This window comes from Helianthus annuus, chromosome 5, assembly GCF_002127325.2.
Source record: "Helianthus annuus cultivar XRQ/B chromosome 5, HanXRQr2.0-SUNRISE, whole genome shotgun sequence".
NCBI lineage: Eukaryota > Viridiplantae > Streptophyta > Magnoliopsida > Asterales > Asteraceae > Helianthus > Helianthus annuus.
In genome coordinates this window covers 132,043,676-132,115,764 of record NC_035437.2, presented here as the reverse complement: position 1 = coordinate 132,115,764, position 72,089 = coordinate 132,043,676, and the positions used below count along the sequence as shown (strand labels likewise).

At 37.7% G+C, this 72,089-nt stretch overlaps 2 long non-coding RNA genes across 3 annotated transcripts; both read left to right on the top strand.

The window, feature by feature from the left end:
• Positions 1-14,312: 14,312 nt before the first annotated feature.
• LOC110939167 lies at positions 14,313-16,022 on the top strand. The gene is made up of 4 exons (XR_002592027.1): positions 14,313-14,390; positions 14,896-15,005; positions 15,355-15,405; positions 15,818-16,022. It is a non-coding gene; the product is annotated as an uncharacterized LOC110939167 (long non-coding RNA).
• A 2,072-nt stretch (positions 16,023-18,094) lies between these two features.
• Positions 18,095-68,744, top strand: LOC110939168. Of its 2 annotated transcripts, none has more exons than XR_002592030.2 (4): positions 18,095-18,163; positions 67,644-67,753; positions 68,080-68,130; positions 68,543-68,744. It is a non-coding gene; the product is annotated as an uncharacterized LOC110939168 (long non-coding RNA). The 2 variants fall into 2 exon arrangements; XR_002592029.2 differs by lacking the exon at positions 18,095-18,163 and adding an exon at positions 67,061-67,134.
• The last annotated feature ends 3,345 nt before the right edge of the window (positions 68,745-72,089 follow it).

Here is a 72,089-nt window from a genome sequence, read left to right as displayed (position 1 = left end):
GCTGACTCAGACTACTTAGCCGAGAGTAATGTCACCTTCAAAAGAGGGGCCTACCACATTATGCATTAATAACTTAATTATTTATCTTTCAATAATCCGACCCTTTAGGATTGTATCCTTGCTGACTCAAACTACTGGGTTGAGGGTAACGTCACCTTCAAAAGAGGGGCCTACTACAATAACTAAGATAATATCTTAAAAAGTGCAAAAGTGCGGAAATAATCAAAGGTTACACTACACACGAGTCGGATCCAAGTGATTCATCTTGTCTATCTGTTTTTAATTTTATTTTATTTTTTAGCATTTTAGTTAGTTTTATTTTTCTAGTTTAAAAACCTTTTTCTAACTTTTGATTTGATTAGACATTGAGGATAAACCGGTACTAAAAGCTCTTGTGTCCTTGGACAACCTTGGTATCTTACCAACACTATACTGCGTCCACGATGGGTGCACTTGCCCATATGTGTGTTTAGTGTTAGTAAATATCGTGTTTTATAAATTTAACACATGGCTAAAAAGTGTAAAAGGGCTTAAAATATACATTAAAATTATATTACACCTAACGCGCATCACTACCCATATATCCGAGAGATGTTCCCCACGAGATAAGTAAGTATTTTATATTTAGGTTTATATCTCGAAAACAATCTACTATGCGTGTAAAAACCTACTGACATATCATTAGTGAGACCGTTTAAAAAAACATTTTGACTTTCCATTTCTTTAGCATGTTGTGATAGTCCACTGATGTACTATCATTTTCTCTTTTTCATAACAAAACTCAATTTTTATTTTACAATGTTTTTGGTTTTTTTTCTGGTTTTATCATGTTATTGGATTTTTCAAATTTTCAAAATTTCTAAAAAAAAATTTTTCTCCCCCAAAAATCAAAAATATGTTTCAATTTTTGATTTTCTGGGAAAATTTGAAAATAAACGCAATAAACTGTACAAATAAAATGACAAACTGATGTGAATTGCTTCATTTCTCCATTCTCTTGGCTGAAACAATCAGAACTCCCCCTGACAACAAACTATTTTCCCATTATGATTTCAAAACACTTAAGTTTGTTTTAATCAAAATGGTTTTTCCGGAAAATTAGTTTTGTTGATTTCACACATCATGGGGTTTAATTCATCATTTTTTTCTTTCCACAGCTTACGAATGAATCCATTTTTCTTTTAACCACTTGTACAAACTATTACAAAATATTTTTCAAGAATGATGCCGATTCATGCTCCACGATTACCAACTTGGGAGCTCCGGCAAGTCGGGATTTTTAGTTAAAGAGATTCACCCAAGCCTGACGGTCCTTGGGTGATTCCAAGTCATCATCACTCGGTTTCTTTCCTTTCTTATTCTTTTCATAGAATTCCTTTACCCCTTTGACCTTCCCGTCAACCATTTTTTCACAGATATTTAGAACTTTAGGGTTAAATGCTTTTTCAACATCAAATTCTTTCTTTTCAGAAAAGAATTGATTTGAAATCTCAACTTTGCCAATTTTTTGCTTTAAGTTTCCGTTTGACAATGGTAGAAAATTTGCATCATCCATTGTCAGAACGGGATTATCACTTTTTAGTTCAACTGGTGGTTCTTCTGACTTTGACGAGTCAGATTCATCGCCAGAAAGTGGCTCCTTTGCTTCCGAAGAAACAAACTTATCGCCAGATTTAACATCTGATTTCTTAACAATCCACTTGTGGCTATTAAGATTTGCTCTTCTTTTGTAAAAACGTTTTGAACTCTCACCAACCTCAAATTTTGAATTTTTGAACACTTTAAATTGTTCGGTTGGTGGTTCATTATTAACCAACTTTTCTTTCAAGTTTTCAGAGACTCCCTGTTTTGTTTGGGTTGCCTTTGGACAGTTCCATGAGATGTGCCCAACTTTTTTACATTGATAACAGGTTCTCATTTCCTTCTTCTAAGCAACATCATTCTTCATTCCCTCTTGCTTCTTAGCAAGGAATTCTTTGTTCGTCTGCTTTCTGAACAAATTCTCTTTTTCTTCTTCAGAAGATGTTTCTGAAACAAATTTAGTTTTTGGTTTACAAAATTTTCTCATTTTTATGATTTTCTGGTAGAATAAACCCTAATCCTTTCTTTTTGAAATTACTGTTATAGTTTGGTTTCTTTCGATAACCCGAACCAGAACTGTAACCCTTTTTCTTGTTTAATCTTTGTTGAACTCTTGAAGTGTATTTTTTAGGTTTTTCAGTAAGATTTACATCTTTTATTTCAGAAATATTAATTTCTGTTAATTTGAAAACCTTGTTAATCATTTCAGTTTTAACACCTCTTATTGGAAATTCTTCATTAGAATATAATTTGTCGGAGTCATTCAAAGTATATGCTACTTTGAATGTTTCGTCATTCAAATAATTTTTTGATATCAGAAACCCATTATTGTAAACCCTTTTGACCGGTGTACTTGAACTTCTATCTGATGAACTCGAATTTTCAGATTTAGACTCTGACTTTGACTCTTCATCTTTATCCAACACCTGATCGACCACTTTCTTAATCAACTCAGATTGTTGATCAGTGTCAGATGCAGTGAAGGTTCAGATTCCCACTTTAAATTGGTTGCCTTTTTGACTCTTTCTGAATTAGGATTTCGTGGAGAATATCCTTCTTCAGGCGGCGGTGGACACTTTGTATAATTGGTACTATGTTTCTTACCAGTATTCTTTACTTCAGATTTCTTCTCTTCAAATGCTTCCATGCCTTCTACTGTAGGGCAAATCCTGTCAATCACATAAGAAGCACATGAATAACTTTTCAATAACCTGTTTACCCTCTCAGTTTCTATCCTCTGAGTTTCCAATTTTTGTTCAAGTTCAGCACATTTCTCAATGTACTGATTGATGATTTTCTGCTTCGTCATGAACGCTCCATTATGTGTCTTCATAGCTATCTCTTGTTCATTGCTTGACTTGCTATATTGATTCATAGCTTTGTTTAAAACATCATAAGATTCTTTCAGTCTGTTCATGTTATGAATCATTTTGTTGTTGTGTGTTTTCACAGTATCACAATTTTCACACTTCTCAAGTATCTTTTCAGTATCTACTTCCTTCTCAACCTTGATAGCTGGAATTTCTTTAACCTGCTTCTTTACGACTCGAACATTCTCCTCAGGTTTGACCTTTTCTTCGACAGTTGCTGCCTTATGATTCTTCTTTTTTTGCAGCTTGTCTTTCTTTGATCTCTTCTATTTTACCTGCAAAATACAAATTATACCTATCAGGTGAAAATTCTTTTTTATAATATTCAAGTTTTCGAATTTCTTCACTATCATCATCACTCTCTTCATCTGATGAGTGATCAAAGATTGGTGCTTTTTCTGAAGCATCTTCTGTTGAAACTGGTTCTTCTTCTTTCTTTTTAGGACTGAATTGCTGAGATTCGTAATAAGCATACACTATTTCATCTTCAGCAGTAGAATCTTCAAAAATTTGAGCAACAAATGCTTTAGAATCTGAAGTTTTGTTAGGATCATAATGATCCCAATTAAAACCTTCTGGAACTATTTCATCTTCTTGATGAACTAGATAAGCTTTCTTTGTTGGCACTTCGATCAGATCCTTCCTAGCATGTGAAGTTTGTAGCGATTGTTGTTGATGCGGAGCAACTTGATGATAAATCGCTTTTCGATGATAATCATTGTTGCCAAATGGATTTTGAGCTCCACTTGCTTCGCGACATTCTCGCTTGAAGTGCCCCTTCTCCCTGCAACGAAAACAAGTAACTTTAGATTTATCAAAACCTAAAGGTGAAGTTCTAGCATCACGGAAATCATCTCTTCAGCATCAATCTGATCATAATCCTCTTTGGTCAACATTGGATTACCAATCCTTCCGGCTACCAAACTTTCATAAGACTCTAATACGGTCACCAATAAAGACATATGACCTTTGGCAACCTCTTCTGAGAAATTCTGACCATTCTGAAGATGTAATGCAATGTTGCATTGTAGTACTTGGCCATTATTGTTGTATGAGCTTTGCGGTTTAGAATTGGTTGCTGAAAAATTTGGATCAAATGATGGATATGAAGAGAATCCATTATTGTTGTTTGATTCTTGAGATGACCCTCCAGAAGAACTGTTTGCGTTAAATGCAGTTTCGATCTTTGGTGCAATGTTGGTCTTACCAATCGTACTTCCTTTGTAGTACAGACCAATGTCCTGTTCACCATTAGAATTCTTCATTTTCGCGATCTTCCGTTGTTCCATCTCTTGAACTTCGAGTTTTTCAATAAACTTGCTCAGCGATAGATTCGCAAATTCACCATTATTCTTCAAAATCATAAGATATGTGCCCCAAACATCTTGTGGTAATGCATCAGCCAACTTTTCAACCCATTCTTCTCTATCTTTCTTGATATCCAAATGCTTCATGTTAACCACCAAATTGCAATATCTTTCTATAATCATTTTGGTGTTTTCAGTTTTCAATCCACAAAATAGATCAAATTCTTTCTTCAAAAGCGATTTTTTGTTCTTGATCATGTCTAAACTTCCAACAAACTTCGTTTTTAGTGCTTTCCACATTGAGTGTGCACTTCCGTTGTGTTGCAATAAAATCAAGATATCTTTCTTAATGGCTTGTTGCAACATACTGATCATCATCTTTTCACTTTTGTATTTCTTTCTCTCTTTGTCATCTAAATCTTTGATAGCAACAATCTCTCCGTATTCATCAATCGGTCTAACATATCGCTCTTCAACACATTCCCACGCCTCTAAGTGATTTGCTTGAACCCAATTTTCGAAACGTTCCTTCCATCCACTATACTCCTCGATACTTATGAGCTTAGGCGGTTTTTGCATGGTGCCCATTTCATTCACTAAGTTCACGTTCTGAGCCATAGTGATTGGGGTAGCAAATGCGTTGTAAAATTCAGAAACCATGTTTCGATGAAAAGATTCACAAAAACACAAAGTTCAAACGATCTGGTATAATTTAAAAGGACCTGAATGTTCTTAACCCTCCTCGAGCGGTCTGGATTCACAAAACCAAACGATCTGATCTTAATTCACGCGACCTGGTCACCTTGTTTCACACGGCCTGGTTAAACTTTCAAACGCTTTGGACCACTTCGTGCGATCTGATTCAACTTCCAAACGGCCTGGTTCAAACCGTACGACCTGAGGGAGATAATTTCACACGACCTGACTGGCTTCAAACGATCTGAACCATTTTCAAACGAACTGGACCTAATTTTCAAGCGACCTGAATGACTTTCAAACAACCTGACTAAAACCACACGAACTGGAACATAGTTTCAAACGATCTGATATGTTTTTTTGTCAATTTTTATCAAGTTTTAGGTTGAATTAGGTTCTGATTTGTTCAAGGATTGATTAAAACTCAGTTTTACGTGTTATATATGAAAATCAGGTCATTTTAACCATGAAATCTCGGTAAATTTGATGAAAAAGTGTAGAAGAATGAGTAGAAATCAGATTTTATCCATGAAAACAAGCTGAAATGGTAAGAACTCTTCCTCCTGAGCTCTGATACCACTTGTAGGATCGGGGAATCGATCAAACGAGACGTTCAGAAGAGTTCTCGATCAATACGAAAGGCGGAATCAGACGTATCGACGTTATATCAGCTTGATTTGCACTTAGAATCACTTTAACTGTCGATTGTATTGATTTGATAGTGTTACACGAGCTGGCGACACTTCGGCAGAGCTTCGCTACCGGAATCAGAAGTTACAAATGAAGAACCAAGACCTCCTATTTATAGGAATCCCAGGTCGCACGAACCAGTTCTGGTCCAGGTCGCACAAACTGGTCAGTTCGCACGAACTGGTCACCTCGTGCGAGGTGGCTGGTTCTGGCCTGTTTCCTGTTTTTCTCGTACAATGTGTCCTGGTCTATCTATCTAGTTACATGACTCGATACAAGACGAAGTCAACAGACATATGCACTAACAGACCCACATAACGAGGGGCAAGCTTTCCCTTTTTACCAAAACGTATAACTCCTTTCCAAGGAGATACTTTGAGCAGAACGTGATCTCCAACATTGAATTCCAGAGACTTACGCCTTTTATCAGTATAGCTCTTTTGTCTGCTCCTAGCCTTGATCAAGTTATCGCGGATCTGAAGAATCTTATCCGTCGTCTCTTGAATGATTTCAGTGCCAGTAAGTTGCTTGTCACCAATCTCGTGCCAACTGAGAGGAGATCGACACTTGCGACCATATAAAGCTTCGAAAGGAGCCATCTGTATTCTGGAATGATAGCTGTTATTGTACGAGAACTCGATCAATGGTAAATGTACATCCCAATTACCACCAAAGTCGATGAAAAAAAAAACGGAGCATATCCTCTAGGGTTTGAATAGTGCGTTCAGTCTGTTCATCCGTTTGAGGATGAAAGGCCGTACTAAGATTCAAGTGAGAACCCATAGCGGACTGAATAGTTTGCCAAAGACGTGAAGTAAAACGACCATCACGGTCAGAGATGATGTCAATGGGTATACCATGACAACATATGATTTCATCAGTATAGATTCGAGCAAGTTTCTACACTTTGAAATCTTCACGAATAGGAAGAAAGTGGGCTGATTTGGTCAAACGGTCAATGATAACCCATATACTATCATGACCAGCAGGTGTACGGGGTAGTTTAGTTATAAAGTCCATAGCGATACTATCCCATTTCCAAACAGGGATTATGGGTTGTTCTAGAAGACCTGAAGGACGTTGATGTTCGGCTTTGACATTTGAATAAGTAAGACACTTCGAAACGTAAGCAGCGATATCATTCTTCATGCCAGGCCACCAATAAGTCATACGCAAATCATGGTACATCTTATCAGCACCAGGATGAATAGAGTATCGAGATTTGTGAGCCTCATTCGTAATGAGTTCACGAAGGTTGTCGCGATCTGGCACCCAGATGCGATTGAGATAGTATTGAAGTCCATCAGACTTTGTTTCAAGTTGATCAGTAGACGCACCTCGTATTTCAACATTTAGACTTCCTTCATTGACTGACGAATACTGAGCTGCGCGGATACAAGCATGAAGATCACTAGTGAGCTGAGAACAAAGAATGCTACTAACATGAGTCTTACGACTAAGTGCGTCGGCCACGACATTCGCCTTGCCAGGATGGTAGCGAATCTCGCAGTCATAGTCGTTAAGTAACTCTACCCATCGTCACTGACGCATATTCAGTTCCTTCTGGTTAAAGATGTGTTGCAGGCTCTTATGGTCAGTGAAAACCACACACTTAGTACCATATAGGTAGTGTCGCCAAATCTTTAACACAAAAACGACTGCGCCAAGCTCTAAATCATGGGTAGTATAGTTTTTCTCATGTATTTTGAGCTGTCGGGAGGCATAAGCGATGACCTTATCCCGTTGCATGAGCACACAGCCTAGGCCACGGTTCGAGGCATCACAATATACTACAAAATCATCATTCCCATCGGGGAGAGCAAGTACAGGAGCGTTACAAAGAAGATTCTTAAGAGTTTGAAAAGATTCCTCTTGCTCGGGACCCCAAGCAAAAGGTTTCTCTTTCTGAGTCAACGAAGTAAGGGGAACGACGATCTTTGAAAAGTCTGAGATGAATCGACAATTATAACCCACCAATCCCAAGAAGGAACGAATCTCAAATGCATATTTAGGAGTACTCCAATTCTTCACAGCTTCGATTTTAGAAGGGTCAATATGAATTTCTTGTTTACTAACGACGTGCCTGAGAAATTGTACTTCATCAATCCAAAATTCACACTTAGAAAACTTCGCGTATAGCCGTTCACCACGTAAAAGTTCTAACATGAGGCGTAAATGGCGTTCATGATCAGCTCGAGTTTTCGAATAAATAAGAATATCATCAATAAAGACTATCACAAAACGATCCAAATAAGGTTTACAAACACGATTCATAAGATCCATGAACACAGCGGGTGCGTTGGTCAAACTAAAAGGCATAACCACGAACTCGTAGTGCCCACATCGAGTGCGAAAAGCGGTTTTGGGGATATCTTCTTCGAGAACACGGAGCTGATGATAACCAGATCGAAGGTCGATTTTCGAGAAACAACTCGCGCCTTGTAGTTGGTCAAATAGATCATCGATACGACGAAGAGGATAACAATTCTTAACGGTGAGTTTATTAAGTTCGCGGTAGTCAATGCACATACAAAACAAACCATATTTCTTCTTAACGAATAATACGGGAGCACCTCACAGGGAGGTACTTGGACGTGTAAAGCCTTTGTCGAGTAGTTCCTGCAGTTGACTAGATAATTCTTGCATCTCAGAGGGTGCAAGTCGGTAAGGAGCCTTGGCGACAAGAGTCAAACCAGGAATGAGATCAATATGAAAATCAACAGATCGAGGAGGAGGAAGAACATGAAGATCTTCAGGCAAGACGTCAGGGAAAGTCACACACTACTGGAACATCACTTATGCTCTTTCCCTTGCCCTTTTGTTCCACTAGGTGGGCCAAAGAGGCAAAGTACGGTTTATGTAAACATTTGTTCGCTTGAGTGCATGACATCAACTTCAGTCCTCTAGAAGGTCGGTCCCCATAGATGTGCAAAGTATCACCAGACGGGAGAGGTAGACGAACGTACTTCTCGTGACAAACGATTTCAGCATGGTTCTTTCGTAACCAATCCATGCCAATGATGATATCGAAACTACCCAATTGCATGGGTATGAGATCAATAGTAAAAACATGATCGTTAAGAGTCAGGGAACAATCACGGAGAACAGAATCAACTAGGATAGGCTTACCATCGGCAATCTCAACAGAGAATGACTTAGGTAGTTTAGAGCATGCACAGTTTAACAAAGATTCAAATTCTGCAAACACAAAGCTTCTGTCAGCACCAGTATCAAATAGTATCGAAGCGTAAAGATTATTGACGAGAATCGTACCATTAACGACGTCATTGTCGTTACGTGCCTAATTTGCGTTGATGTTGAACACTCGTCCTCGAGCGGCTTGTTGTTGCTCCGTTCAGCTGGGGACACTGGGGACGAAGGTGAGTAGTGTCTCCACAGTTGTAGCAAGCTTTCACATTGTTTGCTGGTCGAGGATTCTGCTGAGCTAGTTGAGCTGGGGGGGGGGGGGGCTTGCTACACCTGGTTGGCTTGACGGCAGTAGGGGCTTGTGTGACCATAGCGATTGCAGTTGGTACACAAACGGCAAGCAGAGTTGGCCGGGTGATGAAAGTTGCAAGTGACACACTTGGGATGAACCCTTGTGTACCTCTTTGCGTTTTCTAGAGCAGGAGGGTCAGCAGCATTTGCAGCAAGGACAATTGCATTGCAGCCAGAACCTTGAGACTTTCGTTTCTTGTTCTTGCTGCCACTTGGCTGCTAAGTGATTTGATTTGCAGGCTTAGATGGAGCAGAGTTTCCAGATTGTTTATCACAAACGCGATTGTTGTTCAAACTTGCTGCAAGACGGTAAACTTCTTCAATTGTGTCGAGTTGAGTTGCTTCAATGGCGTCACGCATAGCAGGAGGTAACCCATGAATGTACTTGGTGTCATGCGTTTAGGAGTAGACACCAAGTGTGGTACAATGATGCTGAGTTGCTTAAAACGGGTAGTATGAGCCAAGTTGTCGTCACCCACTTATTTCAGATACTAGAATTCATCCTCAAGTTTCTGCTGCTCATGCGGAGGGCAAAATTCGAGCATCATCATTTCCCTAACCTCTGCCCAGGGTAAAGCATAAGCTTCATCATTGGAGCAAATGTTTCTCTCATTTGCCCACCATTCTAGAGCTCTACCTTGAAATATGCCAGTTGCACTCCTAGCCTTTAAGTGTTTTGGGCACTCATTGTAGATGAAAGTAACCTCGATGCTGTCGAACCATTCCAGCATTGTAGTCACTCCATCGCTGCCCGTGAAAGGCTTAGGGTTGCAAGAGACGAAATGTTTGTAGTTGAAGCTCACAAGCTTAGGTTTGTCCGCTTTAGAGTCAACATAGGAGGGAGGAGTGTTTGATCCCTGATCTCAGAGACGTTCTTGGGAACAATGCGTGCGATCTGGTCGGCCATAAAAGACATCATCTTTTTCTGAGTGTTGGCCTTTGACTTCTTGTGTGGGTTGGAGAGACGACTTGACGACATCTTAGAGTCAGAATAAGAATCGGGTAAGACTCGATCACAGGGTTTCGTCTAAGTATCACAGTTTCACGAATATGTAGCATAGCATAAAGCTTCACACATGATCGCATAAAAGGCTCAAGTTGTTTCACACATCACAAAACGTTCAACAAGTTTCACATTGTTTAATAGCATAATACGTTCAACATGTTTCACATAGTTTGATCAATTTGTTTCACATAGTATCACGTTCAATCATGTTTCTCCTAGTTTAATCAAGATTCCACGTAGTATAACATAATGATTAAAGCATCATAAATTTAGTTTGATCTTGAGAGATTATTATTAATGTTTTAGATTGCGGAGATACGTGTGAGTCGTGTAAAAGTTTCAAAACGAACAAAGTATTAAGTATAAAACCACATGAAAAATCGAGATAACATAAAAGATAGGCTCATAAAACATAAGATTGTTCTGGGTAGAGGAACGTTGACTAACCAAAGTGAATCGAACCCCATTTGAATTAAGACAATGTGCCTTGGCTTACTTAGACAAATGCGTCATCAATGTTAGGCCTACGATATTCGTCCTTTCAGTCACTACACGTCCTTAATTGATTGGAAAATTTTGAGACTTTGGCGAGATTGAAAATCAAAGAGTGGGACTAGTTATCAAGATATGAGCTTCACTTCTAAGTTGACAACTTCGTACCCTAACAGTGTCGGTACTTATCAATAGATAAGACCTACTAGATTATGATATGGAAATTTCCCTTCAAGGTTTGGATGTCACTCCTGACTTGAGGGTAAGTCTCGTGCAAAAATACAAACACTGCTGAGCGAAAGTCGTCATCAAAGGCGGGAATCACCCCTTTTTTGATGAGTCGTTTCGAGAGTGTTTTCAAGTTTTGATGAGTCGTTTCGAGAGTGTTTTCAAGCATCCAGGTGTATATTGTGGTAGCCTTAGGAAAGGCATGTAATGTTTAACAGGAATGTGTTGCTAGGAAGCATGTACGGTAGAATGCATAAGTCTTAAACAACAGATAAGAGTCAAAGATTCCTAGAACTATAGACTAGGCAAAGCATTCCTACTTTTCCTAATTCCCTATAGTTATGGCTCTGATACAAATCTGTCACACCCCAACCGATGGCGGAAACATCAGGGCGCGGCACTAAGCGTTTCAGATTGCTCAAGAGATTCCACAACACTAATTGTTTCGATAAACATTAATCAATTCTCATGAATATTGTCTAGAACATCATCCACGATGCATAACCATAAAAGATTCAAATAACATCAACATTAAATATTGTTCAAAATTTCTGATTTAACTAGATGAGTTTCTAAGCATCATCCTAGCTTGTTTCCTCGAGTCCCAGCTACTATCAACCTACAACATATATTAAAATACTATCAAGAAAAATGTTGGCGAGCATACAAGATTGAATACGTAGCATAATAGTTTAAAAAGACTCATATCCATCATATAAACATATAACAAGTTTCACCATGCTAGTTTATGCAGTCCAAGTGATAGTCCAAGTTTCCAATGCGCTAAATGCCTTTCCCAAAGACTAACGGGAGGTTAAATGTCTCCTCCTAACAATACCCCAAAGACTAACGGGAAGGTGCATTACTCCTATAGCGCTAACATTGTTAAGGCGGAACTACACACAAGGATTAAACATTCACATAACATAAAGTCTCAAGTATCAAGTTTCAGGTTTCATGTTTAACGAGGATAGAGTAAGTTTCAAATCGTTTCAAGTGTCAAGTTTATAGAAAACATGTTGCATCCTAAAAGTGTTTAAAACAAAAAGGGATCGAGTATAGTCACAGCGGGTGCTAATAACCAAACACTGAATTGGATCGAAGGGAGCGCTGGATCAGCCTGCGTGCGGGGAACAGAGCATAAGTCCTCTAAGAGCTAACCTGGTTGGGAACAGAGTGTCGAACGGTGCTAAAATCAAGATAAAGTGTCTGATAGTATACCTGAGCGGATGGTCATCCGGACGGATGGTCATCCGGTCGGATGGTCATCCGGTCGGATGGTCATCCAGACGGATGGCCATTCGAACGGATGGCCATTCGAACAGTGTGTGTTTGCAAACTGATAAAGTTTCAAGTGTTGAGATCATAGTGTCCTGTAAAACAAACAAGTGTAATGATAATCAGATCCTCTGGATGGATGGTCATCCGATCGGATAGCCATCCGGACAGACGATCAGTGAGTGAAGTGTTGTGAAAGTTACTAAGTTCTGAGCTAACGGAGATGATGTAATGACGCGTCAAACAATGGGAACGTGCCAAACTTAGCTCTTTCGGTCAGCTGGGAACCACCCCTTTTAGAACTAACGAACTGTTTCCGGTGTGCTTCATGTTTGGACTCGTCAAACTGTCCGTTTTCCGCTGAAGCTCAGTTCTCAGACCGGCTTTTAACTAAGGAACAAGTCAATAGCCCGTTTGAGACCGATTTCACTACTGTTTTGTATAATAGTCGAAGAAAAGTTCGAAAATCAAGTGTAAAACATGATGTTCATCAGATCTGAGCCGGAAAACAAGTGTTATTCCATCAGATCTGAGATAAAAGTGCAAGTTTCCTTTAGATTTCGTATGAAAACTGTGAAAATCCTTAAGATCTAGGGTCGTTCTTGATTAAATGATGTCCCATAACAGTTTGTACATCAACTGGCCGGAAAACACCTTCACGAAACCCCAAATTAGTTGGTTTTCATGAAAATGTTAAAGTGTTTGTGTGATTTTGTTGAAGAATCTTGTGTAGAAGTGTTAAATGACTAAAGTTGTACAAGAATCTGGAAGAAATACTTACGGAATGAGCTTGAATCTCGAGAAAAGTGCTAGAAAGGACTTGGGAGTGCGTGTGGTCGGATGACAGTGGCAAAGAGTGTGAAATGAGAGAACACGTGCCATATTTATAGCTGAAAGGGATAGCTAAGGCGGTGCAGGTGTGAGGGATCGGATGGCTAGATTTCCGACTTTGGTTCGTTTTGCGAGCTAGATTAAGTGTTGCGTTCCGTATTATTGTGGGTAACCATTGCAATGGTATATTTATATAGTTGACACAAAAGTTTCCAAGTTTCAAGTCTGCGTCTAAGCTAGTATCCCATTCAATAGGTATCAAGTATCAAAGTATTAAGTATCAAAGTATCAAATATCAAGTCTCTCGTTCAATAAAGAATCCAAGTTTCTCGTTCAATAAGTATCAAGTTTCATGCATCAAAGTTTCGCGTTCCATGAAAGTATTAAGTATTAAAGTCTCTTGTTTAATAAGTATCAAACACAACCAGTGTTAAGTTTCAAGATTCAACTTTCAAAGTGTCAAAATAGTCTAGATTTAAGTATCATAAGAGTCAAGCATCACAAGAGTCGAGCATCAAGAGTCAAGTTTCACAAAGAATCATATCGCGCAAAGTTTCACATAGTTTAACATAGTTTAACATAGTTTAAGGCTCAAATAGTCATCATTAAGTATTACAGGGACGAGACTTGCCAAAATATGAAAGTTTCAAAAAACACAGGGCGTTACATATAACACTATCTAGATTTTTTTAGTCCTTTGTAATACACGGGTTTATAAGCTAGTGTACTTCATATTTTAAGTTACCTCTTGTATTAAACAAGATTTAACTAAAGTGCCCCTTATGTAAAGGACAGGTACCAGGATTTTAAGGAATTACATGGATGGAGTTAATTTTAGGGGCAAAAAGGTTAGGAAAATGGCATTGGTGGTTAAAGTGTCATAAAACTCCTTTATGAGCTGATACATTTAATGTAACTTAACCACATACGCCAAAAACGTAATTTACTTTTTTCATTAAAAGGGTAAAAAGAAATGCAATTTGCCCTATTAATGTGCAAAACACGCAACAGAATTTTACATATAAAATTAACTGTCGTTAACAACAAGACATAAACTATCACAGCATATGAACATAAAGGATCAACTTTGTCGGTTCGTTATATTTAGGATTAAAAGTGAAATTCACAATATACCTAAAGGTCGAAAACTCTAATTTACTAGTAAAAGAATAACTTTATTTGCATTATGATAGATCAAAATGATATTTTCTATATTAGTTGGGTTCAATTTTGAAAGCTCTTAAAATTCTTAGGGTAATTATAGTAAAATTTGCATTAGGGTAACCCCACAGTTCCTATTTATACGAACACAATACCATTTTCATTATAATCACTCAATCACCGCCGCACCCTTTCTTCTCTCATTCATCCACATCTTTGCCCCAAAGATGGCATCTCTTTTTCGGTGCAAATGTAAGAGCTTTTATTTATTTTACTTTTATCTAATTTGATTTGCCTGATAATCTTTCTTTATATTTTTAAAAATCACCTTTTGTTTTCAAAAGTACTAATGTGAGAATTTTGGTTTAATTAATTGTATGGATATGTATGCTTTGATTTTGTTGGTTTTGATGTAACATATACGCAAACTAACTCTATCGGTTTGAAAATTTAAGAAATTCATTGCCAAATACAATTTTAGAATTTTTATTTTTGTATAAGCATGTTCTAGAATGGATCTATAAACAAATGAAGAAGAATTTGTAACAAATATTCTTTTTGTTCCTTATTTGACGTGTAGTTATGAGGAATTTTTTTGTTCCTTATTTGAGGTGTAGTTATGAGGATTTTGTGTTTTTTGTTTGTTTTGTTGCTTATAAATGTTAGGTTTGCTATTATTTACCGATCTCACATCACTTTGACGTGTAGTTATGAGGATTTTATGTTTTTTGCTTGTTTTGTTGGTTATAAATATTAGGTTTGGTGTTATTCACCGATCTCACATCACAAACGGGTCTGGCTAATCATTTTGGAGCAGACTATAGCATGTTGATTGTTCATGGCGTTTCAATGGCTCAATTGAGAAAGGTAAAATCCAAAACCATTCAAACTACTTGAGAAAGTCAAAGGTGAAATTGCAAAAAAAAAAAAAAAAAAAAAAAAGAAAAAGTAAAGAAAGAAAAGAGGAATCAAGCGATGTTGTAAAATTAAAAATAAAAAATATTGTTTTATATAATCTAATATGGTTTAAAACAAAATTATAATATTAAGGTGTGATTTTTACTTAACAATGACGATCTATATATATTACCACCTAAAGCCTTTTGACATGATAAATTATATTATATAAAAAATTGAAAATAATTCAAATTTTATTTTTGTTTTTTTATTTTTTCGTATGTGTTTAGATTATCTAAGTTTGCTCGTCATATGTCAGGCTGGTATATCTCAAACGTCTCGATGAAACCTGCGGCTGGTGGTGTGTGAGGTAAACGCACACCTATTATTGTTTCCTAGTTTGATAACTGTATAGTCGTCCTATACAGGGTTGCCTACTTAACAAAAAAAGTAAACCCTATGTTTGGTCCCCCAAATTTTTAAGATCCTCATTTTGAAATATCATGTATTTATATAAATATAATAACGGATATTTATATATGCAATTGGTTTAATTTACCTACACAGAACAATTTGGAGTACGGTTTTTCTACTAGATAACAATTGAAGCTTTTAATTCTATTGAATTCAAAATGATTTGGCTTTTTGGTCATATTTTAACACTATATTTTTCAGATCAACCCACATAACCCTTATTTCAAATGTTTGAATGTATTATTTACGTTGAACAAAACTAGTGGACTTGCCAACTTTCTATTGACACTCATATGCTTGATTTGCAGGTCGTTAGGTACATAAGTGCACAGAAACTTGCAGTCTAAGGAGCTTGAAGTGTCATGTTGCGTGTTGTTTGAAGAGAACATTTAATATTATGAATTTTAAAACAAATGGTTTTGGTTGTTTTGAAACATTTACTTTTGCTTCCGCTGAATACATACTTTTGTTTGAAACGTTTATTTTGGAATACACTATTCATGTTGGATATGATGATTGTGTTTAACATTATTTACTATTAGTTCTACATGATTAGCGGCAAGATCCTGGTACGTCGCACGCCTCGCGGTAAAACCAGCATATGGTAATTTGGGGGTGTGACAAAATAAACCAAAACCAAATGCTTGTATCCCACACCCACAAGGGTGTGACTAAATCAGGTCGCGATACCAACTTCCCATAGTAATGAAAAAAGGTCATCCCATGAAAGAAAGTGTGAGTCGATACCACATCCCATACTCATGAGGAAAGAGCGTGAATCCAAAATATGCTTGCTTGACTAAATTCAATAACCGAATGAACACATAACCAAATAATAAATAAACTACACACTGATATTGCATGCTAGATAACAATTAAAAAGGAATAAGAAAATTTATGATAGAACCCCAAAAAGTTAATGCAAAAATGAGAATATAATTTACTCACTGTTTGTGAAAATTCGATCCACTAAATATAGAACCACACAATTTGTGAAATTCGACAATATATTATCGTAAAAATTAATATAACACCCTAAAGAATTATAAAATAAATAACAAGCAACAACTCTACGAAATTAGGTTCCCCTATTTGGAGAGTTAGAATACCCAATTAAATATTTAGAAAAATACCCAAAACCAATATTTTTATTTTATAAATCAATTAAATTGTAAATAATTACAAAAATAATAATTTAACAGGCTAATCATTCAACAAGTGCCAAAATTATTCCAAATTATTAGAAACTCATTTAGTGGAATAACAACCCTAAAGAATTATAAAATAAATAACAAGCAACAACTCTGCGAAATTAGGTTCCCCTATTTGGAGAGTTATAATACCCAATTAAATATTTAGAAAAATACCCAAAACCAATATTTTTATTTTATAAATCAATTAAATTGTAAATAATTACAAAAATAATAATTTAACAGGCTAATCATTCAACAAGTGCCAAAATTATTCCAAATTATTAGAAACTCATTTAGTGGAATAACAAATCTGATTTTAGCTTTAATATGTATTTATATTTAAAATAATCAAATTTATAAAAGAATATATTTATTACTTAATTTTATAAGATCAATTAATTGCAAATAATTACCAACAATTACAGCCCGTTTCATGACATTTTCTTTGAGAAATTCTCCCAACGAAAAAGGAAAACAATTGAATTTTTTTAAAAAATCAGAATATTTATACATTATGTAAAAAATAAATTAGTAACAATGTTTAAATTATTTATATTGATTTATTTTCTTTTTTTAATTGATTTCTACCTGATAAAATTCATGAATTGTGAATGTATAAGATTATAATGTTATTACATTCTTTAATCGTGTGATAAGGATTATATAGAAATTTATGATTTAATTTTTTATATATTTAACCCATGCAATACACAGGTTTGAAACACTTACAAGTTAAGATGATAGTTAATCTAGATTTTTTTAGTCCTTTGTAATACACGGGTTTATAAGCTAGTGTACTTCATATTTTAAGTTACCTCTTGTATTAAGCAAGATTTAACTAAAGTGCCCCTCATGTAAAGGACAGGTACCAGGATTTTAAGGAATTACATGGACGGAGTTAATTTTAGGGGCTAAAAAGGTTAGGAAAATGGCATTGGTGGTTGAAGTGTCATAAAACTCCTTTATGAGCTGATACAGTTAAACTAACTTAACCACATGCCCCAAAAATGTAATTTACTTTTTTCATTAAAAGGGTAAAAAGAAATCCAATTTGCCCTATTAATCTGCATGCACATTAATTAACTGTCGTTAAACAACAAGACAAACTATCACAGCATATGAACATAAAGGATCAACTTTGTCGGTTCGTTATATTTAGGATTAAAAGTGAAATTCACAATATACCTAAAGGTCGAAAACTCTAATTTACTAGTAAAAGAATAACTTTATTTGCATTGATAGATCAAAATGATATTTTCTATATTAGTTGGGTTCAATTTTGAAAGCTCTTAAAATTCTTAGGGTAATTATAGTAAAATTTGCATTAGGGTAACCCCACAGTTCCTATTTAAACGAACACAATACCATTTTCATTATAATCACTCAATCACCCCGCACCCTTTCTTCTCTCATTCATCCACAACCTTGCCCCAAAGATGGCATCTCTTTTTCGGTGCAAATGTAAGAGCTTTTATTTATTTTACTTTTATCTAATTCGATTTGCCTCATAATCTTTCTTTATATTTTTAAAAATCACTTTTTGTTTTCAAAAGTACTAATATGAGAATTTTGGTTTAATTAATTGTATGGATATGTATGCTTTGATTTTGTTGGTTTTGATGTAACATATACGCAAACTAACTCTATCGGTTTGAAAATTTAAGAAATTCATTACCAAATACATTTTTAGAATTTTTATTTTTGTATAAGCATGTTCTAGAATGGATCTATAAACAAATGAAGAAGAATTTGTAACAAATATTCTTTTTCTTCCTTATTTGACGTGTAGTTATGAGGATTTTTTTTGTTCCTTATTTAAGGTGTAGTTATGAGGATTTTGTGTTTTTTTTTGTTTGTTTTGTTGCTTATAATTGTTAGGTTTGCTATTATTTACCGGTCTTACATCACTTTGACATGTAGTTATGAGGATTTTATGTTTTTTGCTTGTTTTGTTGGTTATAAATTTTAGGTTTGGTATTCACCGATCTCACATCACAAACGGGTCTGGCTAATCATTTTAGAGCAGAGTATAGCATGTTAATTGTTCATGGCGTTTCAAGTGCTCAATTGAGAAAGGTAAAACCCAAAACCATTCAAACTACTTGAGAAAGTCAAAGGCGAAATTGCAAAAAAAAAAAAAAAAAAGAAAAAAAAAAGAAAGAAAGAAAAGAGGAATCAAGCGATGTTGTAAAATTAAAAATAAAAAATATTGTTTTATATAATCTGATATGGATTAAAACAAAATTATAATATTAAGGTGTGATTTTTGTCACGCCCCTCTCTAAGGCAGAAGCACGAGGTGTAATCATGAAAGGTTCTCATTGCATACGACTGGTAAACATACTACATGCTCGTCAAAATAACCCCAAATGCCAAACATTACATAACTGAAAACATAGGTTAAGTGTTTACGTCACAAGACAGCGTAAGACATTGTCTGAAAAGTTTACAACTTTATTCAAAGATAAACATAAACAACATCCAAGAGCAAGAGTAAGACCGCACGCACATCCACTTTAGTTACCTGAAATACGTGTGAGTTTTTGGAAAATCGTCAACATAATGTTGGTGTGAATTCATGCAGTTTGTATTGAACGTTTTTATACTTTGTATGAAAACATGGTATGTAATTTGTATAAATCAAGTATTTCTGTAAGTACAAGGAAATCAAGATTGCTAATGGTTTGCAAGGCCATTAACATGTGACACGACATAGGAAGCATCCAAACCATAGGCATTTAGTAGTCGATTCACGACTGAGACACAAAAGCACTACTTGGTACTAGTGATCACCAAGAGTGTGGCTGCCCGAAACCCATTAGATCTAACCTTTTGTTCTGCGGTCTTAGTATGTACACGATTAATGGTGCTTCTGGTACCCTATTCGTGACATGATCTAAAGTATCATTCCTTAGTTTTTGTATCCAACATACCATAACACATGTATTTTCCCCAAGTTTAAAAAGCATGTAAAAGATTAAAAGTGGGGACATGAACTCACAACTTTGTGTTTCTTGCACCGTAAACTTCACCGGGTTTGCTTATATAGCGTCGTGACCTATACGTGTTTTATTAACGTTAGTCACTAGACTTGTATCGCACAAGTACAAGTCACCATCTTTTATGTATTTGTTCTTTGTTGTTAAAAATAACTTATATTTTTAACTATGTATCTTACTTATATTATTTTCTCAAAAATAAATATAAGTATCTTGTATTTTTCACCCTAGTTATACATTTTGTCCAAAAGACGTTTTAAGTCCGTAACTTGTCCAAGTTACATAATCTTTTAAGAAATATATTTTCATAAATATATTCTCTTGTGTTTGTCTATGCATGTTGTATGTGTATTTCGTATTTTTACTCCTTAGGAGTATTTAGTGTATTTTCAAGTCCTAATACACTATTTACGTATAATACATACTACATACACTTAGCACAAAATTTGATGATCAATAAATATATATATTTTCCTCAAAATATACATACTTAATATCAATTTTTATCTTGAAGAAATCATCATTTCTTAACTTGAAGTTTACATAAAAATTAGGGAAACTTTGGTAAGTATTTTTAGGGAATAAGTTTCACCAAAACTTATATTTTTCTAAGTGTCAAAATTCTATAGAAATTTTGACATAGTTTCCCCTAAAAATGGAGGTTTCCCTTGTTTTCAGAACATGTGTTTATTTTCTTTTAAAATCATCACAAACAATCATCAACTCATTCAACACTTACCGAGTCTCAAAATCAAGTAAATTACGCTACATCATGAACTTGAAGTTTTGTAAAAACTTGTAGTAACTTACCATGTTATTTAGGAGGTTTAGTTATCATTAAAAACATATTTATTTGTTTCTAAATCACATTCTTGAAAGATTTTATCATTTACATCTTGTAAGATGATTTTTCTAAAAATATTTCTTTTGTATTTTTCTTGTTACAAACATGTTTCTATTCTTGTTTAAACACTAAAAATATGGTTAGTTTATTTAGTAACCATAACTTTGTAAATCTCATACATAAACTTGGTTTCTTGAGAAAATTATTTTTGTAATCATCTATTTACAAGATTTGTATTTTGTTTAAATCATCTTCTCATATGAAAACCAACTCCATCATTCAAGTTCATGAAGACATAAAGCATGATGATCTTGGTCTTTCACAAGATCACCACCTTAACTTACTAGATCATGTGTTTAATCACAATCTAGTAGGTTTCTTATGATGTCTAACATCACTAACACAAACTATCAATCATCAAGAAGCAAATCAACACAATCAACATGTATTCTTATATTTTTATGCTTATGTTAAAGTATCATGATCATGTTCTTTAGTGTTCTTCAAGATTAACATTGTTTATCATCTTTTAATCATCAAAATATGAAGTGAAAACAAGTGATAAGAAGCTTACAACTAGCACAAGGGCTAGGGAAGAACACAAGATGTTGAAGATGATAAATGGGTTGGTTAATAGCAAATGAAGAAGGTCCTTCAAGATCCACAAGCTCCAAGCTTCCTTAATCACCTTCTTACACCTTAGGATAAGCTTAGAATTGGATGAAGATTGGATGAAAGTGGTGGTGGTGTGGGGACTAGGATCGGCCGAAAATGGAGGGTAAGGGAAGGAGGTTGATGGTGTGTGCAAGGTGAATGAGAATGGTTATACTTATAACCATGTTTAAGATTAGTCCAATGTGTAATGTGTCTCTAGAGTACATAGCAAGATCTTTAGTAAATCTTCATAAGATCATATAGAATCAAGGGAGATCTAGTGAATCAAAAGAAATCACAAGTGGGGGACCCACTTGTGACCGTTAATATGAAGAGGGGGGGATAATGTGTAAGTTTTAATGTTAAGTTAAGTTACTAGTTGAAATCCAAAGTGTATTGATTAGTGCTTAAGTGTATGATGTGTTATATAGTGTGTTAAGGTGTTCAGGGATCATAACTAGCTCAGAAACATTAAAACAATGCTTCTAGTATAATTTTGGTGTTTCGGGTAATGTCCGGTTGTTCGGTTAAATACCGGTTCGTTAAAGTGTCAAAGTATTCCGTATAGTGATCTTTAAGTATCCTTTTGTGACCCTTTCAATTCCCGACACTTAGGAGGGTATTCTAGATAATAAAACGTGAATTCTACATGATATTTATGTGTTAAAAAGCCGATTATAGCTGATTTGTGCAGAATTCTGCATTTAAAGTGCGTTTCGGGTGCATTTAGTGCATATTCTAGCTTCCAGAAAGTCTATATGTTAACCCTTGTATCCATATTTGGGTTTTAATGTATTTTAGACTTTGGACCTACTCCTAGGCCCTAATTCTATTGTCTGACTGCTTTCTGCAGAATTGTTGACACAATGTGTCTTACCGGTGAGTTTACTAGTATTTCTGACGCAATGCTATCATTAACGCATAAAGCAATATTTGTACTATAAAACGTGCATGAATTCACATGTATAGCATGTAATTAGACAATGTTGACATTTAAGCACATAACTGCAGTTATTAAGTATTAATTAAATTGAACGGAAATTACCGGTTTTGTGCCAGTTGTCACAGTCTCCCCCCGTTAAAAGAATTTCATCCCGAAATTCAGGCTGAGCTAACTCTCCCAGGAGTTTTCTTGAACAGGTGGGGGTACTTTTCTTTAAACTGGTCTTCACGTTCCCACGTGTACTCGGGTCTGTGCTTAGAGTTCCAACGTACTTTGACAAGTTTGACACTACTCCTTCGGGTCTTGTTGACTTTCCAGTCTGTAACCTCAACGGGTTGTTCTGTAAATCGGAGGGTGTCATCAATGTGCACTTCATCCGCAGGGATGATCACTGTTTCTTGGGTTGGACTCTTCTTGAGGTTGGATACATGAAACGTATCATGTACTCCGTTAAGTTCTTCCGATAATTCCAACTTGTATGCCACGGTACCAATTCTTTCCAAGATCTTGAATGGTCCGATGTATCGTGGATTCAGCTTTCCACGTTTTCCGAATCTTACTACGCCCTTCCAAGGTGAAACCTTCAACAAAACTTTGTCTCCCACCTCGAACTCTAATGGTTTTCGTCTTCGATCAGCGTAGCTCTTTTGTCGATCTCGAGCCGCCTTAATGCACTCTCGGATCTGCATGATTTTGTCAGTTGTCTCTTGAACAAGTTCACGACCAACCATTCGTTTGTCTCCAGCGTCTGCCCAACATAATGGCGAGCGGCCCTTGCGGCCTGATGTGCACAAAATGCAACATATAAATTACATCAATTGTGGCATAAAACTAACCCTTTTTTAGTACTAGGGGGGGGGGATATTGCACGGTCCTCCCAACCGCTGGAGTGATCCCACTCCACAATCTAGCTCAGCCCCATAGCTGCCTGGCGGTGAATACCCCATCCCGAGCTGAGTCCGTTTCCTTCTGGGAAGAAGGTGGCCGATTGTCCCCGTGCCTGGACTCGAACCCGGGTCTCTATGAAGAGTAGGGGTGAGGCTGGCCAACTGGGACACCCCAGTTGGTTACCCTTTTTTAGTACTAATGTTGGAAAAAGTGTGTTTTTTTCTTCCTTTTGTATTTTCAGGATTAAATGAGCTCAAATGAACAAAAGAAGCAAAAAGGCAACTAAATCTAAGATAAATACAAGAAAAGGAACAAACGTAGCATGCCCGACCCCCCGACAGCATCTTCGCAAGCAAAACAAGAGAACAGAAGGCTGAACATGCCCAGTGCTCAATGAGCACGGGGGCGTGCCCAAGTGTCAGCAGAAAAGACAAAGTTGTAGAAGCTTCTATCGCCCACCACGGGGTCGTGCTCAGCGGACACGGGGCCGTGGTCAACTATAAGATTCGCAGAATCCAAGGAAATCTTGATAGTACAGATACGCTTCTGCACACGGGGTCGTGCTCAGCGAACACGGGGGCGTTGTCAACTAATGCCGACAAACTGCAATTAATGAAGAAAGAGAAGGAGGATGGACACGGGGCCGTGCCCGAGCTACTGTTCAGGCTATAAATAGGGGTGATTGGCTCATTTGCAAACCATCCCTTGGCACACCACCTCTCTCACACTTCACCCACCACCCACCACCATAACAACACCATCATCCACCACCATCATCCATTATCCATCATAGAGAGTGTGAGTCGTCTGGGGAGCCAAGATTGATCATAAGAGTTCTTGACAATCAAAGGCCATGTTTGCCTAAGTCTCTTACATCACTTGGTGAAGACAAGTGTTTAGTGTAATACTTTTTATTTTTAGTCTTTTCGCACTTTTTATCGGTTATGTATTAATGACTTTAATAACTAGTTTCTTATGTTGAAGGTGATTCTTCCTTATCGTTTGTCTGTGGTGTCTTGGCATTATTTTACTGTCTATATAAAATAAAAGATTTTCACCATTCGTATCTCCACGGTCTATATGGAGATATGTTGGCTACCTGGTCGGGGTTTAAGGGAACGGTTTGGTAAGAGTCTGGCCATTGTTCAGTGTATAGATCCTGCAAAGGACCTGGATTAAATTTAGTAGGACCTCCTTCAATACCCACTGGTATTGGATGACGGGGGTCCAAACTCTTTGATCCCCTCATAAGTAAGCTACTATTAAAACTTTAACCCGGCTACTTAGGACTGTATCCCTACTGACTCAGACTACTTAGCCGAGGGTAACGTCACCTTCAAAAGAGGGGCCTACCACATTATGCATTAATAACTTAATTAATTATCTTTCAATAATCCGACCCTTTAGGATTGTATCATTGCTGACTCAAATCACTGGGTTGAGGGTAACGTCACCTTCAAAAGAGAGGCCTACTACAATAACTAAGATAATCTCTTAAAAAGTGCAAAAGTGCGGAAATAATCAAAGGTTACACTACACACGAGTCGGATCCAAGTGATTCATCTTATCTATCTGTTTTTACTTTTATTTTATTTTTCAGCATTTTAGTTAGTTTTATTTTTCTAGTTTAAAAACCTTTTTTCTAACTTTTGATTTGATTAGACGTTGAGGATAAACCGGTACTAAAAGCTTTTGTGTCCTTGGACGACCTCGGTATCTTACCAACACTATACTACGTCCACGATGGGTGCACTTGCCCATATGTGTGTTTAGTGTTAGTAAATATCGTGTTTTATAAATTTAAAACTTGGCTAAAAAGTGTAAAAGGGCTTAAAATATACACCAAAAATATATTACACTACACACGCATCACGGCCATACAGAGCTTCGAACGGTGCGGCTTTTATGCTCGTATGATAACTGTTATTGTAGGAAAACTCAACTAAAGGTAGGTGAGTATCCGAGCTGCCGCCTAGGTCCATAACACATGCGCGAAGCATATCTTCCAGCGTTTGTATGGTTCGTTCAGTCTGATCGTCTATTTGCGGATGGAAGGCCGTGCTTAGATCTAGCTGAGATCCAAAGGCTTCCTGAAAGGATTGCCAGATCCTTGAGACAAAGCGTCTATCTCTGTCTGAAATAATTGAGATAGGCACTCCATGACGTGCCATGATTTCTTTTAAGTATATCTCAGCAAGCTTTCCAGTGCTTTCCTTCTCTCGGATCGGTAGGAAATGCGCGGGTTTCGTCAATCGATCAACTATCACCCATATCATATCGTGCCCTCTAGGGGTCCTGGGTAATTTTGTTATAAAGACCATCGAGATTTGATCCCATTTCCATATGGGTATCTCTGGTTGTTGCAGTAGGCCAGACGGTTTCTGATATTCAGCCTTAACCTTAGCACAGGTTAGGCACTTTCCAACATAAACAGCAACGTCTCTCTTGAGTCTCGGCCACTAATAATATCCTTTCAAGTCTTGATACATTTTGTCTGATCCTGGGTGGATTGAGTATCTCGACTTGTGTGCTTCATCAAGGATGACTTCTCGAATACCGCCATAGAGCGGAACCCAAATACACCCCTTAAAGTACAAGGTTCCCTCTTTGTTTAGCACCAAATATTTAAACATACCTCGGAGGTATTCAGCTCTACGATTCTCTCCCTTAAGGGCTTCTTGTTGTGCGTCATGAATGCGTGCAGTGTGGTTCGTTCGAATAGTCATTTCCAATACTCGAACCCTTAGAGTCTTAATCCTTTCTTTTCGGCTTAATGCGTCTGCTACAACGTTTGCCTTTCCAGGATGGTACTTAATCTCAAAGTCATAATCGTTTAGCAGCTCGACCCAACGTCGCTGACGCATGTTTAATTCCTTCTGATCGAATATGTGTTGTAGACTTTTGTGATCTGTGAAGATTGTGCATCGAGTACCATATAAATAGTGTCGCCAGATCTTCAAGGCGAATACCACCGCGCCTAGCTCCAAATCGTGCATGGTGTAATTCCTTTCATGCACCTTCAACTGTCTTGAAGCGTAAGCGATGACTTTTTGGCGTTGCATGAGCACGAAACCCAAACCTTGACTTGAAGCGTCGTAGTATACCACGAAGTCTTCAGTGCCTTCGGGTAAGGATAGTATCGGTGCATCGCATAGCTTATTTTTGAGCAGTTGGAAGGCTTCTTCCTGCATATCACCCCATTCGTACTTCTTGTCTTTCTGCGTCAGGGAAGTCAGCGGTTGAGCTATCTTTGAGAAATTCTCGATGAATCGCCGGTAATAGCCCGCTAAGCCCAAAAATTGTCGAACTTCAGTTGGGGTTTTGGGGGCTTCCCAATTCTTTATTGCTTCTATCTTGGATGGGTCTACATGAATGCCCTTTTCATTCACAACGTGACCAAGAAACTGTACTTCGCGAATCCAGAATTCGCACTTTGAAAATTTTGCATAAAGTTTCTCTTTCTTCAGTAGTTCCAAAATGGTTCTGAGGTGTTGCTCGTGCTCTTCTCTTGTTCGTGAGTAAATCAGGATATCATCGATAAATACAATCATGAATTTAACGAGATATGGTTTGCATACGCGGTTCATCAGATCCATAAATACCGCTGGCACGTTCGTCAGTCCGAATGGCATCACAAGGAACTCGTAATGCCCATAACGCGTTCTGAATGCAGTCTTTGGTACGCTTTCCTCTTGAATCCTTAGCTAATGGTATCCAGATCGAAGATCGATCTTGGAATAGTAGCTTGATCCTTGCAACTGATCAAATAAGTCATCAATCCTCAGTAGTGGGTACCGATTCTTGACAGTGAGCTTGTTCGGTTCTCTATAATCGATACACATCCGCAGTGTTCCATCCTTCTTCTTTACGAACAACACTGGAGCTCCCCAAGGCGAGAAGCTTGGCCTTATGAATCCTTTATCCAACAACTCCTGATGTTGTGTAGATAATTCTTGCATCTCGGATGGTGTAAGCCGATAGGGTGCCTTGGCTACAGGAGCGGCTCCTGGAACCAAGTCTATATGGAATTCGACTTGTCGTTGCGGAGGTAGTCCTGGCAGATCTTCGGGAAAAACATCAGGGAATTACTTCACCACAGGAATGTCTTCGAGTTTTGGCTCCTCAGCCTTCTTATCTACAACGTGTGCCAGGAAAGCAACACATCCTTTCTTTAAGCACTTATGTGCCTTCATACAACTGACGATTCGCAGAGGCGCATCTCGTTTTTCTCCATGCACGATGAGAGTTTCATCATTCGCCAGAGGGATACGAATGATTTTCTCGTGACAAACAACTTCAGCTTTGTTCTTGGACAACCAGTCCATCCCGAGCACCACATCGAAGCTACCCAATTGAATAGGTAAGAGGTCGATGCTAAATCTTCGCTCACCAATTGTCACACCCCCAAAATCCCACCTGCGGAGTACTACCGCTTGGAGGCGTGACTGACCAGGATCCAGCCACCAATCATACTGAACAAGCATATAATGATCATAAAAGTTTAACCAATACGATTGGTGTTTCAAAACAAACAAGTTTAAGTTGCAAGCGGAAGCATAAGTTTAAAGTTATAACAAAAGTTCCCAAGTTTAACATAGCACGCAGCAATCCGTGTCCCACAACGATCCTCCTCCATGCAAGCTCCCACTGAGTACCTATGGTCCTGCAAAGCATGTAGTAACGAGTCAACAACTAGTTGAGTGAGTTCACGGGTGGGCGTTTGTTTTAGTTATTCCGAAAACAGTTTCCTTTAACTGGCATCCTGCCGTGGGGGTTACCCCATAGTTTAAAAACGTGACATGTTCGTTCCCAGTTACTCCGGCACTCCGGCCGTGGGGGCTACCCCATGTGAATCTTCTGGCACTCCGGCCGTGGGGGCTACCCCATGTACATCATCTGGCTCTCCAGCCGTGGGGGCTACCCCATGTTAGTTATCAGGCATTTCGGCCGTGGGGGCTACCCCATGCGTACACTAGACTCGTTACCATATCGACTGCTGACTGTAGTCATGTTTATGTGCCCTGAAAACATCAATGTCTATCATCATTGACGTGCCCCAGATCCATTAGTTCACGCCCGTCCTCTGCGGCACGGTGTGAGGCTTGTCAGACCTAAATAGCGCTATCTAACTAATGACCCGCTCGCCATTGGCCCGGCGATTAGTCGATACAAAAAGGAGGGACTTCGTGATAGAGTTTTAGTCTAGTACGTTTATCCGTCCATCCGGACGAGGAATCACATTCCTGAACAACTGACGTCCTACCCAAGGAGGACGAGGAACCCACGTTCCTTAACCCCGTTCCCAACCCAGGGAATCCCATGCTTTGTAGAGGGTGTGAACTCACCTTGGTTTGCTCGGCAGTTAATCACAGAAAGTCAATCAAGTCGCAAGTAGTCAGTTACGTCCTAACACGGATATCACTTATAATCAGATTCAAGCCAGCAATGCACGTATGTTTAACACGTATGGCAAACACGTTTAACAGTAACCGTTCACAGTGTTCTTAATCAACAGTAGCACATACGGTTCACATGTTCAGCCCAACTACTTAGGCCCAAACACGTAAAAGCAGTTAACACAGAAGCCCATCAGTCTGGCCCATTAGCTAAGGCCCAAAAGTGTGGTCTCGAGTCGCAACCGGACTCGCAAGCATGGTCTCGAGTCATGCTGTGTGTGCTGATCTCAGGTGGTTGCGGGTCGCAACCGGTGTCGCAACCGTAGTCTCGGTTCATCATGCTAAGGTCTCGAGTCGCAACGGGACTCGTAACCTGTGGTCTCGGCTTGTCCTGTTATGGTTGCGAGTCGCAACCGCGTGGTCTCGAGTCATCACGCTGTGGTTGCGAGTCGCAACCGTGTGATTGCAAGTCGGTAGCAGTCGTTTTCATGTTCACGTGTTGATGCAGATGTAGTCAGCCAATTTGTACAATATAATCAGGCCCAAATCAGGAAATAACCAATAGCATTTCACTAACATATTTCCTAATCAGGCTATTAGTCAAAGATGGATCAAAATCACAAGGGTTTTCAATCTTCAACTATCCTTCAAAGTGTTCTTCAAATATTCAAACCCATATTCAACAAGTTCATAGCATATTAATCATCTATTCAACCAAACTATGAACAACCATTAAACTTTTGAGCATAACAACACAAGCTTGTCTCTATTCTAAGCCGATTTCATGACATATGTAAACCGATTTCATGAATCATCAAATCTAGTAGTTTAAACTCTATTTAACACATGAACACATTCCAACACTAAACTTTTTAACACACATAAAACATCATCTCATTCATGCATCTATTTAAGCACAATCATAACATGAACATACTATCACTAAGCATTCAACAATAATCATCAAGAAACACTAACAATAAACATCATCTCATGCATTTCATCATTTAACATGACTAACATAAATCCATAAACATTAAAAGCACTAACCGGTTAATGAAGTGTGTGTGTGTGCCGATCCGAAGTTCCAAACCCGAGAGTTCTTGTGTTAACCGATTGGATCCGAGAGTCTTGGAGGTGTGTTTGTGTTCTTAGTTTTTAGGGGAGAGAGAAGTAGGAGAGTGTGTGTGTTCTAATGTTCAACAAAGTGGTAAAATAACTAAGGGTGGTTTATATATAGCCAAGTTCCAAGTGTGTGCACCCTTCATGGTTTCGAGTGGGGGTTTACGGCCCAAAGGCCCAACCGGCCAAAGGCCCAAACCGGCCTAATGGTTACGGTTCACTCGAGACCACATGGTCTCGAGTCGGGTCCTTGTTGTTTCGTGTCGGGTTCTCGGTTCACATATAACACGTACACATATAAATACAATGCACACATAACAAAGCACTTATCACATAAAAAGGTTCACGTTATCATTAAGTTTAATCATTCAACTAATCACATAACGTACAAGCAAGTTACAACGAAAGGTTCTAGATTTCGAGTTGTCACATCATCCCCAAGTTGAAAGAAATTTCGTCCCGAAATTTGATGGCACTCACTGAGGAAGCTAGTCAAGTTGCAAGGTTTTCCCGGTTTTCCTGGGGTGTCACATCCACCCCCCGTTGATCTGGAATTTCGTCCCGAAATTCCGTAGCTTCAGCCTCAGTAGCGTTTGTACTGTTCTCAAACAGTTGGGGATACTTTTGTTTCATCCGATCTTCGCGCTCCCAGGTAAACTCTGGGCCGCGACGTGAGTTCCAACGAACTCGAACAAGAGGTATTCTAGTGCTCTTGAGGACCTTAACATCCCGGTCCGTGATCTCGACAGGTTCTTCGACGAATTTCAACTGTTCGTCGATCGTGAGTTCCTTCAGAGGAACTACGTGCGTCTCATCTGACAGACACTTCTTCAGATTCGACACATGGAAAACGTTGTGAACTGCACCGAGTTCTGCTGGTAATTTCAGTCTGTAGGCCACCTTGCCTATTTTCTCAAGAATTTCGAAAGGTCCAACGTATCGTGGGTTGAGTTTGCCGCGTTTACCAAAACGAACCACACCCTTCCAGGGTGAAACTTTGAGTAATACCCGCTCCCCAACCTGGAGCTCAAGTGGTTTCCTGCCCTTATCGGCGTAGGCCTTCTGACGGTCACGAGCCGCCGCCATGCGTTGTCGTATTTGAGCAATCCGCTCAGTAGTGTCTACCACATGTTCTGGACCAGTGATTTGACTATCCCCCACCTCTGCCCAACAGAGGGGTGACCGGCATTTACGTCCGTACAATGCCTCAAATGGAGCAGCTTTAATGCTGGTGTGGTAGCTGTTATTATACGAGAATTCCACGAGTGGCAGATGCTTTTCCCAGCTGTTGCCAAAGTCGATTACACAAGCGCGAAGCATGTCTTCTAATGTCTGAATAGTTCACTCGGACTGCCCGTCCGTCTGTGGGTGATACGCTGTGCTCATATCAAGACGTGAGCCAAAAGACTTGTGCATTGCCTGCCACAGTTCCGAAGTAAAACGTGCATCTCGATCAGAGATGATAGAAGTGGGCACCCCGTGCCTCGAAACAACTTCCTTGAGGTATACCTCCGCCAGAGTGGAGAACTTATCCGTCTCCTTGATTGCCAAGAAGTGTGCGGATTTCATGAGTCGATCCACGATCACCCAGATAGTATCGTTTCCGCGCTGTGATCTAGGTAGGCCAGTAACAAAATCCATGGAAATTTGCTCCCATTTCCATTGTGGTATCTCTGGTTGCTGAAGTAGGCCTGAGGGTTTCTGATATTCCGTCTTGACTCGCGCACAAGTCAAACACTTGCTGACATAAGTTGCTATGTGGGCCTTCATGCTAGGCCACCAATACGTAGTTTTAATATCGTGGTACATTTTGTCCGAACCAGGGTGTACCGAGTAGCGAGATTTGTGCGCTTCATCCATCACAAGTTCTCGTAAGTCGCCATAGAGTGGGACCCAAATGCGTCCTGTCACATAATAAGCACCGTCTTCCTTCCGTTCTAAACGTTGCCTCGACCCGCGTAGAGCTTCTGCTCTAACGTTTTCTGGTTTCAGTGCTTCTATCTGAGCAGCTCGTATTTGCGAAGGTAGACTAGAATGGATCGTGAGTTGTAAAGCTCTTACGCGCTTAGGCGTAGTGTCCTTTCGACTGAGGGCGTCTACCACAACATTGGCCTTGCCCGGGTGATACCTGATAGAGCACTCATAGTCATTCAGCAGCTCGACCCATCGTCGCTGCCTCATATTCAGTTCCTTCTGCTTGAATATATGTTCTAGACTTCTGTGGTCGGTGTAGATGGCGCACTTGGTTCCGTAAAGGTAATGCCGCCATAACTTAAGTGCGAAAACAACAGCTCCCAGCTCTAAATCATGCGTAGTGTAGTTCTTCTCGTGAACTTTAAGTTGTCGTGAGGCGTAAGCTATAACTTTATCTCGTTGCATCAATACACAACCAAGACCCTGAATTGATGCATCACAGTAAACCACAAAATCATCTGTGCCCTCTGGCAGTGAAAGGATAGGTGCACTACAAAGTCTATCCTTTAGATGCTGAAAAGCTAACTCTTGTGCATTCCCCCAATGATAAACAACGCCTTTCTGCGTTAACAAAGTGAGAGGCTGCGCGATCTTAGAAAAATCCTTAATGAATCTCCTGTAATAACCTGCCAATCCCAAAAATTGGCGAATTTCCTTTGGTGTGCGGGGCGCAGGCCAGTTCCTGATAGATTCCACTTTGGATGGATCAACGTGAATCCCATCCTTGTTCACCACATGCCCTAGGAAATGGACCTCTCGAAGCCAGAAGTCGCATTTCGAGAACTTTGCGTAAAGCTGTTCCTTCCGAAGGAGTTCCAAAATAAGTCGTAGATGTTGTTCGTGCTCTTCTTTGCTCTTAGAATAGATCAGGATGTCGTCGATAAAGACTATAACAAACTTGTCCAGGTACGGCTTGCAAACTCGGTTCATCAAATCCATAAAAACTGCCGGTGCGTTCGTCAGCCCAAACGGCATGACCAAAAACTCATAGTGCCCATAACGAGTCCTAAAGGCCGTCTTAGAGACATCCTCTTCTCGAACTCTCAGCTGGTGATATCTCGATCTCAGATCGATCTTTGAATAGTAGCTCGACCCCTGCAACTGGTCGAACAAGTCGTCAATACGCGGTAGAGGATAACGATTCTTCACAGTTACCTTGTTGAGTTCGCGATAGTCGATACACATTCTGAAGGTACCATCCTTCTTCTTCACAAAAAGCACTGGAGCTCCCCAAGGCGATGAGCTAGGACGAATAAAACCCTTATCCAAGAGTTCTTGTAGTTGCGTGGAGAGTTCTTCCAACTCTGATGGAGCTAAACGATAAGGTGCACGGGCTACAGGCGCGGCTCCAGGAGCTAGATCAATCTGAAACTCGACTTGGCGATGGGGCGGAAGACCAGGTAATTCCTCAGGGAATACCTCAGGATAGTCGCGTACAACCGGAAAATCTTCTAACTTCCTCTCCTTTTCTGTGGTATCAGTAACTAGAGCCAAAATCGCAGTGTGACCCTTTCGTAAGCATTTCTGGGCCTTAAGAAGAGAGATGATGTTCTCAACAGCACTTCTCTTGTCGCCACGAATCATGAGAGGTTCACTACCTAATCCAGGAATACGAACGATCTTCTCGTTGCAAAGAATCTCTGCTCGGTGTTGGGACAACCAATCCATCCCAATGACAACGTCGAAACTACCCAAGACAATGGGAATAAGATCAATAGAGAAGGTCTGGTTAGCGAGTATAAGCTGGCAACCCTTGACTACGTGTGAGGCTTCCAAACTCTTACCATTAGCTAGCTCTACGGTGTGTTTGTCGCTCAGGGGTGTAGGAATACGCTTAAGCATCTTACTAACTTCTAGTGACACATAGCTAGTATCGGCACCCGAATCAAATAAGACTGTAACATAAAAGTCGTCGAGAAGGAACTTACCCGTCACCACGTTGGGATCATTCCTTGCTTCACCTTGACCAATCACGAACACTCGTCCCCTAGCACCATTGTTGTTGTTCCCATTGTTACCATTCCCCTGGTTGTTGTTGTTGTTGTTCTGGTTCAGTTGGGGACAATCCTTCTTGAAATGACCTTCAGCTCCACACTGAAAGCACCCTTTGTTGTTACCCTGCTGCTGTCGCTGGTTCTGCTGAGGTTGCTGACGATTCTGATTGACAGGGTATGCGCTCCTGCAATCTTTTGCAACATGACCAGGCTTGTTGCATCGATGACAGTTGCCCCTGGTGCATGGCCCACTGTAGTGTAGGTTGCAACGATTGCACTTGGGGTGATTTCCTTTGTACCCACCATGACTTTGACCACCAGACGATTGCTGACTGGGGCTCTTGTGATCATCCGTCTTTCTCTGCTGAGACTGAGTTTGCACCGAAGTTGAACCCCTGCTTGAAGTTCCATCCCATTTCCGTTTATCCCCACTAGAAGCACCAGAAGTAGTTGCAGCACCTATACGCTTCAGTAATTTGTTCTGCTCCACCGCTTGGTCAGTGAGACGGTGAGCCAACTGTACAATCTGCTGGATAGTAGTCAAGTTCGCTGAAGTCACATGACTTTGGATCTCTGGCACCAGGCCCTTAAGGTAAAGTTCAATTCGCTTATACGGAGGGTCCACCATAGTAGGACACAACAAGGCAAGCTCATGCGATCTCTTAGTGTATGCCTCAATCTCCGACCCCGACATCTTGAGATTGTAGAACTCATCTTCCAGCTTGTGGATGTCGTCACGACTGCAGTATTCCTCCCTGATCATTTCCTTGAAAGTTTCCCATGGGGTGGCGTTGGCAGCAACCAACCCTAACATCTGCACTTGAGCATTCCACCACGTGAGAGCCAAACCCTCGAGAGTACCAGTAGCATACTTCACCCTGCGCGCTTCAGGGCATTCACACATTTCGAACACAGACTCCAGTTTCTCAAACCAGTGTAGGAGACCTACTGCTCCTTCAGTTCCGCTAAAAGTAGTGGGTCGACAGTCCATAAAGGTCTTAAAAGTGCACACCGGTGCTTGAGCATACTGACCTAAGGTAGGTGAAAGAAAGACAGAGTTTAACACAAAGGTTGGTTCACGAGAGTAGGATCCAAATGATCCTAGAACAATTTCGGACTGCAGGATATACCTCCTGCGTGTGCAGCTGCGAGCGCTGCGGCAACTCGTTCGTTGATCAAAGCCGTCAACTGGGCTTGTGTCATGTTAACGCGTCCAGACATGGTTCTTCATAATAAGAGTAACACGTGTGAGAGAGGTTCGCGAAAGTACGACAGTAGGACAGAGTAAGCACGCACGTGTTCAAACAACAGTAGTTATACTAATCAAGCATACCATGAGCAATGTACTATGTAACTAACAAGTAGGCAATATACATACATCATATTACCTAGAGTGTCGAGCCTTGCATGAGGAGCGAAGTGTCGTTGTGGACCGTTGAGCACTAAACCGGTTATAGTCTGGTTTTAACAAAAACGTTTCTCCTTTATTAAAACCCAGTTCACTATAACCAGTGGCTCTGATACCAATCTGTCACACCCCCAAAATCCCACCTGCGGAGTACTACCGCTTGGAGGCGTGACTGACCAGGATCCAGCCACCAATCATACTGAACAAGCATATAATGATCATAAAAGTTTAACCAATACGATTGGTGTTTCAAAACAAACAAGTTTAAGTTGCAAGCGGAAGCATAAGTTTAAAGTTATAACAAAAGTTCCCAAGTTTAACATAGCACGCAGCAATCCGTGTCCCACAACGATCCTCCTCCATGCAAGCTCCCACTGAGTACCTATGGTCCTGCAAAGCATGTAGTAACGAGTCAACAACTAGTTGAGTGAGTTCACGGGTGGGCGTTTGTTTTAGTTATTCTGAAAACAGTTTCCTTTAACTGGCATCCTGCCGTGGGGGTTACCCCATAGTTTAAAAACGTGACATGTTCGTTCCCAGTTACTCCGGCACTCCGGCCGTGGGGGCTACCCCATGTGAATCTTCTGGCACTCCGGCCGTGGGGGCTACCCCATGTACATCATCTGGCTCTCCAGCCGTGGGGGCTACCCCATGTTAGTTATCAGGCATTTCGGCCGTGGGGGCTACCCCATGCGTACACTAGACTCGTTACCATATCGACTGCTGACTGTAGTCATGTTTATGTGCCCTGAAAACATCAATGTCTATCATCATTGACGTGCCCCAGATCCATTAGTTCACGCCCGTCCTCTGCGGCACGGTGTGAGGCTTGTCAGACCTAAATAGCGCTATCTAACTAATGACCCGCTCGCCATTGGCCCGGCGATTAGTCGATACAAAAAGGAGGGACTTCGTGATAGAGTTTTAGTCTAGTACGTTTATCCGTCCATCCGGACGAGGAATCACATTCCTGAACAACTGACGTCCTACCCAAGGAGGACGAGGAACCCACGTTCCTTAACCCCGTTCCCAACCCAGGGAATCCCATGCTTTGTAGAGGGTGTGAACTCACCTTGGTTTGCTCGGCAGTTAATCACAGAAAGTCAATCAAGTCGCAAGTAGTCAGTTACGTCCTAACACGGATATCACTTATAATCAGATTCAAGCCAGCAATGCACGTATGTTTAACACGTATGGCAAACACGTTTAACAGTAACCGTTCACAGTGTTCTTAATCAACAGTAGCACATACGGTTCACATGTTCAGCCCAACTACTTAGGCCCAAACACGTAAAAGCAGTTAACACAGAAGCCCATCAGTCTGGCCCATTAGCTAAGGCCCAAAAGTGTGGTCTCGAGTCGCAACCGGACTCGCAAGCATGGTCTCGAGTCATGCTGTGTGTGCTGATCTCAGGTGGTTGCGGGTCGCAACCGGTGTCGCAACCGTAGTCTCGGTTCATCATGCTAAGGTCTCGAGTCGCAACGGGACTCGTAACCTGTGGTCTCGGCTTGTCCTGTTATGGTTGCGAGTCGCAACCGCGTGGTCTCGAGTCATCACGCTGTGGTTGCGAGTCGCAACCGTGTGATTGCAAGTCGGTAGCAGTCGTTTTCATGTTCACGTGTTGATGCAGATGTAGTCAGCCAATTTGTACAATATAATCAGGCCCAAATCAGGAAATAACCAATAGCATTTCACTAACATATTTCCTAATCAGGCTATTAGTCAATGATGGATCAAAATCACAAGGGTTTTCAATCTTCAACTATCCTTCAAAGTGTTCTTCAAATATTCAAACCCATATTCAACAAGTTCATAGCATATTAATCATCTATTCAACCAAACTATGAACAACCATTAAACTTTTGAGCATAACAACACAAGCTTGTCTCTATTCTAAGCCGATTTCATGACATATGTAAACCGATTTCATGAATCATCAAATCTAGTAGTTTAAACTCTATTTAACACATGAACACATTCCAACACTAAACTTTTTAACACACATAAAACATCATCTCATTCATGCATCTATTTAAGCACAATCATAACATGAACATACTATCACTAAGCATTCAACAATAATCATCAAGAAACACTAACAATAAACATCATCTCATGCATTTCATCATTTAACATGACTAACATAAATCCATAAACATTAAAAGCACTAACCGGTTAATGAAGTGTGTGTGTGTGCCGATCCGAAGTTCCAAACCCGAGAGTTCTTGTGTTAACCGATTGGATCCGAGAGTCTTGGAGGTGTGTTTGTGTTCTTAGTTTTTAGGGGAGAGAGAAGTAGGAGAGTGTGTGTGTTCTAATGTTCAACAAAGTGGTAAAATAACTAAGGGTGGTTTATATATAGCCAAGTTCCAAGTGTGTGCACCCTTCATGGTTTCGAGTGGGGGTTTACGGCCCAAAGGCCCAACCGGCCAAAGGCCCAAACCGGCCTAATGGTTACGGTTCACTCGAGACCACATGGTCTCGAGTCGGGTCCTTGTTGTTTCGTGTCGGGTTCTCGGTTCACATATAACACGTACACATATAAATACAATGCACACATAACAAAGCACTTATCACATAAAAAGGTTCACGTTATCATTAAGTTTAATCATTCAACTAATCACATAACGTACAAGCAAGTTACAACGAAAGGTTCTAGATTTCGAGTTGTCACACCAATCTCTAATGTGCAACCTCTAACAACTTTGCCCGATTCAACAAGTTTACCATTGGCTAGTTCTATGGAATAAGGAATATCTATTCTACTAGACTCTATTCCAAGCATGCGTTTAAATTCCACAGACATGAAACTATAATCGGCACCAGTGTCAAATAGTATGGATGCAAAGTGATTGTTAACGAGAAACGTACCGGTGACCACATTAGGGTCCTCGCGTCCGTTCCTTGCTCCAATCACGAATGCTCGAGCCTGAGCAGTGTTCTCCCTTGGGCAATCTTTCTTGAAATGATCTTTGCTTCCATAACCAAAGCATCCTTGGTTCTGCCCAGCTCCATTACCATTTCGGTTACCGTTGCCATTTCCATTTCCACCACTGTTTCTATTACCAGCACCGTTGCGGTTTCCATTCCCGTTCCTTCCTTTTCCCCAACAGTTCTCAGTATAGTGCCCTAGTTTTCCACACTTATCGCATTTTGGAACGGGACAAGCTCCTTCATGATGACGCTTGCACTGGTTGCAGATGGGCAGGATGCCCAGGTATCCTTTTGTGACAACCCTCATAATTCCATGTATTCCGTACAATCCATTAATATTAATTAAAGTACTTGATGACTGTGCTGAATTACTTAACTGCTTTCTGATTACTATGTTATACTTACTTGTGCTTGTTAACATACTAGTAGTGTACAGAAAAGTTACCAAATAGTCCGTTATGCTTTCATGAGTGTTGAAAATTAGAAATGTTACAAAAATAAATATATAGGACACATTACGGATTAATTAAGCACTTTAATGGAACAACACCGAACCGAACAAGCGGACTTTACCCGGAACACAAAAATATTGTCAAACACATTATTTCTATTTTTCTGAGCTAGTTAGGGTCCCCGAACACCCTAACACACTATATATTTAATACAGACCATAATGCACTAACTAAACACTTGATTTCTAACTAGATTAGTAACTAAACAATTGAAACCCAACTAGACCAACCCCCCCCCCCCTCCCAAACCAGTTAGGAGACAAGAAGGACACACTTGATTTTATTTAAATTGTTTATTTAGATATGTCTTGTACTCCTAGGGACACATTATCCATGGGTTATTGTAGTATTATGGTTATAAGATAAACCCTTATGTCCTAGCCCTTCATTCAACAACAACACACAACACACTAACTCTTCTCCTCCTCCCTCTTCACCTCTCGGCCGAACCCACACTCCCACACATCCACCTTCATCCAATCTTCTTCAACCATTCCAAGAGCATACAGAGGTGTTAAAGTTCATACAAGGAAGCTTGGTGGCTTCGGAAGTTGAAGGACCTCTCATATCTTCTTTTATCCACCACATTTCTTCACTTGAACTTCCCTAGTCTTGAACTAGTGGTAAGAACTTAGATCCTTGCATTTTACATGTTGTTTAAGTGGTTAAAGTATGTTACTTGATGATAAACTTAAAGAACACTAAGAAGCTTGAACTTGAAACATGAACATAAGCTAAAGTTATGAAGAAATCATGTTGTTTAGTGTTGATATGCTTGTTGATCATTGTTTGTTAGTAGAAATGATGTGAATCACCATGTAGTCTTGCTAGATCATGATTAAAAACATGATCTAGCAAGATGAGAAAGTAAGAATGTTGTAGGATGATGGAATCATCCACACATAAACTATGAACTTGAATGAATGAATATTTTCTTCAAAAATAAAGATCAAAGTAGGTTATAATTATGTAGATCTAAAGATCTATGGGTGGTTTTTTCGAAAGAACCAAGTGAAAAATATAAGTTTCATTAAAACTTGGATCTTACATAAACTAATTACATTTTTGGTGGATAAACAAGTGTAGAAACACTTGTATGACAAGAAAATTTCATGAAGAAATATTTTTAGAAAATAAGATTGGAAGTTGTAGACACACAAACTCTTTAAAAATAAAGTTTTTAAAGAACTAATCACATTTTAAAAGGTAACAAGACTTACTAAGGACACTAGTAAGTTACTACATATTTTTATAAATTTTCAAGTTCATGAGTTTATAGTTTATGCTTGTTTTTGACAAGTTTGGTAAATAGAGATTGTATGTTGATGATTGAGAATTGTTTGAATGAATTTTTGAAAAGAAAATGATATGCTAGTAAGCATGGACACCTCCATTTACAAAGGAAACTCTGGCGAAATTTTATAAAATCCCAACACTTAGAAAATATCTTTCTAAAACAAGCGTTACGAGTGTATTTTATAACTTACTTTTCGAATATAAACTTCGCCATAATTTTTGTAACAAAACACCAAGTATCGGAGGTTGACTTTCGTAAATAAAATTTGATAAATATATATTTAAAATATATATTGTATACTAAAACTCTTGTGTGAATATTTGTTTATTTTACCATTATATTATTTTAGGGTAAAATAATATATAACTTAGCAAAGTGCGTTGACGTTTAAATTGTGTGATATGTGATAAAAGTAATGGGTAGATAAACCATACGTGTTGTGCATGAGAAATTGATTGTTATCTGTACCTTATTAGGACGTGCTTGAATTCCTGATTTATTAGAGTAACTAATCTAACCGAGCAAACCGAGGTGAGTTCACACTTTTCTACAAAGCATGGTAAATTCCCGGTGGGAATGGGAATGGGTTCAGGAATAGGGATTCCTCGTCCTTTGGGACGCGTTCAGGAATGTGAATTCCTCGTCCTTGGGATGTACTTAGACTTACTGGACTAGAACTCTATCAGCGAAGTCCCTCCCTTTTGTATCGACTTAATCCCCGAGGCTATGGCGAGCGGGTCATTAGTTAATTGCGCTATTAGGTTTAACAAACCTCACACCGTGCCAGTCGGACGGGCGTGTACTAATGGACTATGGCACGTCGGTGATGATAGACACCGACGCTAGGGCACAAGTAATTTTCGTTAGTATTCGATATGATAAACGAGTCTGGTAGTTTAAATAATGGGGTAGCCCCCACGGCCAGAGTGCCGGGCTGGATAGCCAGGGAAGGTGGACATGGGATGGTTAACTAATAAACGTTTTCGAACTATGGGGTAACCCCTACGGCTGGATAGCTGATTAAGGTTAAACTACGTTTTTGGAAACAACTCTAAAATGGACAACCAACCGTGAACTCACTCAACTTTGTTGTTGACTCGTTGTTGCATGCTTTGCAGGTCGCTAGATGCTATGGGGCTTGCACATGGAGGTGGTCGTTGTGGGATGCGAACTGTTATGTCCCGTGCTCAATAAATAAACTTTATGAACTTTTGAAACTTATGTTTGGGGTCTTTAAACTTATGAACTACGAACTTATGTTATGGTTTAATGTCATATGCTTCCGCTGTTTAAATTGAACTTGGTTAACTTCCTTTTGGTGACCAATTGTATTGTGGTTGGATTTATTTACTTAAATACGTTGTTCAATATGATTGGTGGCTCGATCCTGGTCGCGTCACGCCTCCAAGCGGTGATACTCCGCATGGTGGATTTTGGGGGTGTGACAGATTGGTATCCAAGCCATTGGTTATAGTGAACTTGGTTTTAAAAAGGGAAAAGCTTTTTGATAAAACCAAACTATAACCTGTATAGTGCTCAACGATCCACAACGACGCTTCACTCCACGTGCAAGAATCGACACAATAGGTGGTATGATCTATGTTATATTGTCGGTTAGATAGTTCACACTGTGTATTAGTTAACGTGATAACTGCTATTTGAACCCTGTGTGCTTACTCTCTGCTGTCGTTCCACACTTACGCACTTTCGCGACACTTTCCTCACTTACGTTGCTTCATTGTGAAGATCATGAACGGACACGGAGGACGTATCAACCTAACTCAAGCCCAGTTGACGGCTTTGATCAATGAACGAGCGGCTGAGGCACTCGCAGCTGTCCCTGCAGGAGGTATAACCTGCCATATCAACCCATCTTAGGACGTTTAGATCCTACCTTCGCAAACCAACCCTCGTGCTTAACCTTGTCTTTTATTCTCGCGCAACAGGTCAACCTGCTCAGCCTCCTGTGTGTACGTTCAAAACATTCATGGACTGCCGACCTAGTACTTTAAGTGGCACAGAGGGAGCTGTAGGTCTTCTTCACTGGTTCAAAAAGCTCGAGTCTGTTTTCGAGATGTGTGAATGCCCTGAAGATCGTAGGGTGAAATTTGCTACTGGAACGCTGGAAGGTGCTGCGTTAACCTGGTGGAAAGCACAGGTTCAACTGCTTGGGTTGGCGGTTGCTAATGCCACCCCATGGAATGACTTCAAGGAACTGATTAAAGAAGAGTACTGCAGTTGTGACGACATCCACAAGCTGGAGGTGGAATTTTTCAATTTGAAGATGACGGGGTCTGAGATCGAGGCATACACGAAGAGGTCAAACGAGCTGGCCATCTTGTGTCCTACAATGGTGGACCCTCCCATCAAACGTATCGAGCTGTACCTCAAGGGTCTTGTACCAGAGATTCAGAGTCACGTAACCTCAACTAATCTTGGCACCATTCAGCAAATCATCAAGTTGGCTCATTGTCTCACCGATCAGGCAGTTCAGCAGAACAGGCTGCCCAAACGTATTAGCGCTGCTACTACTGATGCCCCCAATGATAACAAGAGAAAATGGGATGGAAATTCGGGCAAAGGCTCTACCTCTGTTCAGTCTCAGTCTCAGCAACGAAGGACTGAGGACCACAGGAGCCCCAGTCAGCAGTCTTCTGGAAACCAAGGTCAGGGTGGGTACAAGGGGAATCAACCCAAATGTAATCGATGCAACTTGCACCACAGCGGGCCATGTAGTAAAGGCAACGGTCATCGATGCAACAAGCCTGGTCACATTGCAAGGGATTGCAGGAGTCAGCGTCCGGCGAATCAGAACCGGCAGCAACAGCAAGCCCCACCAAATCAACGCCAGCAGCAGCAACAACAAGGTAACAACAAAGGGTGCTTTCAATGTGGTGCTGAGGGCCATTTCAAGAAAGACTGCCCCCAGCTAAATCAAAACCAGAACAACAACAATCAGGGGAATGGAAATGGCAATGGGGGAAACAACAATGGTAATGGGGCAAGGGGTCGTGCGTTCGTTATTGGTCAGGGTGATGCAAGGAACGATCCCAACGTTGTGATGGGTAAGCTTCTTCTGGATGATTTCTTTGTTACTGTTTTATTTGATTCGGGTGCCGATACTAGCTACGTGTCCTTAAAAGTTAGTCAGATGCTTAAGCGTACTCCAACACTTTTGAACACCAAGCACATCGTAGAGTTAGCGAATGGTAGAAGTTTAGAGGCTACACATGTAGTTAAGGGTTGCAAGCTTGTCCTTGCCGATCAGACCTTTTCTATCGACCTTATTCCTATCGTTCTAGGTAGTTTGACGTTGTCATTGGGATGGATTGGTTATCTTAACACCAAGCGGAGATTATTTGCAAGGAGAAAATCATCCGTATCCCTCGTCCTGGTAAAGAACCCCTCGTAATTCGTGGCGACAAGAGTGGTGCTGTTGTGGGCATCATCTCTTTCCTTAAGGCCCAGAAGTGTTTGCGAAAGGGCCACACCACTATTCTAGCCCTCGTTTCTGATACATCGTCGGAAGAAAGGAAGAGAGAAGACATTCCTATTGTGCGTGACTTTCCTGAGGTATTTCCTGAGGAATTACCTGGTCTTCCTGTAACGACTCACCAAAAAATATCCTAATACGCTCCGTAAGTGGAAACCCGAACCCCTGAAACCCTAATGTACATGAAAAACCAAGAAAACAAGAAATTTGGATTTCAGGCGGGCCGCGAGGCGCCCTAGTTTCAGCCTATAAATAGCAGTCGATGGTTTCATTCCATTTCGCTCAATTCTTTTCTTTCTATTAGCTTCTATTATAATAAAATAGTAGCTCGGGATTATACCTTCTAAATCCCGAAACTCTGCCCGTTATTAGGGTAATAACTCTAATCACTGGTACGATACTTTATCCGATCGATCGATTGAGACTATATGATGGATGTTTAAGTGCTACTCAAACTCGGGTTATACTTTGTCATTCGTCGTGAATTCGATGGATGTTTAAGTATCGCACTTTGTCTTTCGTTGTAAGGGTTTCTATCTCGTGATTATCGTTAAAGTTGAATTGAGTTAATACACTAATACGAGTTCCATTGTATCTAGAAATTAGAACGTGTAAACAGAGAATCGCTAGAATACTTAATAGTTAAATAAACTTAGTTGTTAAGGAAACTTAGCAGTTAAGCTAGTCAATTAATCTGCTAATTAAGTTAAGTAATCAACTAAGCAAATTATAAGAGTTAAGATAAATTAATTAGTTAAGTAGTTAATTAATTAATTAAGTTAAGCAAGATTAATTAAGCTAAGCAGGAGTAATTAAGCTAAGCAGGATTAGTTAAGCTAAGCTAAGCAAGATTAATTAAGCTGAGTAAGATTTATTAATCACCTAAATAGATATACATGAAAAATAAATATATATGGGGTCGAGTATATGAGAACGTTTACTATTAATAATTAAATATATTATTTTTTTGACCTTACTCCGTTTTTAATGAAACTTAGGTTAAAACATAGATAAAAATATGCTCGTTCTAAAGACATATTCGCCGTTTTATAAAACGTCATATTTTAAAAGTTATACGAGAAAAACGAGCGAAGCAGCTGAATTAATATATATAAGCAAGCTAGCTAGCATGTCAAGCAGGTAGGTAGACATGTCAATTTATCCCACATCGACCAGAAAGATTATTGAGGTGCTTGCTTGCTTGCTTTAAATAAGAACCTAGGATTTCATTCTTCCTTGCTCATTTCTTTTCTTCTTCTCTCTATACGTTGGTGTTCTAACCAATAATCACCAAAGCGATGTTCTGTCCGATCGATTCAGGAACCATCTAACGAATGCCAAAGTGTTGTGCTTTGTGAATTTCGTTAAACGGAATCCAAAGTACTATACTTTGTGAGTTCGTTAAACGGATGCCAAAGTACTATACTTTGTGAGTTCGTAAAGGTTCGAATCTCGTGACTACCGTTAAGGTTTGATTTGGGTTTTACACAAATACGTATTCCCTTCTGTTAAACTATATGTTTAACTACCATAATACTCCCAACTACACACTTACAATCAAACAAGCTGTTAAATCATCAGAAGATCCAGAACAATAAAATATACGCTTAATTATCAGAAGGAGTAGAATCAAGAAGCTTGTTAAATCAATACTACATGCTTATGAAGTGAGTCATTCTCTTTTTTCCAAATTACTTTCAAAATCATGTTTATTTTCAAGGTTATAATTACAGGGATTAAGTCTTTGTAATCACCAAATTACAGCCGGTATGTGGGGTATTGTGCACAATATTAATTTCTCACGGGGTTAGGCAAATAAGCCCTAACATAGGTTAGGCAAATAAGCCCTAACAGTGAAGTATCACAGGGTTAGGCTAATAAGCCCTAACACAGGTTAGGCAAATAAGCCCTAACAGTGATATACGTCATTCATTGGGGCAGCCAATGGTGATATGACCACAGTCACAGATCCGGTCGAGTGACAAATACTGTGGGTAGTTGGTTGATGTCAGAAACATGGTAATCGCTCTTAATACTGTAAATTATAAGAAATATGTTTTTGTGCAAACTGAATGAACTCACTCAGTATTTCCCGCTGACAAAACCTTTTTAAAACACGTTTCAGGTAATTACAGTAGATTGGAGTAAAGATTGGATCCGGCACTGAAGTACTTCAAGAAGTGGCTTATTTTATTAATTAATTAAATCAAATTAAGAAATATGGTTTTTATTAAAAGCTACCTTTGTAAAACATGGATTTATTCCATCTATTTAATAAATAAAAATCCGGTGTTTTCTAAACTCTGATATTTTTCCTAACTCACGGTCCTGATGAAATTTCCGCTGCAATGTTTTCAAAAATAACCACCGGTACCGCTTGGCTGCTCGCGACTCCCGATTCCGTCTAGGATGGGGTCGGGGGTCGTGACAGAAGGTGGTATCAGAGCCACTACTTTAAGCCTATAAGTGTTGTGATAATAATACTTAAGCTTAAATAAAAGAGTTAGGAGATTGCTATTAACTGGTAGCACATCTGATAGCATTTAGACTTGAACATAAGAAAAAATGCCTTAGTATAAGTTAAGCCACTTGTTTAAATAATTAGGTGTTGTAATAATACATGAGTTTAAACGGAGAGTTTGGAACTTAATATTATCTGATAGCACTCAAGATGATATTTAGACTTGAACTTAAGAATTTTGCCTTAATATAAGCTTCAAGATAAATTACTTATATAAGTATAATGTAATGAATATTGATATACCAAAAGAATGGTAATTAGAATATTGCAAGATATGATAAATAAGCAATAACACTTAATTGCTATTAATCCTTGCTTATTTGATATTACTTGGTCTAGAATAAAGATATGTTATGGAAATACAATTTTCCTTGATTCTGGATAAAAGCTCTAATAAAAGAGGCACTTTTAAAATCTTGAAAAGATACTATTTATGGGAAATAGAAAATTTTCTCCGGCAAAACTGGGTATAGAGTAGCAGACTCTCCAGCTTGTCCGGATATATTGAGATTACCTCTCCGACACGAACCGGATAAGACGGGGTACATAGTATGTCAAACAAGTGACAAGATTTCCCTAAATAATATCATGAGCTGATATCTGACTTATTTTGGAAATATAAATCTATTATGTACATTTAACCTTATGAAAGGTATGTATATTACAGCATGTGAAATATATAAGATATATATAGATATGTATATCTATAAGTAATTCCAAAAGTCAAATAAGAATAAAGCACAAGCATATGTGTCAATAATAAAATCTAGATTTCTTTATCAGGAATCTCTTATCTATAATTTCGATGTCAAACATTCTTTCGTTTGATTATCTACCTCGTAACTCGTACGACAAAATAATACTGAAAATCCATTAAGTTGGGACACCATCAAAAGTATAAGAATTTCCAATGCGTTACCATAAATTATTACCGCAAGTAAGAAACATGTAAAATTGTGCTAATGCACAAAGAAAACAGACGAACTTAAAATTTTACGTCCACAGACGTCGAAGTATATCACACACAACTTTCGAGGCTAGACCTTTGGAAAAATATAATTGGGCATGACAACACCAAAGCAAATCCCGTCAGTGGAAGAACTACTAATCAAAAAGCAGCACTTGGCCATGTGATCCTACAAATGACATGAATCTTGCCGAGATACGATAGAACCAAATTTCACAACAATCGGTGTACAGTCTTATCAAAGTCATAACTATTGGCACTGCAAAAGAAGTCATATACCTTTATAATCCCCACTTTTATTCGATATTCTCTAGTAATATCACTTAACAACGGTTATCACATGATATTCCAGATAAAATTCTTATATTCCTTTCGTTGTAATCCTGACTTCTGCCTATAATGAGTTGACTTTTGCAATCATCATACCATGAGGATTTCTTTCATAGTAGCAAATATTGATCCATTTCATTTCTTGGTAAATTCACACGCTACACACACACTGTTTGTTGCGCATGTGGTTCATTTGAATTATGAAGACCATAGGAGGGCATCATTCCAATTTGTTGTTTTATCAAAAGTTCAAATATCATTTCGCTATACTAGATCTTTTCATTGTAAACCGCGTTTTTACAAAGCGATGCGATGACTCTTTAATATCGAATCAATGAATTTCTTGAAAAACTCGATTTTCTTTTGAAGGGTATACATGGTTTCTATTATAATCATGTCCGAACTTCCTTATTAAAACTCGTTTTATTCAAACCAAGTAAACTTACTCGCAATCAATTCAAAGTCCCATATGATATTTTAGGCCATCACAATTCCAACAAGCACTTTGATTCTCTTGAACCATAACATGCTTGTTTGGTATTCGACTTCATTAAATCATTTCTTTGATCACGATCACCTTATGGTGACGTTTTCACAAAATCTGAAGCATACACTAATCTCGGATTTAATTATTTATTTATTTATTTATTTATTTGTTTATATTGAAATCCGCTTTGATTTATTCTATACAAGCAATCTTAAACACAATCATGTGCTAAGATAATGATACACAAATCTATTTCATATTTCAGTATATTTCTTAATAGTTCTTACAACATCAATCGAGCCTTTCATGATATTTATTGATTTATCACCATTAATCGAAAATTCTATGATATTCATTTAGTCTTTCATCATCAGTTGAAAATCCTATAATATTTACTTAAAATTTAAATATAAATTTAATTGATTATATATGGAAACTTTGATAAGTAAATACCTAATTTATAATATAGTATTGCTATATTTAAAATTCTTGTTAAACCATTGAGCTGAAGAATTTATATTATAAGGAATACTCTCGTTTAAGTTTATGACTAGTTATTGTTATTTATTTTTGGTAATAATATATTAATAATAGTAGTATTAATATTATTTTAGTTATTAGGGTTATTGTCAGGAACACATATTGGATAGCCTAGCCTTAGATAGGCATGGACTGATCACCCATGCTTAAACAAGGCAGCACTAACCAATATCCAACCATGATAATAACTATTTAATGTATATAAATTAAGTCATCATACTTATTTAGTAAATTTCAAGTTATATATAAAAATATTTTTATATTATATATAGAAATATATATACTTTGTACTGTAAAGAGAAGACATATTTTCATAAAACAATTAAAGGGACGAATAAAATTATCTAAATAAATTGTCTAAGTATTCATGAACAAGACATATTATAAATAAATGTTCATCTTGATTAATATTTCACAACTATTAAATACTTATAGAAATATTCTTTTATAATATATATATATATATATATATATATATATATATATATTAAAATATCAAACGTTATTTACGCAACCCAATATTTAAGTATGCTTGATATTAAAATAAACATTTATTATTTTACTTTTATACCCTATTATAAAATCTTATAGTTAAACGTACTTGATTTTTTAAAATGATAATCGTGAGTTCTAGGATATTGGGTAAACCTATTTATAAAACATATATCATTATTTTGTCAAAATTACCACGGGTTTTGATATTTTAAACCTATCTATATTTATTTATTATTCTACTTTATAATAACATAAAAGGAAAAGGTATTTAATAAATCGAAATATCACCTATCTTTAATCAAACATTTTGATTAAAATCATCTGAATACAATTATGTATTAAGACAAAAATACACTAACCCTATTATCTTTCGTGTATCCTTGCAATTCACTCATCTCAGCACATCGATTTTCTTATATCATAATTCAATATTTGACAAATCATTTTTATGCTTTTATTCCATTTTTGAACCTGTCGATTCTAAGTATTCCGCAGTTGCCAATCAAAGTAAGCTTTCTTTTGACAAAGAATTTTATTGATCCTAAAAATCCTTTATATATCTATTGATCATATATCTTTTGGTTGAACCTAATCACCTTGGAAACTATATCATTTCATCTCATTCGTTTGAACATCTCATCTTTTGAAATATCCAGATTCGCTTCCTTGAAACTCTCAGTTAATTTCAAAAACGGTGAATTTATTCGGTCACCATAATTATTGAGTTCTTTCAATCATAACAATACCTTGCAGTATCCGTATAAATTTGTAGCCTATGCTAATAATAAACCTTATTCATACGTCATTTGTTTGATTCGTCATTTTAATATTCTTGGTACAATTATGTACTCAGATTACGATACACTAAATTCTATTGTCTACTGTATCCTTACCATTTAAGTAAACAATATTTATTTTTGGGATAATCATTAACAAATCATTTCTCATACTTCCATTCACAAATAGAGATTTATCAATTCAGAATCTCCCTTAATTGATCAGAGTAAGTTCCTTTCTGACATTAAATCCTATTGTTTCTCCAAGTCATTTTATTTCAAAATTCATGCCTATCAAATATCTTTTGATTCCATCCCATAATATATTGTTTCTATTAATTAAAAGAAGTAACATAACCCCAAGAAGATATCATAGTCCAAATCTCAAGGACGAGATTTAAAACAAGGTGGGGAGGATGTAACGACTCACCCAAAAATATCCTAATACGCTCCGTAAGTGGAAACCCGAACCCCTGAAACCCTAATGTACATGAAAAAACAAGAAAACAAGAAATTTGGATTTCAGGCAGGCCGCGAGGCGCCCTAGTTTCAGCCTATAAATAGCAGTCGATGGTTTCATTCCATTTCGCTCAATTCTTTTCTTAATATTAGCTTCTATTATAGTAAAATAGTAGCTCGGGATTATACCTTCTAAATCCCGAAACTCTGCCCGTTATTAGGGTAATAACTCTAATCACTAGTACGGTACTTTATCCGATCGATCGATTGAGACTATATGATGGATGTTTAAGTGCTACTCAAACTCGGGTTATACTTTGTCATTCGTCGTGAATTCGATGGATGTTTAAGTATCGCACTTTGTCATTCGTTGTAAGGGTTTCTATCTCGTGATTATCGTTAAAGTTGAATGAGTTAATACACTAATACGAGTTCCATTGTATCTAGAAATTAGAACTCGTAAACAGAGAATCGCTAGAATACTTAATAGTTAAGTAAACTTAGTTGTTAAGGAAACTTAGCAGTTAAGCTAGTCAATTAATCTGCTAATTAAGTTAAGTAATCAACTAAGCAAATTATAAGAGTTAAGATAAATTAATTAGTTAAGTAGTTAATTAATTAATTAAGTTAAGCAAGATTAATTAAGCTAAGCAGGAGTAATTAAGCTAAGCAGGATTAGTTAAGCTAAGCTAAGCAAGATTAATTAAGCTGAGTAAGATTTATTAATCACCTAAATAGATATACATGAAAAATAAATATATATGGGGTTGAGTATATGAGAACGTTTACTATTAATAATTAAATATATTATTTTTTTGACCTTACTCCGTTTTTAATGAAACTTAGGTTAAAACATAGATAAAAATATGCTCGTTCTAAAGACATATTCGCCGTTTTATAAAACGTCATATTTTAAAAGTTATACGACAAAAACGAGCGAAGCAGCTGAATTAATATATATAAGCAAGCTAGCTAGCATGTCAAGCAGGTAGGTAGACATGTCAATTTATCCCACATCGACCAGAAAGATTATTGAGGTGCTTGCTTGCTTGCTTTAAATAAGAACCTAGGATTTCATTCTTCCTTGCTCATTTCTTTTCTTCTTCTCTCTATACGTTGGTGTTCTAACCAATAATCACCAAAGCGATGTTCTGTCCGATCGATTCAGGAACCATCTAACGAATGCCAAAGTGTTGTGCTTTGTGAATTTCATTAAAGGGAATCCAAAGTACTATACTTTGTGAGTTCGTTAAACGGATGCCAAAGTACTATACTTTGTGAGTTCGTAAAGGTTCGAATCTCGTGACTACCGTTAAGGTTTGATTTGGGTTTTACACAAATACGTATTCCCTTCTGTTAAACTATATGTTTAACTACCATAATACTCCCAACTACACACTTACAATCAAACAAGCTGTTAAATCATCAGAAGATCCAGAACAATAAAATATACGCTTAATTATCAGAAGGAGTAGAATCAAGAAGCTTGTTAAATCAATACTACATGCTTATGAAGTGAGTCATTCTCTTTTTTCCAAATTACTTTCAAAATCATGTTTATTTTCAAGGTTATAATTATAGGGATTAAGTCTTTGTAATCACCAAATTACAGCCGGTATGTGGGGTATTGTGCACAATATTAATTTCTCACGGGGTTAGGCAAATAAGCCCTAACATAGGTTAGGAAAATAAGCCCTAACAGTGAAGTATCACAGGGTTAGGCTAATAAGCCCTAACACAGGTTAGGCAAATAAGCCCGAACAGTGATATACGTCATTCATTGGGGCAGCCAATGGTGATATGACCACAGTCACAGATCCGGTCGAGTGACAAATACTGTGGGTAGTTGGTTGATGTCAGAAACATTGTAATCGCTCTTAATACTGTGGGTAGTTGGTTGATGTCAGAAACATGTGGTAAACAAGGATGGAATTCATGTTGATCCATCCAAGGTTGACTCGATCAAGAACTGGCCTGCACCCCGCACACCAACAGAAATCCGCCAATTCTTGGGTTTGGCAGGGTATTACAGAAGATTCATCAAAGATTTCTCAAAGATTGCGCAACCTCTCACTTCACTAACTCAGAAGGGTGTCACCTATCGTTGGGGTGATGCACAGGAGTCCGCATTTCAACACTTGAAAGATAGACATTGTAGCGCACCTATCCTCTCATTGACCGAAGGCACAAATGATTTTACGGCGACGCTTCCATCCAAGGACTTGGTTGCGTGTTGATGCAACGTGACAAGGTCATTGCTTACGCATCTCGCCAACTTAAGGTTCACGAAAGGAACTACACTACGCACGACTTGGAATTGGGAGCAGTTGTTTTCGCACTTAAGATATGGAGACATTACCTGTACGGTACCAAGTGCACCATTTACACCGATCACAGGAGTCTCGAGCATATCTTCAAGCAAAAGGAGCTAAACATGTGACAACGCCGATGGGTCGAGCTATTGAACAATTATGAATGCGCTATCAAATACCACCCGGGCAAGGCCAATGTTGTGGCCGACGCCCTCAGCCAAAAGGATACTATACCTAAGCATGTACGTGCGTTACAGCTTAACATCCAATCTAACCTTCCCACTCAGATTCGCGATGCTCAGGTTGAAGCATTGAAAGCAGAGAACATCAGGGCTGAGTCCTTACGAAGATCGAGGCAGCGGCTAGAACGAAAGGAAAACGACGCCTACTATGTTAACGGACGCATCTGGGTTCCACTTTATGGAGACTTACGCGAGCTTGTGATGGATGAATCACATAAGTCTCGTTATTTAGTACATCCAGGTTCGGATAAGATGTACCACGACCTAAAGACTACATACTGGTGGCCTGGTATGAAAGCCAGCATAGCAACCTACGTCAGTAAATGCTTGACTTGTGCTAGGGTCAAGGTCGAATACCAGAAACCATCAGGCCCACTTCAACAACCAGAGATACCTAAATTGAAATGGGAGCAAATTTCCATGGATTTCGTTACTGGCCTTCCCAGATCTCAACGCGGAAATGATACCATTTGGGTGATCGTGGATCGACTGACAAAGTCTGCACATTTCCTGGCTATCAAGGAAACAGATAAGTTTTCTACTCTAGCAGACATCTATCTAAAGGAAGTGGTATCAAGGCACGGAGTGCCAACCTCCATCATTTCTGATCGTGACACGCGTTTTACTTCTGAACTGTGGCAAGCTATGCACAAGTCTTTTGGCTCACGTTTAGATATGAGCACTGCTTACCATCCACAGACGGATGGGCAATCTGAATGCACCATCCAAACCCTTGAAGACATGCTTAGGGCATGTGTAATCCACTTCGGTAATGGCTGGGAAAAACACCTCCCGTTAGTGGAGTTTTCATATAACAACAGTTACCACACCAGCATCCAGGCCGCTCCGTTTGAGGCATTGTATGGACGGAAGTGCTGATCACCTCTCTGTTGGGCAGAGGTTGGCGACAGCCAAATCGCTGGCCCAGAACTTGTAGTAGATACAACCGAGAAGATTGCTCAGATACGACAACGAATGGCGGCAACTCGTGACCGTCAGAAAAGCTATGCTGATAAGCGAAGAAAGCCACTCGAGTTCCAGGTTGGGGATCGAGTGCTACTCAAAGTCTCACCTTGGAAAGGTGTAGTTTGTTTTGGCAAACGAGGCAAGCTCAATCCGCGTTATGTCGAACCGTTCGAAATCATTGAGAAAATTGGCAAAGTAGCTTACAGGCTGAATCTACCGATAGAACTCAGCGGAGTTCACAACGTATTCCACGTGTCAAATCTGAAGAAGTGTCTCTCAGACGAGACACTCATAGTTCCCCTTAAGGAGCTCACTATCGACCACCAGCTGCGATTCGTCGAAGAACCAGTAGAGATTGCGGATCGAGATGTTAAGATTCTCAAGCGCACCAGGATACCTCTCGTCCGAGTTCGTTGGGATTCCCGTCGTGGCCCAGAGTATACCTGGGAACGAGAAGACCAAATGAAACTCAAGTATCCCCAGCTATTTAAGAAAAGTGCAACCATTACTGAGGCTGAAGCTACTACGGAATTTCGGGGTGAAATTCCAAACCAACGGGGGGATGATGTGACACCCCAGGAAAACCAGGAAACCAACGCAACTTAACTAGCTTCCTCGGTAACCACGTGCTAAATTTCGGGACGAAATTTTCTTAACAGGGGGAGAATGTGACAACCCTCATAATTCCATGTATTCCGTACGATCCATTAATATTAATTAAAGTACTTGATGACTGTGCTGAATTACTTAACTGCTTTCTGATTACTGTATTATACTTACTTGTGCTTGTTAACATACTAGTAGTGTACAGAAAAGTTACCAAATAGTCCGTTATGCTTTCCTGAGTGTTGAAAATTAAAAATGTTACAAAAATAAATATATAGGACACATTACGGATTAATTAAGCACTTTAACGGAACATGTAGCACCTGAGCAAAATCCACAACAACCTTGAATTCTCACTTCATTCCTCTGGGAATACTTGTCAAATTTCGGGACGAAATTTCTTTCAAGTTGGGGATGATGTGACAACCCAAACCTCCGAGGTTAGTAATGTTATTTATCAAATCCTAGCCTCTCGTTATTCATTCCCTTTAATTGTGATTTACCGTGTAGTGTTAGTACTTTAATTTGTCCTTCGTACCTTTTGTGGTTGGGCCGCGTCTTAATATACATTTAGTTAGAAGTGGGTCACGTTTAGTTCATAACCGGCTCATATGCACAAATTATCTTAAATTGCATCGCCCGAGCCCAACATCAACCAAAGCCCAAGCTGGATTCGTTTCATTACTTAGATGTGCGATTGGGCTTGGTAAAGCCCAAGTGGACGCTGGTTTAGAAACTGGCATTGGGCTTAGCTTATAATTACATGTAATTTACGTGCAATGATTATCACAATCATATCCCAAACCCTAGTTCTCTCATTTTCTCTCATCAACGACCCGACGGCAGCACCATAGCAAAACCCTCTTCCCCTCTCGTCAACCTTCTTGTATTCGGGTACGTATGAGCATCATCTAAGTTTATCACTCCATATTCATGATTGTGTGCTTATGTGTGATTGTATTACATAATTTGGTATACTGTTTATAGATTAATTGAACGGGTTGCATGAGTAATGGATAACTTGGTGTTCTAGTGCACAGGTTAATGCAAATCGGTGATGGCTAGGTAGTACTACTTGACATGTTAGGGTTCATATCGACAGCCGTCGACTTACCTAATGAGGATTATGTGTTTATAATGATTTGGTGTGTCAACATGAATGGTGTGAACGTATGTGTGTAACTGTATTCATGATGATCGATGGTTAGGGTGTAGGGTTGTTCATTAATGAATTTTTGATGCATGGCTATGGTAAACACGTGTATGAATCAGTTGGATTGTGATGAATTGAATTATGAGGTGCATGACAATGATATTAGTGGATGATGACATTGAATGAAGTAAGGGTTGCATGCTAACAGACATGTGAGTTTGGTCCATATATGAATGTTTACATTTAAGTGCTTTAGTCTATAGTGCATATAATGATTACTTAGATAAGTAGCACAAAGTGGCGGCCCATGTGCTTGTCTCATGATCCTATCAAACAGTGTTCTGCACACGTTGAAAGTTTGTAAGAACTTGCAAATCAAATTGATTATAGTGGGCCCAAATTAATAAAGGGGTCAGAATATGTATTTGTAGTATAAACAAGTGGTATTGTTGAGACTTGCATGTGTGAAGGTTGGAATTAAAAGATGTATTAGCAGATTATGTAGGAACGTACATAATAAACACATATATTCAGCTTGAGTAGTTACCTATTATGCACTTGATTAGTGTCCTAGATGAAAGAAATAAATTGACATGAATGTATTGGTACATTACACGTGCATGAAAAGGGCATACTGAATGGTTACATGTTAGGCAACTGATTGGTGCTTCATGTGGATGAATAGAACTGTTGTGATTCGGTTTTGCACTTGTGTGTTCGTGTGTTATATATATGTGTATACGTAGGTATTTTGATGTAAATCTTGAACATGCACATTAGCTGGAACTGATTATGTCGATAACCCTTTTAGAGCGGGATTGATCAAACTGTTAACCGAATAAATAATCTTACCGAGCAAAACAAAGGTGAGTTCACTACATTCGAGCATGCGTCCCAGTGGTTGGGGACAGTCAGTGGGTATCCCGTGGAGGGATAAGTCTTTCGGGTAAAAACGGGTATATTGGTTAATATTCTCACCTATCATTCTTGTAAGTCCCTTATATTGTTACCTGGAGGGTAACGGGTATTAGTTGGTAGCGCTACTTAGGTTTGGCACCCTCACACCGCTCCTAGAAAGGACGGATGTGAACTAATGACCCAGTCGGGCCCAGTACTGGATAGGAGTACGTGGGAAAGGGCAGTCATGTACTTTAGGAGCCGTCTTGTTTGGAATTGAGATATTAACAATATTACTTGCATTGGTTATTGAACTGTTTACATTCAACTGGTAATAAACGTTTTCTTAAACTGTGGACTCGCCAGCTTTGTCTGATACACTTGTTACATGCTCGCAGGTCGTTAGGTACTTGGGAACAGGAACTTGCTGGCTGGAGGGCGTGAGTGGTCATGGTGGCATTGATGGGTTTATTTATTAAACATTTATTTACTATGGTTGTTGGAAAATATTTACATTATGTTATGTTAACGCTTCCGCTGAACTTGATGGTTTTCGAATTACTTATGTTTGGATTTTATTACTATTAAACGATGAAACTTTATTTTAAACTTATGGATTCAATGTAATTGGTGGCTCATTACTAGTAGTCACACGCCTAACAGGGACACTCCCTAAGTGGTAATTTGAAGGTGTGACAGAACAACACCGAACCGAACAAGCGGACTTTACCCGGAACACAAAAATATTGTCAAACACATTATTTCTATTTTTTGAGCTAGTTAGGGTCCCCGAACACCCTAACACACTATATATTTAATAACACACCATAATGCACTAACTAAACACTTGATTTCTAACTAGATTAGTAACTAAACAATTGAAACCCAACTAGACCAACCCCCCCCCCCCAAACCGGTTAGGAGACAAGAAGGACACACTTGATTTTATTTGAATTGTTTATTTAGATATGTCTTGTACTCCTAGGGACACATTATCCATGGGTTATCGTAGTATTATGGTTATAAGATAAACCCTTGTGTCCTAGCCCTTCATTCAACAACAACACACAACACACTAACTCTTCTCCTCCTCCCTCTTCACCTCTCGGCCGAACCCACACTCCCACACATTCACCTTCATCCAATCTTCTTCAACCATTCCAAGAGCATACGAAGGTGTTAAAGTTCATACAAGGAAGCTTAGTGGCTTCGGAAGTTGAAGGACCTCTCATATCTTCTTTTATCCACCACATTTCTTCACTTGAACTTCCCTAGTCTTGAACTAATGGTAAAAACTTAGATCCTTGCATTTTACATGTTTAAGTGGTTAAAGTAGGTTACTTGATGATAAACTTAAAGAACACTAAGAAGCTTGAACTTGAAACATGAACATAAGCTAAAGTTATGAAGAAATCATGTTGTTTAGTGTTGATATGCTTGTTGATCATTGTTTGTTAGTAGAAATGATGTGAATCACCATGTAGTCTTGCTAGATCATGATTAAAAACATGATCTAGCAAGATGAGAAAGTAAGAATGTTGTAGGATGATGGAATCATCCACACATAAACTATGAACTTGAATGAATGAATATTTTCTTCAAAAATAAAGATCAAAGTAGGTTATAATTATGTAGATCTAAAGATCTATGGGTGGTTTTTTCGAAAGAACCAAGTGAAAAATATAAGTTTCATTAAAACTTGGATCTTACATAAACTAATTACATTTTTGGTGAATAAACAAGTGTAGAAACACTTGTATGACAAGAAAATTTCATGAAGAAATATTTTTAGAAAATAAGATTGGAAGTTGTAAACACACAAACTCTTTAAAAATAAAGTTTTTAAAGAACTAATCACATTTTAAAAGGTAACAAGACTTACTAAGGACACTAGTAAGTTACTACATATTTTTATAAATTTTCAAGTTCATGAGTTTATAGTTTATGCTTGTTTTTGAAAAGTTTGGTAAATAGAGATTGTATGTTGATGATTGAGAATTGTTTGAATGAATTTTTGAAAAGAAAATGATATGCTAGTAAGCATGGACACCTCCATTTACAAAGGAAACTCTGGTGAAATTTTATAAAATCCCAACACTTAGAAAATATCTTTCTAAAACAAGCGTTACGAGTGTATTTTATAACTTGCTTTTCGAATATAAACTTCGCCATAATTTTTGTAACAAAACACCAAGTATCGGAGGTTGACTTTCGTAAATAAAATTTGATAAATATATATTTAAAATATATATTGTATACTAAAACTCTTGTGTGAATATTTGTTTATTTTACCGTTATATTATTTTAGGGTAAAATAATATATAACTTAGCAAAGTGCGTTGACGTTTAAATTGTGTGATATGTGATAAAAGTAATGGGTAGATAAACCATACATGTTGTGCATGAGAAATTGATTGTTATCTATACCTTATTAGGACGTGCTTGAATTCCTGATTTATTAGAGTAACTAATCTAACCGAGCAAACCGAGGTGAGTTCACACTTTTCTACAAAGCATGGTAAATTCCCGGTGGGAATGGGAATGGGTTCAGGAATAGGGATTCCTCGTCCTTTGGGACGCGTTCAGGAATGTGAATTCCTCGTCCTTGGGACGTACTTAGACTTACTGGACTAGAACTCTATCAGCGAAGTCCCTCCCTTTTGTATCGACTTAATCGCCGAGGCTATGGCGATCGGGTCATTAGTTAATAGCGCTATTAGGTTTAACAAACCTCACACCGTGCTAGTCGGACGGGCGTGTACTAATAGACTATGGCACGTCGGTGATGATAGACACCGACGCTAGGGAATTAGTAATTTTCGTTAGTAGTCGATATGATAAACGAGTCTGGTAGTTTAAATAATGGGGTAGCCCCCACGGTCGGAGTGTCGGACTGGATAGCCAGGGAAGGTGGACATGGGATGGTTAACTAATAAACGTTTTCGAACTATGGGGTAACCCCCACGGCTGGATAGCTGATTAAGGTTAAACTACGTTTTTGGAAACAACTCTAAAATGGACAACCAACCGTGAACTCACTCAACTTTGTTGTTGACTTGTTGTTGCATGCTTTGCAGGTCGCTAGATGCTATGGGGTTTGCACATGGAGGTGGTCGTTGTGGGATGCGAACTGTTATGTCCCGTACTCAATAAATAAACTTTATGAACTTATGAAACTTATGTTTGGGGTCTTTAAACTTATGAACTACGAACTTATGTTATGGTTTAACGTCGTATGCTCCTGCTGTTTAAATTGAACTTGGTTAACTTCCTTCTGGTCACCAATTGTATTGTGGTTGGTTTTATTTACTTAAATACGTTGTTCAATATGATTGGTGGCTCGATCCTGGTCGCGTCACGCCTCCAAGCGGTGATACTCCGCATCGTGGATTTTGGGGGTGTGACACCTTTGGCAGGAACGTCATTTATGGTTGCAAGAGTTTTCGCCTCCTGAGGCGGGTTGGGGTCTCGCTTCTTATTGTTGGTACCCTTGTTGTTACGTGTCGCTTGATTCAGGTTCGCATGCTTCCTTTTCTTGTCACCAGACGACTCAGCATGTGTCTCGGTCTTTTCAGTTGGGTTTAGCGATAACTTCTTCATACGAGCAGCATCTTCAGTAAGGCTGACAGCCAGAGTTACAGCCTGAGTGATTGTTTCAGGTTTTGCTGCAGTCACCAAGCTGTGAAATTCCGGTGCCAATCCCCAGATGTAGCGCTCAATGTGCTTAAATTCGGGAGTCACCATGTAGGGGATCACTCTCGACAAATCGTGGAACCTTCGAGTGTAACCAGTAATGTCAGCACCTTCCATGGTCAAGTGCCAGAACTCAGTTTCCAACCTTTGGAGTTCAGCACATGAGCAATACTTTTCTCTCATACGTTCCTTTAGCTCATCCCACGTCATGCCGTACGCAACATCATCACCCAGAGTATGGACTTGCAAATTCCACCAAGTCAAAGCTTCATCAACAAACAACCCCGTAGAAAAACTGATTTGCTGATCCGCGGTACATGTGCTCATACGGATAGTGGCATCAGTCTTCTCTATCCAGCGTACAAACACCACTGCACCTCTAGTGTCGTCGTAGTTTAGCGGTTTGCAGTCGAGAAACTGCTTGAAAGTGCAGCCTTGAGCTGCGTTTCCTCCAGATGAATCTCCATTCCCATTACGTCTTGCATTGCTTGGTCCTCCACTGTGTTCGGTGCGGTTCGCCTCGTACTGGGCGATAGCTGCGGAGATCCTTTCTTCCAGTAGGGCGTTCAGTTCCTTAGCGGTCCTTGGCAGAAGAGGAGGAGGGGGTTGATCAGAATCCTGATTGTTCACAGCTCTCCTGGGTGCCATGTTCTGAAAGAACACAACACAATAGGGTTAGAAATTTGTTTGATATCGTTATACGAGTCAGTAGTAGTATATACACATACATATACCCACATAAGTGACATCAAACAATCCGCCAAGTGTATAAATCAATTTATACAGTAATAAGCATGCATAAATAGATAAATATTGATGTGTCATAAGATATTCACCGAGTCTTTACACATACCAGAACAACTTGTTACATCATTGTTTGCGAAGTAAACAAAATGCATAAGGGTTACATCACCCCATGGTACAAGTTTTATATATGTAAAGGACAAAATATCTTTATTCACATTGGCGGTTCCTATCTTTGTACCCTAAATTATTACTCCAACAGAGTATTTAACAGGCTGGGGGGTGAGGGTGTGCACGTTTGACCTTTTCTTGTGCTGGAAGAATCTCTTATGATACGTGACAAAACTTGCTATGGTTTCTGTGCACTGAATTCCTTAATTATGTATGCATCCATAATTACGTAACTCCTTGCACACTCTGCACAGTTCGTTTCATCCTCATATCACTTCCTTCAGATAGGCCATTGATTTCAGGTAAAGTCACGAGTACCTGAGATATTCTATTCCTAGTATATGTATATATCAATTATCACACATAATCGCAAGTAATTCTTAATCAAAGACAAGTGCTACTCCAGTGCACCCTAAGTTTCGCAGTGTCTTTTCTTGACTCTTTGAAAAAAGTTTCAGGTAGTGGATGTCGCGGAACGTTTTATGCAATGAAAACTTTTTGAAAAATTGTTTTCGTGAAAGGATCCTAAAGATTGTAGTCTAGACTCGAGAAGGAATCCTAGTTCACTACAATCGCAGCTCTGATACCAATCTGTCACACCCCTTTCTAAGGCGGAAGCACGAGGTGTGATCATGAAAGGTTCTCATTGCATACGACTGGTAAACATACTACATGCTCGTAAAAATAACCCCAAATGCTAAACATTACATAACTGAAAACATAGGTTAAATGTTTACATCACAAGACAGCATAAAGATAAACATAAACAACATCCAAGAGCAAGAGTAAGACCGCGCGCACATCCACTTTGGTTACCTGAAATACATGTGAGTTTTTGGAAAATCGTCAACATAATGTTGGTGTGAATTCATGCAGTTTTTGTATTGAACGTTTGTATACTTTGTATGAAAACATGGTATGTAATTTGTATAAATCAAGTATTTCTGTAAGTATAAGGAAATCGAGAACGCTGATGGTTTGCAAGGCCATTAACATGTGACACGACATAGGAAGCATCCAAACCATAGGCATTTAGTAGTCGATTCACAACTGAGACACAAAAGCACTACTTCGTACTAGTGATCACCAAGAGTGTGGCTGCCCGAAACCCATTAGATCTAACCTTTTGTTCTGCGGTCTTAGTATGTACACGATTAATGGTGCTTCTGGTACCCTACTCGTGACATGATCTAAAGTATCATTCTTTAGTTTTTGTATCCAACATACCATAACACATGTATTTTCCCCAAGTTTAAAAAGCATGTAAAAGATTAAAAGTGGGGACATGAACTCACAACTTTGCGTTTCTTGCGCCGTAAACTTCACCGGGTTTGCTTATATAGCGTCGTGACCTATACGTGTTTTATTAACGTTAGTCACTATACAAGTCACCATCTTTTATGTATTTGTTCTTTGTTGTTAAAAATAACTTATATTTTTAACTACATATCTTACTTATATTATTTTCTCAAAAATAAATATAAGTATCTTGTATTTTTCACCCGAGTTATACATTTTGTCCAAAAGACGTTTTAAGTCTGTAACTTGTCCAAGTTACATAATCTTTTAAGAAATATATTTTCATAAATATATTCTCTTGTGCTTGTCTATGCATGTTGTATGTGTATTTTGTATTTTTACTCCTTAGGAGTATTTAATGTATTTTCAAGCCCTAATACACTATTTACGTATAATACATACTACATACACTTAGCACAAAATTTGATGATCAATAAATGTATATATTTTCCTCAAAAATATACATACTTAATATCAATTTTTATCTTGAAGAAATCATTGAAGTTTACATAAAAATTAGGGAAACTTTGGTAAGTATTTTTAGGGAATAAGTTTCACCAAAACTTATATTTTTCTAAGTGTCAAAATTCTATAGAAATTTTGACATAGTTTCCCCTAATAATGGAGGTTTCCCATGTTTTCAGAACATGTGTTTATTTTCTTTTAAAATCATCACAAACAATCATCGACTCATTCAACACTTACCGAGTGTCAAAATCAAGTAAATTACGCTACATCATGAACTTGAAGTTTTGTAAAAACTTGTAGTAACTTACCATGTTATTTAGGAGGTTTAGTTATCCTTAAAAACATATTTAATTGTCTCTAAATCACATTCTTGAAAGATTTAGTCATTTACAACTTGTAAGATGATTTTTCTAAAAATATTTCTTTTGTATTTTTCTTGTTACAAACATGTTTCTAGTCTTGTTTAAAAACTAAAAACATGGTTAGTTTATTTAGAAACCATAACTTTGTAAATCTCATACATAAACTTGGTTTCTTGAGAAAATTATTTTTGTAATCATCTATTTACAAGATTTGTATTTTGTTTAAATCATCTTCTCATATGAAAACCAACTCCATCATCCAAGTTCATGAAGACATAAAGCATGATGATCTTGGTCTTTCACAAGATCACCACCTTAACTTACTAGATCATGTGTTTAATCACAATCTAGTAGGTTTCTTATGATGTCTAACATCACAAACACAAACCATCAATCATCAAGAAGCAAATCAACACAATCAACATGTATTCTTATATTTTTATGCTTATGTTAAAGTATCATGATCATGTTCTTTAGTGTTCTTAAAGATTAACATTGTTTATCATCTTTTAATCATCAAAATATGAAGTGAAAACAAGTGATAAGAAGCTTACAACTAGCACAAGGGCTAGGGAAGAACACAAGATGTTGAAGATGATAAATGGGTTGGTTAATAGCAAATGAAGAAGGTCCTTCAAGATCCACAAGCTCCAAGCTTCCTTAATCACCTTCTTACACCTTAGGATAAGCTTGGAATTGGATGAAGATTGGATGAAAGTGGTGGTGATGTGGGGACTAGGATCGGCCGAGAATGGAGGGTAAGGGAAGGAGGTTGATGGTGTGTGCAAGGTGAATGAGAATGGTTATACTTATAACCATGTTTAAGATTAGTCCAATGTGTAATGTGTCTCTAGAGTACATAGCAAGATCTTTAGTAAGTCTTCATAAGATCATATAGAATCAAGGGATATCTAGTGAATGAAAAGAAATCTTAAGTGGGGGACCCACTTGTGACCGTTAATATGAGGGGGGGGGGTAATGTGTAAGTTTTAATGTTAAGTTAAGTTACTAGTTGAAATCCAAAGAGTATTGATTAGTGCTTAAGTGTATGATGTGTTATATAGTGTGTTAAGGTGTTCGGGGATCATAACTAGCTCAGAAACATTAAAACAATGCTTCTAGTATAATTTTGGTGTTTCGGGTAATGTCCGGTTGTTCGGTTAAATACCGGTTCGTTAAAGTGTCAAACTATTCCGTATAGTGATCTTTAAGTATCCTTTTGTGACCCTTTCAATTCCCGACACTTAGGAGGGTATTCTGGATAATAAAACGTGAATTCTGCATGATATTTATGTGTTAAAAAGCTAATTATAGCTGATTTGTGCATAATTCTGCATTTAAAGTGCGTTTCGGGTGCTTTTTAGTGCATATTCTAGCTTTCGGAAAGTCTATATGTTAACCCTTGTATCCATATTTGGGTTTTAATGTATTTTAGACTTTGGACCTACTCCTAGGCCCCAATTCTATTGTCTGACTTCTTTCTGCAGAATTGTTGACACAATGTGTCTTACCGGTGAGTTTACTAGTATTTCTGACGCAACGCTATCATTAACGCATAAAGCAATATTTATAGTATAAAACGTGCATGAATTCACATGTATAGCATGTAATTAGACAATGTTGACATTTAAGCACATAATTGCAGTTATTAAATATTAATTAAATTGTACGGAAATTACCGGTTTTGTGCCAGTTGTCACAATTTTTACTTCACAATGATGATCTATATATATTACCACCTAAAGCCTTTTGACATGGTAAATTATATTATATAAAAAATAGAAAATAATTCAAATTTTATTTTTGTTTTTATTTTTTTGTATGTGTTTAGATTATCTAAGTTTGCTTGTCATATGTCAGGCTGGTATATGTCAAACGTCTTGATGAAACCCGCGGTTGGTGGTGTGTGAGGTAAACGCACACCTATTATTGTTTCCTAGTTTGATAACTGTATAGTCGTCCTATACAGGGTTGCCTACTTAACAAAAAAAGTAAACCCTATGTTTGGTCCCCCAAATTTTTTAGATCCTCATTTTGAAATATCATGTATTTATATAAATATAATAACTAATATTTATATATGTAATTGGTTTAATTTACCTACATAGAAAAATTGGAGTATGGTTTTTCTTCTAGATAACAACTGAAGCTTTTAATTCTATTGAATTCAAAATGATTTGGCTTTTTGGTCATATTTTAACACTATATTTTTCAGATCAACCCACATAACCCATATTTCAAATGTTTGAATGTATTATTTACGTTGAACAAAACCAGTGGACTTGCCAACTTTCTATTGACACTCTTATGCTTGATTTGCATTTCGTTAGGTACATCAGTGCACAGAAACTTGCAGTCTAAGGAGCTTGAAGTGTCATGTTGCGTGTTGTTTGAAGAGAACATTTAATATTATGAATTTTAAAACAATATGGTTTTGGTTGTTTGGAAACATTTACTTTTGCTTCCGCTAAATACATACTTTTGTTTGAAACGTTTATTTTGGAATACACTATTCATGTTGGATGTTGGATATGATGATTGTGTTTAATATTGTTTACTATTAGTTCTACATGATTAGTGGCAAGATCCTGGTACGTCACACGCCTTGCGGTAAAACCGGCATATGGTAATTTGGGGGTGTGACAAAATAAACCAAAACCAAATGCTTGTATCCCACACCCACAAGGGTGTGACTAAATCAGGTCGCGATACCAACTTCCCATAGTAATGAAAAAATGCCATCCCATGAAAGAAAGTTTGAGTCGATACCACACATGAGGAAAGAGCGTGAATCCAAAATATGCTTGCTTGACTAAATTCAATAACCGAATGAACACATAACCAAATAATAAATAAACTACACACTGATATTGCATGCTAGATAACAATTAAAAAGGAATAAGAAAATTTGTGATAGAATGTTACACCCCAAAAAGTTAATGCAAAAATGAGAATATAATTTACTCACTGTTTGTGAAAATTCGAACCACTAAATATACAACCACACAATTTGTGAAATTCGACAATATATTATCGTAAAAATTAATATAACAACCCTAAAGAATTATAAAATAAATAACAAGCAGCAATTCTACGAAATTAGGTTCCCCTATTTGGAGAGTTAGAATACCCAATTAAATATTTAGAAAAATACCAAAAACCAATATTTTTATTTTATAAATCAACTGAATTGTAAATAATTACAAAAATAATAATTTAACAGGCTAATCATTCAACAAGTGCCAAAATTATTCCAAATTATTGAAAACTCATTTAGTGGAATAACTAATCTGATTTTAGCTTAAATATGTATTTATATTTAAAGTAATCAAATTATAAAAGAATATATTTATTACTTAATTTTATAAGATCAATTAATTGCAAATAATTACCAACAATTACAGCCGGTTTCGTTATTACAGCCGGTTTCGTTTCCTGACATTTTCTTTGAGCAATTCTCCCGACGAAAAAGGAAAACAATTGAATTTTTAAAAAATCAGAATATTTATATATTATGTAAAAAAATAAATTATTAACAATGTTTAAAATATTTATATTGATTTATTTTCTATTTTTAATTGATTTCTACATGATAAAATTCATGAATTGTGAATGTATAAGATTATAATATTATTACATTCTTTAATCGTGTGATAAGGATTATATAGAAATATATGATTTAATTTTTTATATATTCAACCCATGTAATACACAGGTTTATAACACTTACAAGTTAAGATGATAGTCAATCTAGATTTTTTAGTCCTTTGTAATACACGGGTTTATAAGCTAGTGTACTTCATATTTTAAGTTACCTCTTGTATTAAACAAGATTTAACTAAAGTGCCCCTCATGTAAAGGAAAGGTACCAGGATTTTAAGGAATTACATGGATGGAGTTAATTTTAGAGGCTAAAAATGTTAGGCAAATGGCATTGGTGGTTGAAGTGTCATAAAACTCCTTTATGAGCTGATACAGTTAAAGTAACTTAACCACATGCACCAAAAACATAATTTACTTTTTTCATTAAAAGGGTAAAAAGAAATCTAATTTGCCCTATTAATGTGCAAGACACGTAACCAAACTTTACATATAAAATTAACTGTCGTTAAACAACAAGACATAAACTATCACAACATATGAACATAAAGGATCAACTTTGTCGGTTCGTTATGTTTAGGATTAAAAGTGAAATTCACAATATACCTAAAGGTCGAAAACTCTAATTTACTAGTAAAAGAATAACTTTATTTGCATTATGATAGATCAAAATGATATTTTCTATAATAGTTGGGTTCAATTTTGAAACCTCTTAAAATTCTTAGGGTAATTATAGTAAATTTTGCATTAGGGTAACCCCACAGTTCCTATTTAAACAAACACAATACCATATTCATTATAATCACTCAATCACCGCCGCACCCTTTCTTCTCTCATTCATCCACATCCTTGCCCCAAAGATGGCATCTCTTTTTCCGTGCAAATGTAAGAGCTTTTATTTATTTTACTTTTATCTAATTTGATTTGCCTCATAATCTTTCTTTATATTTTTAAAAATCGCTTTTTGTTTTCAAAAGTACTAATGTGAAAATTTTGGTTTAATTAATTGTATGGATATGTATGCTTTGATTTTGTTGGTTTTGATGTAACATATACGCAAACTAACTCTATCGGTTTGAAAATTTAAGAAATTCATTGCCAAATACATTTTTAGAATTTTTATTTTTGTATAAGCATGTTCTAGAATGGATCTATAAACAAATGAAGAAGAATTTGTAACAAATATTCTTTTTGTTCCCTATTTGACGTGTAGTTATGAGGATTTTTTTTTTGTTCCTTATTTGAGATGTAGTTATGAGGATTTTGTGTTTGTTTTGTTTGTTTTGTTGCTTATAAATGTTAGGTTTGCTATTATTTACCGATCTCACATCACTTTGATGTGTAGTTATGAGGATTTTATGTTTTTTGCTTGTTTCATTGGTTATAAATATTAGGTTTGGTGTTATTCACCGATCTCACATCACAAACGGGTCTGGCTAATCATTTTGGAGCAGACTATAGCATGTTGATTGTTCATGGCGTTTCAAGGGCTCAATTGAGAAAGGTAAAATCCAAAACCATTCAAACTACTTGAGAAAGTCAAAGGCAAAATTGCAAAAAAAAAAAAAGGAAGAAAGAAAAGAGGAATCAAGCGATGTAAAATTAAAAATACAAAATATTGTTTTATATAATCTGATATGGATTTAAACAAAATTATAATATTAAGGTGTGATTTTTACTTAACAATGATGATCTATATATATTACCACCTAAAGCCTTTTGACATGGTAAATTATATTATATAAAAAATAGAAAATAATTCAAATTTTATTTTTGTTTTTATTTTTTCGTATGTGTTTAGATTATCTAAGTTTGCTTGTCATATGTCAGGCTGGTATATCTCAAACGCCTCGATGAAACCCGCGGTTGGTGGTGTGTGAGGTAAACGCACACCTATTATTGTTTCCTAGTTTGATAACTGTATAGTCGTCCTATACAGGGTTGCCTACTTAACAAAAAAAAAGTAAACCCTGTGTTTGGTCCCCCAAATCTTTTAGATCCTCATTTTGAAATATCATGTATTTATATAAATATAATAACAGATATTTATATATGCAATTGGTTTAATTTACCTACACAGAACAATTGGAGTACGGTTTTTCTTCTAGATAACAATTGAAGCTTTTAATTCTATTGAATTCAAAATGATTTGGCTTTTTGGTCATATTTTAACACTATATTTTTCAGATCAACCCACATAACCCTTATTCAAATGTTTGAATGTATTATTTATGTTGAACAAAACCAGTGGATTTGCCAACTTTCTATTGACACTCTTATGCTTGATTTGCAGGTCGTTAGGTACATCAGTGCACAGAAACTTGCAGTCTAAGGAGCTTGAAGTGTCATGTTGCGTGTTGTTTGAAGAGAACATTTAATATTATGAATTTTAAAACAATATGGTTTTGGTTGTTTTGAAACATTTACTTTTGCTTCCGCTGAATACATACTTTTGTTTAAACCTTTATTTTGGAATACACTATTCATGTTGGATATGATGATTGTGTTTAATATTGTTTACTATTAGTTCTACATGATTAGTGGCAAGATCCTGGTACGTCACAGGCCTCGCGGTAAAACTAGCATATAGTAATTTGGGGGGTGTGACAAAATAAACCAAAACCAAATGCTTGTATCCCACACCCACAAGGGTGTGACTAAATCAGGTCGCGATACCAACTTCCCATAGTAATAGTAATGAAAAAAGGTCTTCCTATGAAAGAAAGTGTGAGTCGATACCACATCCCATACTCATGAGAAAGAGCGTGAATCCAAAATATGCTTGCTTGACTAAATTCAATAACCGAATGAACACATAACCAAATAATAAATAAACTACACACTGATATTGCATGCTAGATAAAAATTAAAAAGGAATAAGAAAATTTGTGATAGAATGATACACCCCAAAAAGTTAATACAAAAATGAGAATATAATTTACTCACCGTTTGTGAAAATTCGATCCACTAAATATACAACCACACAATTTGTGAAATCCGACAATATATTATCGTAAAAATTAATATAACAACCCTAAAGAATTATAAAATAAATAACAAGCAGCAATTCTACGAAATTAGGTTCCCCTATTTGGAGAGTTAGAATACCCAATTAAATATTTAGAAAAATACCAAAAACCAATATTTTTATTTTATAAATCAATTGAATTGTAAATAATTACAAAAATAATAATTTAACAGGCTAATCATTTAACAAGTGCCAAAATTATTCCAAATTATTAGAAACTCATTTAGTGGAATAACAAATATGATTTTAGCTTTAATATGTATTTATATTTAAAATAATCAAATTTATAAAAGAATATATTTATTACTTAATTTTATAAGATCAATTAATTGCAAATAATTACCAACAATTACAGCCCGTTTCCTGACATTTTCTTTGAGCAATTCTCCCGACGAAAAAGGAAAACAATTGAATTTTTTAAAAAATCAGAATATTTATATATTATGTAAAAAATAAATTAGTAACAATGTTTAAAATATTTATATTGATTTATGGGTAAACCACACTTTTCGTCCTTTATGTTTGTGACAACCCGAAATCTCAAGGTTCTTTCTATGTATAACTTGCTGTCACGATTCGCTTTGTGTCGTAACATGAGTGCGATATTTGAATGATTGAAATAGTTATTATGTTGGACTGATAAGTGAGTTGTTAGATGTTTAGTAGTAACATTTACTCGAAGCATGGACCTGGCAATGATTTCAAACAATAAAGTCTTACTGGGCCGCTTGAATGTTATGATTCTCGCATGGGCAACCATTAACTATTATTCACATGCAAACGTTAAATTAATACAATTGATTAATGAACCGCCAAAACAAAATCTGACAACTAACCTTCACGTGATGATCTATGATTAAATTGTGCCAAGATGTTGACTAATACAGATTATATCAAATGATATTGGACCGATAACTCTTGAATGATTTTTAGATTGAGCCGCACACATACTACTTGGCTATTGGGCCCCTTATCTCGATCACATACTCTCACACTTTGGATGTTCCCTTGGACTCATGGTCCGATCACTCACAGCCCAAATTAAACTCGGCCCACCTTCCCTTATCCCTTGAATACGAGATTGCATGGAGGTGCACGCAACTTCTTTTAAAAAATAAATAAAAACCCTAGACCCCTTTAACTCAGCGACGACAACGCTACCCCTCTCGAAGATCTTCATGAATTTTATCCAGTCTCTCGGTTAGTACATCATCAGTATCATTGTATTCGATTCTTAGGTTATATGTAATTGTATTGTTAACTGTTGTATTATCTGATTCGAATGAATGATCATTGGTTAGAGTTAATATATGAGATCGATTTCATAAACGAAACTATTGTTCGTTGTTCTAAGAGATATGCCTGATCCATAAAACGTGCCTTGCTTGCTAACTGATGTTATTGAAACTATATGATTCTGAACGATAATACATGCGAGGGTTTTGTCGGCTTCCTCTGTGATGATTGTGATTTTAATGTGCATGCATATAGTTTGAATACATGATAAATTCTGAGTATGTGTATAGGTACTAACAAGTCCATGTGATAAATTATTGACCGACCCAATCATATGCTTTTGGCGGTCAACCTACATTTGTGATTGTCAGGAAGAGGTTATCAAGGCTGCATGTGGAAAATTGCTGAACATATAAATCCTTGTCGGCCATTGAGGTCATATTTTTAGTGCCATTAATTGTGAAGTTTATTTTGTTATGAAATGACTATTATCTACCTGTTAACAATGATAACTATGATTGAGGAAACACGACTTGCTTATGATGAGTAGCTCACTTAACTATTAAGTAATATCATGAAACATGTATGTGACTAGTGAACTTATCTGTTATGTGTGTTATGAATGATTGTTATCAATTATGCGATGATTCTGGCAAACGAATACACACTATGAACATACGTGAACAACGTGAACGTAAACTGGTCTTATGAACACGAACTGTATGAAATCTAAATGCTTGCTACGTGATATGTGTTACGGTATTTCATGTGACTTGTTGCAACAAGAATTGGATATGTGTTACTGACTGTTCTTGGTAACCACGGTAGGGTATGGTTGACCAACATGGTACGGGTAATGTGATGTAACATACCGAGCAATCTAAGGTGAGTTCACTGCACTTTTCTAAGCATGCGTCCCGGTGGTTTGGGACATCTGGTAAACGTTTCTGAAGGGAATACTGGGTAAACTGTTTAATCGGGATGTTGGTTATTGAACACAGTATAAATCATGTAAGACCCCGTACATCTACCGTGTTGCTGAAGAAGCAACGAGATATTTAGCTGATAGCGCTATTAGGTTTGGCACCCTCACACCGGGCCGAAAGGACGGGCGTGAACTAATTACCTGAACATCATGACCAATGCCTAGTTAAAGGCATTGGGGTTGGGCATTCACATCGTGTATATATATAAGACCCCTTACATCTATTCAAGGTCGTTTGATACCTTGACCTCATGACCAATGCCTAAATGGAGGCATTGGGGTTGGGCATTCACATCTAGTCGCCACATACGGTAATCGAGTAATAACAACATCAAAACAAAACATTGAACTGTTTTAAACACACAACTGGTAACTAAACGCGTTAACAAAACTTTGAACTCACCAGCGTCGTCTGACACACTTGTCTGCATGCTTGCAGGTTTATAGGGTTATATCTTGTGGAACTTGCTGTCTGGAAGGCTGGAGTGGTCATGGGTCGAGAAACAAAGAATCTCCATACAAGCTTAATGGTTTATGTACACATGGTTTATGAAATACTTAACAAATGAATTATGCTTCCGCTGTATACAA